At 42.6% G+C, this 72089-nt stretch overlaps 1 protein-coding gene across 1 annotated transcript; it reads right to left on the bottom strand.

Annotated features, from left to right (window-relative positions):
* Positions 1 to 19804: 19804 nt before the first annotated feature.
* On the bottom strand, positions 19805 to 57662 carry LOC147609103 (multiprotein-bridging factor 1b-like). Its single transcript, XM_086788562.1, has 4 exons — positions 57444 to 57662; positions 20542 to 20625; positions 20286 to 20368; positions 19805 to 20203 (listed from the first exon to the last, which is right to left on the bottom strand). Exons 1-4 carry the CDS (start codon positions 57583 to 57585, stop codon positions 20084 to 20086), a joined length of 429 nt encoding a protein of 142 aa, XP_086644688.1. The 5' UTR covers positions 57586 to 57662; the 3' UTR covers positions 19805 to 20083.
* Positions 57663 to 72089: the final 14427 nt, after the last annotated feature.

Genomic DNA, 72089 nt, shown 5'->3' with positions numbered 1-72089 from the left:
CTGATCTTGCTTGAGTTTGACTTCACTCGAAAGGGATCACAACATGTATTGGCGGACCATGTGTCACACATTCCCAACGGCGAGCCGCCGGTGGGAGTCGATGGCGATTTACTAGATGCTACCTTATTCCAACTGTGCTTAATTCCGAAATGGGGAGAGGAGGTTGCACACTTCCTTGCCAATGGCCTACCAATTGACCCACTCCTCAACAAAGGCTGAGCACGGTGCCTCATTAAACAGGTGGCCCCCTACCAATTAATTGAACACTAACTCTCCAGACAGGGGAAGGATAAAATTATAAGACGCTGTGTCTAAGAAGATGAATATGTCTTCCTTTTAAAATAGGCTCACTCTGCCTATGCTGGGGGGGCACTTTGCAACAGATATCACCGCACGCAAAGTCCTCACTGCACGACTATGGTGGCCCACCTTGATGTTCGACGTAGCTGAATACGTCAAGCAGTGTGATGAATGCCAACGAGTGGCAATTCCACGCTTTAAGGACAATATGCCCCTAAACCTCGTTGTGTCCTTGCAACCATTTAAAAAATGGGGCATTGATTTCATAGGACCCATTAGTCCCATGGCTCGATACATCATCGTAGCCACAGACTATTGCACACGAAATGGGTTGAGGCACGGGATACTCACAAGGTTGATGCGTGATCAACTGCCAAATTCTTGTATGAATCAGTTGATCACTCGCTTTGGATGCTCTCTTGAGATTGTGAGTGACAATGGCACACACTTCATTAATGAGGTAATACAATTCCTCTTACAAGAATTCCTAGTCACTCACAGAAAATCCTCCCCTTACTACCCCCAAGCTAATGGCCAAGAAGAAAGCACAAATAAAGTTCTTTGTACCATTTTAACCAAAAGAATTGAGGCCAGCAGAAATGATTGGGAACAAAAATTGCATGCGAAACTCAGGGCCTATCGAACATCCTATAGGGCTACCACCAATGCAACACCCTTCAGGTTAATCTATGGTACCAAAGTGGTCATGCCTATGGAGTTCTTGGTCCCAAGCTTGCAAATTGCAGTAAAGGAAAAACTCACAAGAAATGTCCTTGACTGTCACTTGTTTGAGCTAGAAAAGCTTGATGAAACATGCCTCCTTGCTGTCTACAATATGACTGTCAAAAAATTGAGGTGTAAATAGTGGTTTCATGACCAACTTAAGGATAAATAAAGTCTCTATTGTAGACATGGGTATCGATTCTTGAATTTGTGGCTCAAGTATTGTCGAGGTGGTAGGTAAAGCTTCTGGTTGGTTGCCATTGGTGTTGATGGAACACAGAAGCTCTTGTGTATGTTTTTTCTGCATGAAAGGGGTTGAGTGGCTTGTGTGGTGTTGCTTGGGCCTCCATTCTTATTGAACTTTAGGTGAAGTTTTTAGAATTGAAGTTGGTGGGTGGTGAGGCTTTCTTCACTTTGTTCAATCGTTAGCAACCATATGATGGGATTTCCATCATAATACCCTTGTTGAAGCACGTGTACATACACCCATCTTTGATGAACATTATGAATTGATGTGGCTGATGCTTTTAGTGCTGCTGAGGTTTCTTTCTTTGGATAGGCTTAGGGGACTTCTTGATGCGCTTGGGAATCCAAGCTTTGGTATTACCTTGGTAGTACCCTTGTGCTTGTATTAATCTTTTTGGTATCCACACTTGTTGAATTGTTGGAGTTCTTTGAGGAACTCGCATAGACTTTTGTTTGGATGACGTTGTGTACTTTTTTTCTTCTTTGGCCTTTGAGTTTTCCGTTGAGAAAGAGGCTTTGATGATCGAGGCACCCAAATTGGATTGGCACCTTCATAGTAGCCTTGAGCTATACGTAGCTTCTTTTCCACCCATATTTTGATACCATTAATACCTTGATTTTAGCTATCGTGGTGGAGTTTTCTTTTTGGTTGAAGAGCGGAAGGTTTGGGGCCCTCCTTTACATTGGTTGCAATTTTGAGACTCGTGGGCATTGTTGATGACGATGAGGCTTGATTCTCTTGCGGAGTGGTTTGCTGTGCTGACGATGAGGCTTTTAAGCTTGCAGCCTTCTCTTGTGGTGAGGGTGGTTGACGACGAGGAGTTATCTTCGAGGCTTTTCCTTTGAGTTCCTTTTTAGAGATAGATGGTTACACTTGGGAGATTTCTTTAGGAATAGCTATTGATTGCAAGGTTTTGGCATTTTTGTTGGTGAGGATGGAGTTGAAGGGGTAGATTCTTTGTCGGAGTTGGTCAGTGACGCAGATGGTAGGTCTTTGTGTAGAGGGGCTTCTAAGAAAGAGTCTTGTAACTTTTTGCCTTCAACATCATAGAAATCCATCAAGGTTGGATCCTCTTCCTTGCAGTATGGTATTGTCAACTTTGTGTCGTTGACAATCATGATAAGCCTATCGCTAGCAAAGCAGCACAATGATGTTTGGGCAGCAATAGTCCATTTATGCCCCAAGATTAAATCTTCTTCCAAAACATACTCAACCACAGAAAACTTGCAAGTAAGGGGGTTATACTCTATATACATTGTTTGTTCAAAGTACCTCAAACATGGCATGTTCAAGTCTTGTGTGAATGGAATTCTTTCAGGATGAGCCGTGAGTGTTGGTTGACCTAACAAATCCCATAGCTCGAGGGTCATGAGATTGTGCTCTCATTGTGGATAAAGGTGTGCTTGGATTGTGGTGATTTTATTGGAAAGTTCCAATCTAACCATAACTCTTTGGATATTATGAGTAAGATATGTTGGAAGTTCTAGCTCCTCTAAGGTATCTTCCTCCCGTATAATAGCAATTTCACAATGCCTACAAGAGTGTCCAAGGTGACTTTTTGCATGGATTCATCAATTGAATACCACGAGTCATTTACACAAGTGTCACCAAAGATGACATCATACTCAAGGGGATCTGGGGTAGCATGGAATCTAAATTCCACTTTTCCACCGATTGTTTGAGTAGCATAGATAAAGCAACCTATAACTTCAATGTTTTGTCTATTGGCACCTCTTACAAGACCATTGTCTTTAGGGATGATTTTAGGTTATCCTAATAACACCCAAGTGTCTATTGTCAGGATGTTATGATTAGCTCGAGAGCTAATCAATGCGCGTTTGCGCTTAACATCATTGTCCCCATAGGGAAATCTAACCATACCATGATAGAATCTTTAAGTGGAACCATGGATGTTCCCGTATCCAATTTAGTATTTTTATTTTAGTTTCATTTTCCCATTCACTTTCATCCTCTTGGCTATCAACTTTTTAAAGAGTGCCCAATGTATACAATAGCACACTTGGTCCTTTGACAACTTTAACTAAGGGCAATTTGGAAACTTGTGAATCCTTACAATCCTGTTCTATGTACCTATGGATATCTTGGTACAACTCATGGTGGTGAGCCTTTCAAGGTTCTGTTGAAATATACAAGTGAATAGGGTGTGTGTGGGAACAAGCTCTTGGTTAGAGTCTGTAAAAGAGGAGATGTAATTGTGAAAGAACCTGTGAAAAGGTTAGAAGAATCTACTGGGAGAGAATAATGGGTAGCATGAGGGAATTTAGGAGTGTGGAGATATTCTGGGAGATATTCAGGGAAAAGAGAAGAGGTGGAGAGAATCAGGCAAAAGGTGGAGATATTCTGGGAGTGAATCATGGAGAAATCAATGGGATTTGATGCTTGATGTAAACACTATAAATTGAGGCATAGCCCTAATGAGAATTTGCTGGTTTTTGAGTATCCATGCCTACATTAATCTATCTGCTAATTATTCACTAATTACATCTTAATCATTTGCTAATCACTTTCTTAATCATGTTGATTCTAGTGTTTGATCCACCATAGCTCATCATTTATGCTCAAATTTCAACATGGTATCAGAGCCATGCCTAGAATCAACCAGATTTATGAGCCCATTAGTGAATTAATTAGGATTAGTAGAAAATTAGCAAAATAATCAATTTTTAGTGAGTTTTTTCATTTCCCCTTCACCCCCAGTCAGTGGAGGACTCCATTCTCCATGCACAGTCAACATTAGTCTATGCCCTTCTAACACAAGCTAGTCATTAGCCCTAGCTACAAGCTCATCAAGCGGCGCAGCAAAACGCGAAGGCGTTTAGGAGAAATCCGCGTTTTTTCCAGCGCTGTTTTTTCTGAGTAAAATGCAGATCTACACTCCATCAAATCAAATTGAGCTAATTCCTTTTAGCACAAAGGGTAATCAAGCATGCTCTACAAGCTGGTGAAGACAGAAATCAATTTCATCAAGTCTACAGTGAGATCCAAGCTCTTCATCAAATCTGCAGGTGACTTTGGTAAAACAGAGATTAAGCTTTCATTATTTGGTCAAATCTTGTGTTTCTTGGCTTAATCCTCTACTAGACTCATTGCTATTGATGCCTTTGAAAGCATTTGAGCTCATTTGAAGTGGAAGGCACCACATCTGAGCTCCCCGCATACTCTGTTTTCTGCACACAAACCAGAGCATTAATTTGCTAATCAGTGATTAATCAGTGCTAATCACTGTACTTTGGTGCAATTGAGGGTTCAAATTAACCATTAGGTATCTGATACAGATCCCTATAACTTCAGATTTCAAATTGGAGTTGGTTTGATACTCCAACCATCCCGTACAAATTGGTTACTCTCAATTTAGTGTAATTTCTGGGAAAATTGTGCTGATAAATTTGTGAAAATCATCATTTTGCATTCAACCCTTGGTTAATGCCTGTAAATCTCACTCAAATTCAAGATTATTCACAGCCAGAATTGCATTTGGAATGTGCATGAGAATGAATGCTATACGCATTATGTATTGGGCACATTTTATCAGTGTAAAAATGGGAACAGACACTGCCCTTGTCCAGAATAAGGCAAGAGGTAAGACCTCCCGCATAAATTTGGGTTTGCATTGCATAATGATACAAAATAAACATAAAAAGCCCAAAGGAACTGTCAGCAAAACATTGAAACATGTTGCTCACATGGAGCAAAAAGACCTGACGGACGAGCTCATGGCCCCAGCCATGGAAGAAGAAGAATATCTCTTCCCAAGAAGAGGATCCACACCGAGAAGAAGACCTGAAGGAAGACATGGACACAAGAAGAGAAGCTACCCCGAGAAGACTGAAAGAAGAGACGGACGCGTGGAGAGATGCTGCCACGAGAAGAAGACTGAAGAAAAGAGAAGATGTGAGGCTCCAAAGAGTGAGGAGCCATGTGAAAATCTCTGAGAGAGAGAGAGAGAGAGAGAGAGAGCCCACAACCCAATGTAACCTGCCCCAATAAAGTAAAACCACCTCTGAGCCACCGATGATGTAGGCCACGTGGTAGATGTATGTGTGAGCACTTTAGTCAAGGTCGCGGGCACTTATAGTAGCCTTGGACACATAGAGAGAGAGAGTGTCAAGGACTATGGAGTTTAGGGACTTGAGGCACTGGTCGCGGACTGTCAAGTAAGAAAGAAACTTGATACAGGGTCCAGGTGTGCTGAGATAACTTGAGGGGAGGAGTAGACACTGGTCGCGGACTACCAAGTAAGGGGAGGCAAACTTGGTATAGGGTCTAGGTGTATTAGGAGTATTCACTTGAGGGGAGGTGTTGAAATATACAAGTGAATAGGGTGTGTGTGGGAACAAGCTCTTGGTTAGAGTCTGTAAAAGAGGAGATGTAATTGTGAAAGAACCTGTGAAAAGGTTAGAAGAATCTACTGGGAGAGAATAATGGGTAGCATGAGGGAATTTAGGAGTGTGGAGATATTCTGGGAGATATTCAGGGAAAAGAGAAGAGGTGGAGAGAATCAGGCAAAAGGTGGAGATATTCTGGGAGTGAATCATGGAGAAATCAATGGGATTTGATGCTTGATGTAAACACTATAAATTGAGGCATAGCCCTAATGAGAATTTGCTGGTTTTTGAGTATCCATGCCTACATTAATCTATCTGCTAATTATTCACTAATTACATCTTAATCATTTGCTAATCACTTTCTTAATCATGTTGATTCTAGTGTTTGATCCACCATAGCTCATCATTTATGCTCAAATTTCAACAGGTTCAAGGGCTGAAGCTATGCTAGCTTCACCCCACGACAGAAGAGCACTCCTCCAAAGGAGGATTTAAGAGATTGCTTAAATTTTGTAAGGGACTCGTCAAATTCTTGACGTGCTGTTTCAATTGCATCCTTTGTGCAATCTTCCTTTGATGACCCTCCTTGGTTTGATGAGTTCATGTCTGTAGAGAGCACGTCTTCCTCTTGAAAGGGAAAGCAATAATCCTCTGGTTTTTGTATTCTAGTTGCTTTTTTAGGTTTGACATTATGAGGTTCAATCACAACTGGTGATCCTGTATGACACTCAACAATGCTTAGCATGATCTCTTGAGCTTGCCTTTTGCGTTCCACATATGTCATGTGATCATAGTTTTCAATTTGGATGGTTGGGGGTGTTCTAGTTTCTTGATTGGCCTGTGAGGTACACTGAGTGACGAGTTAGAACTTGTTTCTTCCTCACCAAGTGACATACTAGAACTTGTTTAATCTTTTGACTTTTCTTTGACCGTTAGGTTTTCATTATGTTTACCCATGTGACGAGAACGAACTTTCTTTAAGGCTTTCATATCATATGTCGCACATGTGGGTTTTGTGGTTTGAGAGGTAGCCTTTGAGGTAGATGCATTCACATCATGTGTAGCTTTTGGTTCTTTTAGGGTTAGGTCCTTCACAGGCTCCTTTTCCCTGTCCTTTATTTCAACCTTTGTTTCTACTGTTTGTTAGCCCTTGTTTTTCTTGGGTTTAGAAGGTTTAGCATTTTCTTTTGGTTTCTATTTTAAAACATGCTCCTCTGCCCATTTTGAAGTGTGTTCTTGGCATTCGTTTCTCGTGCCTTGGCTTACAAGCATGTAAGCACATTCAAGGGTACCGTGGACAATTGCCCATTTTGCACACTCAAGATGCTAAGAGTTGTATTCTGCGAGATAGGTTGCATTGAAGCAACTCACCTTGGGAAATCTTGGAATATGTAATTGATGCCACATCGTTCGCATATGCCACTTTATGCGGTCCATGACAATAGAAACATTGAAGTGTTTGCTTAACTATTTCCTAAGCAGTTTCTATCCTTTGAATTATGTTTGTTTGTAGGTGAATTAGGATGTTAGGGTGTGTTGTGACCAAAGGCTTTACAATGTATGCAGTACAAAAAGATATGCCTAGGGTACGCACACTGGGGATTGGGATGAATGTAGTAATGGCAATGAACATAAGGCATTTTGCCCATCACTTTGAGAGGCATTAAGGATGTTTGGTTTTGAGGGAGCTCATCCTCTCTCTGGTAGTTGGGTCCAAGCCTTTGAAGCAAGGCTATGTAGGATTCAGGGAATGACAATTCCAAGATCAATTTTTCTTTAGCCTTTGCTTCATTTGGTTTAGATGAGGAACATCTCGTATCATGATCATCCTCCATCATGTTGTCATCTAAACGTATTACTTCTTTACAACATTGATCGAATGTTTTCGAATTGGATACAATGATCAAGTTGTGTAAGCTGTTTTGCTTTAGTCCCATCATGAAGCATCTCTTTAACTGAGCATCGTTTAGTTTCTCCCATGGCTCACATTATGAGTCCAAGATTTTTATCCAAAGAATAAAATCTCTAATGGTTTCATTTTGTTTTCGCTCGATTGAATAGAGTTCTCGTGCTGCACTCCACCGATCACCTTGTCTTGAAAAGCCGTGGATAAAGGCCGTTTTCAAGGCCCTAAAGTTTGCCTTAATCTCGCAAGCATGTGATGGATCTCATGAATTAAATTAAATGAATTTTTTTTATACGTGGCCCCGTTTCACGACATGAAAGTTAATGGTTTCATGATGTGAAAGTGTAGGGTTTCACGACGTGAAACTGGGTTTCACAAGATTTTTTTTTCGACAATAGCTATTCTGTTGAAACAGCTATTCCGTGAAACAACTAATTCCGTGAAATAGCTAATTCATGAAGCAGCTATTCCGTGAAACAACTAATTTGTGAAACAGCTATTCTGTGAAATAGCTATTCTGTGAAACAGATATTCCGTAAAACAACTATTTTTTTAAGTCTAGAGGAAAATTCGAGTTTTCTTGTGTGCAAGAAATATTTTTTGAATTTTAAATTGGGGAGATATGGGCATTTTCCCAAAAAGTAAGTGGGAATAAAAAAGTCAACACTTTTATGATACCCCCTTACACCCTTCATAAATGACTCCCAAAAGTGGCCATTTAACAACTCATTGGCATCTTTTCATTCAATGCCCACCATTAGACTTAATGCGTTATGGAAAAATGTGCTTAAGAATTAATAAAAAAAATTAATCCTTCCCCCTTTTGGACTAATTAAGGGTTCTAATTAACTATTAATCACTAATTAATTCATGCCATTAAGCACATCATTGGATAGGGCATGGAATTGCTAAGCTATGTGCATCAACTTATGTTTAAATTAGGCTATAATTAGAGCTATAATTAGAGCTTGATTAAACTCTTGATTAAGGTCCCTTATCTTTATACAAAATGAAGCAAAGGAGAGCAAAAAATGCCTCCAATTGATGAAGAAATTAATGTAATTAGGTGTTTTTATACATCTAGATGCTCTCAAAACACTCAAGAACACTAATTTCGACCTCTTACATAATCAATTTTGACCCCAAAAAACACATTTTCTAGTTTTTTTGGTCTCTTGAACTGGATTAATCACCTTTAATGATAAAAACCAATCAATTAGGGAAGAGGCGCCATCCAAGTTGTAGATTCGGACACCATTGCTTCATATCCTGAATGTATGATCTTTTGGTGTGTCTACCTTGACTCCTTGATATAAGATAATGGTAGTAGCTCTTGTTAACCCTAGGAATGGGTTAACACACCACTTTATTTTCCTTAATCTTTGCTCTCTCCCTAGCCAAACCCTTGCCAATTTTTTTCTCGATCTTGCACGTTATTGCATCCTATCCTCCACACAATGGCCAAGCATTGTGACTCCTCCCTTGAGGTACTCACCCATACCCCACAGAAGAAGAAGCATCTAGCTGGGGAGCCGCTTCAAAGAATATGCCAAGCACCCCACACATCTATCCCATCTCGGGGAGACCTTAATGCCTAAGGTCAGTGGACACACCACACCATACATAGCCTTATGAAAAATAATCATAAGGTGGAGCATAAGCTCTTAGATTTAGCTCCTAACTGTGTCTCTACTCAACAAAAGTGCTTTACCATGCCGCAGGATGGAAAGAACTCCCAAGAGCCATCCTGTTGGAGGGTCCAAATGCAATTCCAACCTCTCTCCCTCCCCCTCGCTCCTCTCCCACCTCTCCACCCCCCCACAAGCGCCATCACCCTGACGCTCAGCCACAAGAGCAAGTCCCCCCCCCCCAATCTGGCCTTGGCCCAGACACCAAGGCACAAGCCGCTAAAGCCCACCACAAGTTTGCTGAGGAGGAGGCACAGTGCAAAGCGTTCTTTGACCAAAACTTGTACGAGACACCACCACCTCCGAGCTCCTCTCCATTCCCTCCTCACTTCTCAAAAGCTAGCCCATCTTCCCTTGCCTCCTCTAGCGCAACACACTGGAAACTCTCTACTGGATGCAAACAGCAAGTTTCCACTCTTATGAGGCTTACTTTTCCATTCATCGCACGGGGAAGTGCCGGACTTTGCCAAAGGCTTCTCACATTTGGATCTAGAGAGCTTATTAGCCAGATGATGGATTGCATGTACAGGCAACCGTGGTGCAGCAATAAATGTTGCTTACAAAAGGCCCAAAAGAAATAGAGTCAGGAAGCTCTTTACAATGCCACCATCGCCAACCTCAACCTCCAATGGGCATGGAGGTTCGAGAGAAAACCTTGGCCAATACCCTCTCCTTGCTCTCAGAGCTTTAGCGATGGCGGCACAAGAAGCAGAACAGCGGTGGGGGCATTGCATGCCCTATCTCTTGCTCAGGCCGAAGCATAGGACCTCTGTCAACGTGCAACCAAAGTCAAAGAAACCCTCACAACCACCAACCTCGCCTTCCAACAATACCGCAAAGTCACAGAGGAGGCCCTCCACCACAAAACCTCTCAACTCGAAGCTATGGAATTGGGCCCCACCCACCCCATCTAGCCATGTCCCCAGTACACTTGAAAAAAAGGTCGACACTGCTACTGAACTCCCCATCCTTGCCATCCCTCCACAAAACCCCACCCAACTCCTCGAGCTTCACTTCTGAACCATTCGCCTGAACTTACTCTACAACATGATATTTTCATCGACGAACCCCTCATGAAAGCCACATTCTCCTATATCCTCACCAAACTACCCCTTCACAGCATCTCCCTCTTGGCAACCTTTTTCTTTTAGGGCTAGCTTTCTTTCACCCACCCCACCATCCTTTTTGAACTCCCTGCCCATCCCCTCCAAGCCAATCTCATGAACTGGGCACATCTCCTCCGCTTCGGGCTTAGATGGCTTTGTAGGGTTCATGAAGAGTCTGGCCGTTTGGGAGAACAAATTGTGTGTCCCAAATGGGCTATGCCCTTACCCCTACTCCTCCCCCCTGAATAGCAGAAGACCTCTAATACCTCCACCGTAACGGATGGGATTTGTATACTCGACATACAAATCCCTCCACCACCGATATGAGATCCCGCCATATACAGCTGAGGGTCTCCTTATCCTTTACCATCGGTGCCATCTTCAAATGGAGTTAATACATGCCACGGGGATCATGTAGCTCGATGACTCCCATGTGGCCTTCCCCATGGAGTTCATCCCCTAAGAAGTCATCGAAGACAAGACCTTGTTCAACTCCAAAAGCCTCGACAACACCTCCTTTGACGAGCGAAGACGACAACGACAATGACGACAGCGCGGTAGAGGAGCCCCAAGCACCCACTCCCATCAGCAACCCCCACCCTCATCTCCCCTGCATCAACCCCCTCCTCCTAGCTCCTCTCACCCCAGCACAAGCACCCCCACTCCTACCAAGCGCCACCACACTTCCTCTCTTCCCCTCAAAGTCCTCTACACCCCCTCACCTCCCCACTCCGCCTCCGTCTCCAACTCCTCCCTCACCTGACACTCTCAATCTCCACTTAGGCCTTCCCCTACCCCGAAAAGACTTACCCCCACAACATCAACAAGGCATCCCCCTTTAACCCTTGACACCCTTGCCTCGTTTTATCGGCCAACCCTCCACCTTCGTCCACAATCGCCACACTCCTCGACATCCCTTCCCCCACACCCTTGGAGGAAGGGGAAATCCCCCCACCCCCACCGCAAGAGCAGGAGGAGGTAGATCCACCCATTGAACTCCCTCAACGACGACATGGACATCCATGTCTTGTGGCCATACCTCGATGCTAAACATTCAGCTGGAAGCGCAAGCACCCCCCTCGTCAACACCACGGCTACCACAAGCCCCCTACCGGCGCGACTGCTTGCCCCATCATGTTCAAACTCATGGGCGACCAATCAGCCTGGCGACATCCTTTCCTCCTCAAGCCATTCATTTGGGAGCATAACTGCAAGGCACCACATTAGCTCCGCTTTGATCCAAAATATTTGTCCATCCACCGCCCGTTGGGCCTGGAAACTTTTCCACCAAGAGAAAGCAAAGAACCCAAAGCTTCTATACAACTTTTCGTGGTTCGCTCCTCCGATGCCCCAGCACCCTTGCATTGAGGACACCATGCTCAAATGTATCCACGACACCCTTGCATTGAGGACACCATGCTCAAATGTATCCACGACTTCATCAATAGATATGAACAGGTGTCGAATCCAGTAGTGGTGGCCACCATCCGGTTCTTTAACCTCATCATCAATCTCTTGGAGACTGTCTTGGATTGGCACCACTACTACGAGGGAAGTCAAGCCATGGCCTTCAACCTCAACAAAGGCCCCACTCTGAAGCAACTTTTTGGCTACTACACGCGCATCTAGTGGGTGCTTTCCTGCACCTACAAACGTTTGAAGATTTGATAGAGACCGCCTTCTGGACGAGTTATAAAGTCTTCCATCGAGCCCCCCCCACATCCCATGTCAGTGAGACTTCATCCAAACTTACTTGATTAATTACCGCTAGATCCCTTGCTAGCTCCAAGGATGGACCTGAACTGGTTAACATCATATTTCAAGTGTGGTTACGCTTTTTCCAAGGAAGAGAGAAATAGGGATGACTGGGAAGATATGCATATGGGCATGAGGAAGTTGTTAGATGAATATAAGGATGGGTTTGACATGCTCAAGTTCTTACCACCAAAAATCAAAGTCGATCATGGAATAGAGCTTGAGCCTAATGCTAGGCCCATCAACAAGCCACCATATAGATTATAAAAAGTGGAGAAATATAAAGTGGTAAGACAAGCATAAGAGTTCATGGATATGGGATGGGTGGAGCCAAGTCCATCTCCTTTTTCATCTCTCGTGCTTCTTGTGAAGAAGAAGGATGGTACCTTTTGGATATTCGTGGATTATCACGATTTGAACAAGATTTCTATCAAGAATCAATATCACATACCATGGATAGATGATCTCTTGGATGAACTGAAAGGTGCATGTTTCTTCACAGATTTACTGAAGATCTGGCTACCACCAACTAAGGATGAAGAGTGCTGATGCATATAAAATGGAATTTCGGACCAATAGAGGTCTCTATCATTACATGGTTATTCCATTTGGATTATATAATGCACTACCACTTTTCAAACATAGATGAATAAAGTGCTTCAGCCCTTTCTCTACAAGTTCGTCTCTATATTCTTTGATGATATATTGGTGTATAGCAAGGGTGAAGAGGAGCACTTGATGCATGTGCGCATGGTATTGGATGAAGAGCTCAAAAGGAAGCTTACTCAGCCCCTATCTTGGTGTGTCTTAATTTTTTGAAGCCTTTACCATTAGGGATGGTGCATCTGGAAGAGGCATTGGTGCCATGTTGTATCAAGATCATGGGATTAGTGCATTTGAGAGCAGCAAGCTAAATGGCAAGGAGATAAGTTACATGTTTGTGGTCAAGAGATGATTGTAATTTTACATGCAACCAAGAAGCGACACCATTATCTTTATAAAAGGCGTTTCTATGTGAGAAGCAACCATAGGGTGTTTAAATACTTCTTATCTCAATCTAGCCTATCTCCAAAACAAAGAAAGTGGATGGCTAAATTGCAAAGTTATGATTTTGAAATCACTTATACAAAAGGGAAAGATAATGTAGTGGATGTTTGTATGCAATTTTAAAATTGCATTAGGATTAGGTCATAGACATTCAAATGGTGCAGAACTTACAGCAAGGTACCCACCCAAAAAGATTTTCCACATTATGAGCTAAAAAATGGACTCTTATACTATAGAGACAAGGTCTATCTTGTACCTACATCATACAATGTCAAGGTGATGGAAGAGTGCATGCAACCCCTATGGTGGGGCATTTGGGTCTTTACAAGACCTTTGACAAGGTAAAGAAAAGTTTCTTTTAGAAAGGTACGTGGAGAGATGTGCATGCATATGTGACAAGGTGTTTGCCTTGTCAACTAAACAAGGATCCAACACATAAACCGGGAGGTTTGCTTTAGCAAATTGCCTATTCCCAAAGGCGAATGGACACACATATCCATGTATTTTATTACTAAGCTCCCTCGCACAAGGAAGGGTTGGGACAACATGTATGTAGTGGTGGATCGGTGGCACATTTCATTCCATCCAAGGTCACATACACGGCATCTATGATTATGAAGCAATTTGTGGAGTATGTGTTCAAAATGAATGGAATGCCTCAACAAATCTTAGAGGGAAGGTATAGCAACAAGTATCGTAGTTGCATCTATGTCTACCTACCTTCCTAGAAATCATAGGGATGCATTAGACATTGATGAGAGTCTATTAGACGATCATGAGCATTTGACTAGTGATGCATCCATTATTACAAATGAGGTTAGTGATCTACTTCAAATGTGGGTTCACGGGATTCCTATTAGCATAGGCATGAGCTTCTCCTGTTAAATATTCTAGGCTATTCTTCTAGGGCTTACACATGTGGGTTCATTCCTACTTCGACCACTACTTCTAGTTCTCATATCTTACCTAGCAACATTCATGTGAATATAGTTCATGTATTTAAGCACTCAGGCATAGTACATGAGAGTAGTGATGGTTTTGTTAAGGTAAGGCAAGATTATGCATATGGAGAATATTCTTATTAGATCATATGTTGTTGATCTTGAGATACTTGTATTTGAGATAGGCGTCATCTCATATTAGATCATATGTTGTTAATCATATGTTGTTGATCTAGAGGTATTTGTATTTGAGATAGGCATCATCTCAAATTTAGTATTGATGGAGATTGATCTATCATAGAATATAGATCATATAAGGACGCCCTTGATGGAGATAGACTGTCTATGGGGACGAACTTAGAGACCTTGAGGATGTCATGGATGATAGCATTTATCTCTAATGATTATGATGATCATGTTTCTAATACATATATAGATGGTCTTACACATGAGGATTTGTTACATAGCATAAATCGTGCTTTGATGTAGTGAATCATGCCTCGGATTGTTTGAGAGGTGCTACATGGGACCACGGCATTGATTCAAAATTGATCTTGCATGATACCAAACTCAAGTTATGTTCATTTGGCTTCTATGATTGTTGACATGATCATATGTTCTTTGGAGCCGGGATATTTCTCTTTGCATGCTATGCCACTTGGGGTGTATGGTATTTGATTATGTGGCATATCATTCAAATACACATACGGCACATTGTGGTTTTGGCCTACACAATGATTCATTTGTGCTAGGGCCATTCAGCATTCCGGCCATGAGTCGTGGCTTCATTTGGTGTGGATACCTTGGATGTCGTATATTCACACTATGGTTGCGTGGACATGCTTATGAGTTTTTTCTTCGCCCCAATTGCTATTACTACATTGGATTCAAGGGTCCGTGATGTATACCAGACCTATCCATTTGACTCGAAAGGATATTTCGATAGCTTCATCATCTCGACGATGGTTCCTTACACTTCACATTTGACCCAGGAGGATATTTGGCTAGCTTCATCATCTCGACGATGGTTCCTTACACTTCACATTTGATCCACGTTTACTTGGAGCCATTGTTTTGGAGTTTATATGGTTCGGATTTCCATTTGATCCAAGTGATTACATGATTAGCCTCATCTTCAATGGCATTCCACCTTCCTTTCCATTCGATCGAGGAGGTCATGTAACTTTGGCATCGACATCGTGCGACTCATATTTTTGGCATTCATTTGCCTCGGCATTGACACCTAGTTATGATCATTTTTTGGCTTTTGTGTATAGCTTTTTGTGCAAGACCACCCTTCAATTTTGTGAGGACAAAAGGGGATGGTTTGTAACAAAGTGATTTTAGGATGCACGTGCATATAGGGAATGAGCCTTGGCACATGTGGGCTTAGGGCACATTTAGCATGGGGGATTTGGGAATATTGGGCTTTGGGGATTATAAAAGACATTAGCCCTAGGACTAATCTACCTTTTGACATAGCATACACTTACCTTTCTCTGTTCTATTAGCTTCTTACACAAGTTTTCAAGTTTCCGGGGCCTTCTTGGTTTCCCTTCTCTTTAGGATGGTGATGACCGACACCCATGTCTACTCCATGCCATGAGTGGCCCTTCACTTTAGGATGGTGACCTACACCTCTCTTGCATTGGTGTCATTTTTTAATTCTTTCCATCTTTTTAAAGAGCTTTTCTACTGTCCTTTTTGGTAAGTATTTTTTGTTCTTCTGATGCTCTTCCACCTTTTTTAAGAGCTTTTCTACTATCCTATTTTTTGTTCTTCTGATGCTCTTCCACCAACTTACGGTCCCACACCTTTAGCTTGGGGAGAAGGCAAATTTAACCCTTCTTGAGAACAAGGTGTAAGTGCAACAATAAGATTGTCTCTTATTTCCAAATCACTTCTTAGTGAAGATGATAACAAAAATCATGCATGAGAATATTCTCACTCACTCCAAATTCCATAACAACATGTTTTCATGGATGTGCAACAAGATAATGTCACTACCCTAGCAAATAAGATAATGTCACTATCCTGGCCTTCAAAGCACCCTTTTACAAGATTTAGATGATATTATTTTTTCTTCTTCTTTACTCTTAGCAAAAAGGAATAATAACTACCCACCTTATGCATATATGAGGCTTCCTTCATGAGATTAGGATACTTCAAATCCTTCACTGTAGAAACATCTGCATCCAGCCCATTCCCGCATGCTCCAACTTCTCTTTACAAGCTCGTGCATACTACGTGTGCATATATTTGTACTCTTCATCATGTAGCTAGTAAGGTATTAGTACAAGTCACATGAGTAACATAAATTACAAACTAGATTTTGGTAGCCAATGATGGAAAGAGCAAGGTTTTGTAGAGAGAGGAGGGGGAGGATTAGGGTTTCATAGATGGTTGTGCTTGCAAGGTAGCATGTGGCCACGAGTCCCAGTTCTCATGTTTCCATTTAAAAATTTGCATAACTTTCTAAGTACTTAAACTGCCTACTCCGTCATTGGTGGATCCTTGTATTGTTATGCAAACTTTTTACTCCTCATCACTATTCCTCTTTCAATTAGAATTGTTGGTATATATGTAGAGGCTTTGACTTGCCCTCCTTGATAGCATTCCCAAGTTGTGTTTACCTTTTAATATATCTTTGCAGAGCTACACCTGTAGAATCTAGCATATTTGTGACAACAAACACGATCCCTTGTCATCCTCAATGTTTTCCTTGAATCCATCAACCCCATACGGCAGCTCCCTAGTCTTACCGAGGCGTATCAGGTTTCTATAGGAATGCACAATGTCATGGTAGGTGGCACATGAGGAAAACCTAGCCTTTAAGGAGTAGTGTGGCAAAGGTACTAGTCTCATACGTAGTAGCAGCAGCAGTACTAGCCTCACAATAATGCACCAAGCAATGGGTCGGATCATCATCACCACAACAACGATTGAGGAAGCTCCTCTTTCTCTTTCCACCACTCCAAGATGAGGTCATAGTTGGACTATCACTATTGTGTCAGTGTGTGTTGATTTTGAGGAGGAAGTAATGCCTAACTCCTCGCTCACCATAGAATACTTGTATGGAAAGAATGATCGCAGAGTCAAGGCGGAGTCCAACATGTTGGACAATGTACAATATAAAACAGTCTACACTCTTAAATCTGAAAACATACGAAAAGTAAAATAATCCACTGCAAAGCCTACAACGAGAGACATACCTTTGGAAAGAAGCTTGGGTTGCAAACTAGTCTGCAAATGTGTAAGGTGAGTATTCAAACAATGATGTAATCCACAAAGAAGAAGAGGAAGTTTACCTAGAGCAAGAAGCTCAGGTTGTAAACTAGTCCACAAATGCACAAGGTGAAGTCCTGAGGAGCAAGGTGAAGTCCTGAGGCAAACACATCAGCAAACAATGATGACTTCCATGGAGGATAAGAGAAAGGAAGAACAAAAAAAAGAAAAGAATTTTTGCTGCTTCATTGTTAAAGAAGAAGACTTCTTTCTTCTTCTTCTTACACTCTCCTTTAAAGCTTCACATGTGTGCAAAGTAGACAAAAGTGTTCTTCCTCTTCTACTTCACACGCATGTGAAGAAGAGGGGGTCAAAGAAAAAAAAGAAGAAAAACTTTGACTTATTTTTTGTTTTCTCTCTCTTCTTTAACTTCCCAAAGAAGAGGAGAAGGAAGAAAAAGTAGTTGAACTTCTTTTTGTTTTATTCCTCCTACATCGAGCTCTTCTTCTTCCTTCTGTCCTTCACGCGCATGTGAGAAGGAAGAAGAGTCTTATGGTTTATGAAGACTCGAGACAAGACTAAAAGGTGCTTTGGTCCCAGCAAACCACAAACGGTCAAAGAATGAGACCTCCTCCTACCATTCTTGCCTCAGTCCCATAAAGCCCAATCTCAAGATGACATGGTTGGACTTTATTGTGTGTGGTGCATGTGTGTCTCTCGACTACCTTCATGCTTTCGATAGCCATTGCAATCAACACTAGCCTTGTCTACAACCTCCGCGAATGCTTGTTACTACAGGCATATGGCTACCTCTACATTTGAAGTACAACAAACTTGCCCACACCACCTGATGTGATCATTGTGAAGAAGCAATGTCTGGTACTGCTTGACAAAGCAAGACTCTTGGCATTTTACCAACAGCAATGGTCACCCGATCAAGAAAAAATTTGCTGAAGAAGCCCTAGTCAACTGCGATTTTGCTAGGCAAGGAACTTACTATAGGCAACACTTCAGCAAGGAAATATTCCAACAACACATCTGCATGCTGAATGAAAGGAGGTGATGAGGCTAATCAGAGGCTGAGATGAGAACCTATTTAACCCTAGACATTTCCCAAACAAAGAACTAGGCATTTGTTACAGATGGGTGACAAGGAAGCCTCCTATGTGATCAAAGGCCTTCACATGATTCTCAAGAAAGCAGGAGGAACCATTGCAGAGGTGATCTTGAAGACACTGTAAACACAACACGGCAAAAATGTGAACTTTGATCACACTCCATGTGCACATGGTCCAACAGGGAAGAGCAGAATCAGAAACTATGTACGTGTGGCCAACATGGGGCCCCTTTCTCAATACACTTGGGTAGATCAACCTATCAACAAGTAAAAGTACACATAGACAGTTGAGGTCCCTTTCTCGGCACCGTAGATACACTTGGCTAGAGCAAACTATCAACAAGCAAAAGTACATGTATACAGTAGACGTCTGAAGGTTCAAGATATGAAAAGGAGATGTTAATCTTCTCACCGCACTCAAGAAGTCAACACGCATATTAAGGATGACAGAAAACAATATCACATTACTTCGATTTTCAATGCAAAAAATAGCCATAAGCTCCACAGGATTGTGCTCCTGTGGACGGAGTTTCAGCTAGAGTGCAATACACAATGAAGGTAAATGATTGATGTGTAGGTGGATAACTAATAGCCATAAGCTCCACACCAATGTACTCCTGCGGCCAAAGTTCAGTGGAAAAACTGGAAAGATCTTGTATGCTGTTAAGGAAAGAGTGCAATACGCAATGAAGGTAAATGATTGATGTGTAGGTGAACACCTAATAGCCTTTGTAGACACCTCTACAATCACCATCTGATAAGTGCCAATATGGCCGTTCTACGTACCAACCAACAAGAAAAACCAATACTTTGAAACATATAGGAACCCACATCATAGTGTCTCAAAACTCCTATCCTATGAATGGCTCCACACAGGACTATAGGTCCATACAAGCATGCAATGCCAAAACTTCCTAATCTGCACACAAAAGATGTACCACCATTAGGTGTACATACATACTGTGATGCAGCACATCCGAGCTGTATAAACATGGCTGCTACTTTTAATTACATGCGCTGGCAGAAGCCAAGACCCAAAAAATTGAAATCGAGGTAGGAACACGTAACTCCAAGAGATCAACAGCATAAGCATAGCAATCCAAAATATACAAAAACTAGATAGCGCCAAAAGAAGTCCATGACAAGGATATTTCTGAAGAGACCACAGAAGTTTTCTGAGTGAAAATTAGCTAATACAATGGCAAGTTGAGGACCTTTCCGATGCCAAAAAGGCTTCACCAGGCTGAAAGCAAGCAGATTCAATTCCCAGTGTGCATGTAACAGTTTTCTACCACACATGATAAGATCTACACACAAACATCAAAAACAAACTAAGAAAGAATTGGTACCCATTTGGTTGCTGAGATGCTAAGGTAAAGCACGTAGAATCAAACAGAGAACAGGTGGTGGAATAAGTCATGTCTTTACACACTTGATGCTTACATGGTGTCCACGGACTTTATGCACAAACACAATTAAGTTATCATCCAAAAACAGTTGGAAAAGGACTTCTAGCATGAATATCATTTTGTCAGTAAGCTGCCACAATGACCAACACTTAAACAAACTTTTAGGTTCTGACACGTACATCCCTCAGCTTTGGAAGGGTTGTTTCTCAAAAATACGTTCAGCATAACCAAGCACAGAAGGTGCAAACTGTACAGTCTTACAACCACTACACTTCACTTTTTCCCCCTGAGCTTTGCCCCCAACACTCTCTCAAGTTTAGCGATAATTTGTTGATTCGGTATCGCTTTACCAGATTCGTACTCTTGAATTATTTGTGGTTTCTCATTAATTTGCTGCAACCAAATACACAAAGAACAGTCGCTGTAATTAAAATAATGGAACATATCATTTTTAAAAAGAAAACTCCCTAAATACCTGTGCAAGTTGTGCTTGAGTTAGCTTTTTTTCCAGACGAGCTTGCATAATTGCTTTCTTGAGATCTGTAGACACTCTCTCGTCTGAAAATAAATGTATACGGAAACAGCACAAAATCAAATCAAGCAAACCCCGTGGATAAAGCCATAAAAGGTTATAAAGAAAAAAAGCTCAACCAGAAAAGTAAAATTTTCTACCACAAATCTTCCACAAGATTAAATACTAAGAGAACTATCTGTGCACAAAGACAACGTACGTGAGAGGACTTCAGTCTCCTCGTCAAGCTTTTTTGTGTTCAACCCAGGAGTGCTTGACGAGGCCTTGTTAGAGCCAGCATTATCTGCAATACAACCGCATCAACTTGAGAAACAATATCTAAATTGTAAGCCATCCAAAAACAAAACAACGCAGTGAACGCACTATCACATTCAAAGGCTGCTGGAAATATTAAAAATTTGGTTAAGTTCCAGACTTGAAACTAGCAATTACAAATAGAAACCATGAATTCAATTTTCAGGCTATATACCAGTGGAAAATCCAGGTTATTTCCCAATCTTAACAAAAACCAAAGTGCTTCTTGACTCAATGAGATTACACTCACAAAGCTTCCTTCGACTGGTATTTTGATAGAAATGGGTGTAGAAACGTTTGGGCATGAAGAACATGGAAAGTATCAACATGGTGAAACATGACCTAATCTACAGTATATTGCATGAATGAATATATACAATAGAAAAATGCATATCTATAAAAAATCCAATTGCAACCTACTGTGCCCAAATGATAATGATGCATGAACCAAAGCTTACTTGCTATTCCCAATACTTGTGCATGGTTGAGATCTGCACATTGGGCTGCCTTCTTACTAATCCAATTCTCATCTCGTTTGGACTATGCTGATTTGGCACCGAATGTCTGAACAATGACCATGAACCATCCTTTTATAGGTTACCAGGTTGGTCATAGGCTGGTCAGCCATCACTTTTCAGACCCAAAAATGATAGCATAAATGTAATAAAAAATGTATTCATACTATGCCCAATAAATGTCCCACCTATGGGTGCATGTCTTGGGCACTTATGTGCACCTATTGGGCTGTCAAATCTGCTGCAATCTGTCCCCATCCTGCCCAAGAAATGTCCCACCTATGGGTGTATGCCTTGGGCATTTTGTGCACCTACTGGGCCGTCAAATCTGCTCCAATCTGATCCCATCCTGCCCCTAAATCTGCCTCCAAGTCAGCTGATCATATCCGCATGACGTGAAATACCATCTTGCTTAGCTTGGAGCATTATGCACCTTTGTCCACTTCCAATCCAGATTGCGGTCCAACTATAAGCACAACTTGCGCTCTCCTCCTCTCATGGCTCTGGCTCTGCCATATCCCCTGGGTTACTAGCGGCTTGCTCTTTGCCTCTTGCTCGTGTTGGCTCTACAATTGTAGCATGCAACACAAAGCAAGGCCTTTTTTATAACTTTATGTTTGAGTGAGTTTAAGCAATCCACTTTAACTCTTGAACAAGGAGGGAGGGTTGACACCAAACAGGGTCCCAACTACCCACTTTAAGGACACCCCCTCCTGCAAGCAAGAGTATTTGCTTTGGAGAACTTCTCTTTACAATGCAAACTTTACCAAGAACTTACTGACAACGGTTGATTGTGGAATGCCAAACGCAAGGACGAAGAAGACCAAACGTTGGTTGAATGCGGTCTGAAGGCACTTTAGAAGCCACTTTGGGAGCCAATATGCACAGCCAGATCTACTGAAGGAATGCAGGACCGATGGCTGAATGCTGAAGATAACTTCTGGCTGCCTTAAACTGTAGCATGCTCAGGGTGCTCTGCTGAAGATATGTATGCGCAAGTCCTAGGACTTAGGCACACATGGTAGTTGCTTTATTCACAATGTTGAATTATGCAAGAGATAGATGATTCCGTGAATGGGACTGAGTGCGGCTTATATATGCACACCCACAACAAGTCCGCCATGTACATAGAGTTGGCATGTCTTCTTTCCCCCCGCCACCCCCCCACCCCCCCACCCCCTGGGAAAAAGATCCTTCTATTAGTCACTGAAAAAATAGCCCCGAAGGACTAAAAACCACCACAAATGGCTAGATACAAACTCGCCTTGTGTTAAGTGACCTTATCATGTCACTTCACTAGTACTTCACTCATTCTCATCAATCTACCAAGTGTTGTGTTTCTCTCTATCTCTGCTTGCTTGCTGCATCTCTATATGTGTTGCTACCTTTGTCTCCACTCCAAAAATTGGTATCAGAGCCGTTTCTCTTGGCCCTCATCCCCTCGTCATCACCTCCTCGAGATGCTCTTCTAGTTCTCTCTCTACATTATGAAGCAACGGCTGAAGCAAGTGGGCAAGCTTGTCCCATTTTGCTTTCTGAAGCTTTGGTCCATTTCCCATTGTGAAGTAGGTCAGTGATGTCCCCATGAAGTTGAAAGTTACCAAATAGTTGGGCTATGCATGATGTCTTCCACATCTCATGGTTGAAGCCTTGTGTTGGACCATCTTTGCATAAGCTTTTGAATGACCAGCAGCCTGAAGTGGTCGACAAGGCAAAAGTAATCGAGCCCGAGCACATTCTCCTCCGCAACTGGAAGCATGGTTCCGATCAAAGACTCGGAGAATTCTACACCAAGTTCAAGGATTGAGGCACTTAGGAAGCCATTTGGCTCATTGAGGAATTTTTTGAGTTTTACCCCCAGATTTTGGTGGACTATTTGGATGCCATGCAACTATTCCCAAGCTAAGCAAGAGGGAATGTCCCATGCACCCATGCATTGAGGTGCTATTGTGACACAGTGGATTATCATTAGTACTACAACAATAGAATGCCATGACCCCATTGTGAGCCCTAATCCTCCCGGATTTCAGCGGACTTTTTGGATGCCATGCAACAGTTCCCAAGCTAAGCAAAAGGAAATGTCACATGCACCCATGCAATGAGGTGCTATTGTGACACAATGGCTTATCATCAGTGCTACACTTGTACAGCAATAGAACCTTGTAGGGATTTATTTTGTCGGATGCCACGACCCCATTGTGAGCCCTAGTCCAAGGACGCATCAGGCATGAGCTTCATAGGTCACACCTAAAGCCTTAGGTGATACATACTGTCAGTATGCATCACTTAACGCACTGAGAGAGCAGTCACATATAGGTCATCTTAGTGTGCTAGTCTATAAAAAGCATGTAGAAGCATTAGGCTTAACCTTAAGACCGGCCAACCCCTTGGCAAGCATATGCAACGCATGTGACTTGTTTCAGGGCTGCTCACCAATCTTGACAACTTGTACACAAGCATCCACCTATGTATGGCCTCTTATGCGACTTTGTACAGTCTGTGTATGGCCCTGTACAGGCAGCGTGCAGGCCCATACAGTTTGTGGCAACACTCACACCCCTCAGACCAGCATGCATGTGCCTTTTCTAGGACCATGAGTCAATCAACCACCATGTGACACAGAAAAACAGCACCATAACAACACGTGTCAACATCTGCTTTTTCATGAATATTCAGCAGCACCCTCTCCCTTCTCCATAGCCAAGCCTTCCTCCTCCTGTCTTGGGCGCTAAAACACCTCTAAACCTTGGAAGTCTTGGGATCTAGTCCATTGGCCGATTTGGAGATCCTGGCCACAGCTTAGAATCTTTGTCTTTGCGGAGTTCCACAAGCCTCGTACCATCGGATTAAGGCCCTGATACCAATATTAGGCCCACATAATTGGAAACCCTATCACGGTTGAAGAAGCTTGCATCACATCCATAGTCAATGACCATAATAGAGTTCCACTGCACCAATGCCTGCTGCCCGTACATGCCCTTAACAAGACTATCTGCGATCCACCATGTTGTCCGCCAAGTCCAGAGCGGAAGTACCACAACTCTTGGTCCACGCATAGACCAATTGTCAAGCCATAATGATAATAACCCATAAGTCACTTGTATAGTGACTATTGTTGCTATAAATAACCATCAAGTCATAAATAGCAAGTATCCAAGGATTTATTAATAATGAGCCACTTGTATCAACATGCTTCCTCTAACCTCAAGGCTTCCCCAATCTTGCCAAATTAGGTCCCATATTAGGCCCTCATTATTCAGTACATAACATACTCCCCCCCTAAGACATTTATTCCTAAATGACATTAGGGAGAACCGATATTTCAAACTAGCCTCTATCTCCCAGGTTGAGTCTTCCTCGGACCTCCGCCATATGTCACAAGGCAAACCATACAATCTGAAAAGTTGCTCAACAAACTGATGTGCCAATTTGGTTGCTTTCAAAGTCATCGTCCTTGTAGGTAAAAATCTTGACATCTTCGTAGGCCTGCCTATCACCACCCTAATACCATCGCATATGCCCTTTTCACATCAATGGCAATCCGACATTAAAATTCACGAAAATACCTTCCCATTTGTTAAAAGGAATCTCCAAAGGATGTAACAACCCTCCATCCCTAAGGCATTCAGCCTTATTCACCTTTCACCACATAGTTCTAGACATCCACCTTCATTTTAGGCAAGTAAAACATCCGTTTTGCCGAATCACAAGTTTGTTGTACCCCCGGATGACATGCTATAGAAGCATCATGACATTCAAATAGGGTCCTCCTCCTAATCTCAACACACCGTTGAAATGCCCATTGGTCTAGCGTAACCCTCTCAAGGAATCATATAAGTCAACACTAATCTCAATGAAACTCTGTTGGGATTCAGAGCCTCGTGTGTGTGAACCCCTGTTTGTGTCTGTGTAAGTGTGTGAACTCACGTATGTGTGTACATGAGTAAGTGTGTGAACCCACTCTTAAAGTTGTTAGCATAATATCTAGATATTATACATGTTTGACATAAGCAATGATGACATTCAGATGAGCCTCTAAGGCTATAAAAGCATAGTACTTGGTGAAGCTTAAAAATCACATCAATCATTCTATCATCATTGAATCGTGCAATAACTTCTCACTTGAACCTTGTTATATCTTCTCTCTCTACAATCTCCATAGTTCTCTCCTTTTTGTCTACCGCTCGTTACCATCATGTAAAACAAACATGGTATCAGAGCTAGGGTTAGCTTTTTAGGGTTTTTTCATCCATTGCAGAACTACCGCCCACTTGCTGATGGCTAGAGTCGCCATCTGTGCATCATTGCCCGCTGCTGCCATCTTTACCTGCCACCTGTTCGCCCAAATGATGATGCTGAGCAGCTCACCACATTTGTCGTAACTGCTTCTGCCGCTCAGAGCCACGATCTCCTCTGCAGCAGCATCATCCAAGTTCTAAAGCAACAGCAGTCTCTTTGATTTGCGCAAAGTTGGAGTAAGATGCGACCGTGTGCACTGCCGCATGTCTCAACCTGAACGTTGTCACCTTCGCTGTCTCAATCTGAATATTGTCTCAACCTGAACATTGTCACCTTCGTTGTCTCAGCCTGAATAACACTTATGCACAATCGCCATCAATGTTGTTGATGGTCGCCCTTGATGCCTCCTATTGCTTTCACAGCATACCATCAGTTACACCTTCTTCTTGAAGTTTGCCATTCTAATCAGCACATCCCTACCAACGCCGCCGCACTACGCCACTGCCCACCCATCTTTTCCGTCCCCGTTCCCCGTCCCCATTTTGCGTCCCATGTGACTATGCTACCATGACAAGAATGACAACGCTCTAGCCCTCATTGGTCTCGGTCTTGCAGACAGTCTCATCCACCATGTGGACTAGACAAATCAGCCAAGGAGGTATGGGATAAACTTGAGAATTTGTTTGGTAACATAATTAATAACTCTAAGAAGTTTCTCAAGCAAAAAAAAAAAAAATCAAATTGAAAATGAATGAAATCCTTCAACAACTTGCCAATCTTAAGGCAAACGTTGATAAAGATGATTAAAAACAATGCCTCTATCCAACATAAAAAGTGTTTTAAAATACTCCAAAACCTTGACTGTAACGAGGGTGGCTCGAGAAATGTCATCTATTACATATTAACCATGGACAACCAAGGCAGAAGGAGAGGAGAGAAAAAAAGAAACCGTGGATTTCTAAAAAATAAGAGGAAAAAATCCCTTCAATTGACCCTTTGTATTCCGGCTTCCATTCCTGCGTTTCGCTTCTTAATGTCTTACATACCGCAACAACGTGTAGGTTGAGTACTAGTCTGATGAAATGGGAGCCATCCTTATGGATGAAGACAGCCACCTCACGAAACAAGAAAAAGCTACATTCCTCCCAGAGAATGCCCTCTTCACAAAGGAGAAAGGCAAAGGGAAAACACTAGATGCAACTTCTGTAAAAAGCTCGGACACACACAATGTTGGAATATATCATCTCCAAAGGGCCCTACATTGGCATATTTCGTAGATATTATTTGGGATTTTTCTACCATTTTTTAGGCATTTAATGCTACTCGACAATTGTCGGCCAGCTGTACCGACCAACTCTATGGAGGGATATATAAGGATTCTCACCCTTCTCCTCACTTCTCATCTCATTCTTGCATATCTGTTGGAGGTCATTGGCTGTAGTACCAGTCTCTTATGCTTGTAAGCACCTATGGGCTTCCCTCGTGGTCATTTTCAGCAATAATCAACTGTTTCCAACCTTCTACAATTTGTGCTTTGGGCCTACAACCTGTGATGCTCTTTCTCTCATGGTATCAAAGCTCGGGCCTATGTGGTCCTAGGCGGATCGTAGCCTTTGTTGATCGAGATGCTCGAATTGAGGGAGGGTGTTGGAGGTGGCAATTCTCGTAGCTACTCTCGGGTTGTCACATGACTCAAAGTGGTCAATTATCCCATATACAAAAGCATGGGAAGTCGAAGTGCCATATATAGGGTGTGGCGGCACCTTGTCATAGATATCTCCTCCTCCGGCGGGGTTTTTGGGAGGAGCAACGACTGGAAGATGGGAGCCTAGCCACCGACGTTGCTCAGCGCCATGGGGTACTGTGCAACTCTGATGGCCAATGAACAAGAAAGGCGCACGCCGCATGTCAACCTTGTCCAAGAAGAAGAAGATGAAGACACAATAGAAGCTTCCACAACAACACAAGAAAAAGCATTCATAGCAATGGATAATCTTTCTCTCAACGAGGAAGATTATGACTAGGCCTTTTGAGATATTCTGTGTGTGTGAGTCATGGGTTCTCTGTCCGAGAAGTCTCGTAATTTCACCAGTCGGTGTGGAATGCTCAGTTGAACACAATGCTGATCAATACACTTAAATACACCAAGATTTAATGGACGACAACCACAATACAAGATGTAATTTGCTGGATTGACAAGAGACGCACAAAGAGCCGGAACAACCGGCCCCTCCCTCAAGTAATGTTTACTAATCTTGGGAGAATCAAGTACATAGTGTCATGGGCATTTCTGACCATATTTCCATACCAATGCATACAAATACAGTATGGCAAATAATATGGTTGTCGGTGAAGATTTGCAACTCACACTACCCTCTCAAGTGCCTATGTTTCCTAGCATCTGCTCTCTATTGTTCCACCAACACATGGTAGTAACAATCTGCAAGAGAGCACATACGACAAGAGAACACTACACAAGATAAATGAACATGAAGTCTTGCGCCTCCCTCCTGCTACTTCCTTCCATAATTGAGCATTAAAGATTACCAATCGCAGGTAGAGTCAATGATGGCAGAAGTCTTCGCGATGGAAGCATTTGGAGTGTTGCAATCTTCAATCTGTTGTCATCCTTCGCGACAAAAGTCTTCAAGAGAACAAAGGGTGTCGTGTGCACAGAGTGTATCTACCGTGTGCAACAGGCACACAAGACTGGCTTTGAGGCTTGGGGTAGCTTGGAGCCAAGCAAACAGAGTGGCGAGCTTGGCTGGGAATGGACTGACGGGCGGGCACCCATGTGTGGACGCCCAGTGACCAGCCAAGAGCCTATAAAAGAGCAGCTAAGGTCAATGAGTCAATCAATCGTCAAAGTCTTGCAAAACTATGCAGGAGCTTTGTGGTCAGAAGCCTGGATCTAGTGCAGACGTGCACCTGCTTCATGCAGACGAGGCCGGCAAGAATCTCGAGACCCGCGAGGGTAGCTTCGTGCCGGTATGGGATGGTCATGGAGTAGAGACTGGTCGGTGCATTAGTTGATGGCTCGGTGGGGATAGCCAGGTCTTGTGGGCGCTGTCATGGTTGGGTGGTGAGTCAAGCATACACCCTTCACAATTTATGAATTTGTTTTACAGGTTTCGTGAAAGACGAATGTGGCATGCACTACTCACGGAATACAAGATCAAGTGGAAGAATCATGTCGAGGAGAACGCTACATGGGAGACATTGACTACCCTTCAGAGGGATTACCCTGAGTTTTTACTGAGCTCAGGTGTGAGATATGGATAAAGTTACTTTTTTGATACGGTTGGCTCTTGTGCCCGTATCTAACTTCGGATCGTGGATCTGGATTTATGGCTTTAATGCATGGGTTATGAAATATTATGGATTGGTAGTGCATCTGCTATTCTTGAAGGATATCTCCATGGTATCAGGTTTATACACTTGCAGACAACTGCTTTAAAAGACGAAGGGGATGTCACCATTTGGTCCCTTCCCCATGGATTTATGGATGTGTTATGAAATATTATGGATTGGCAGTGCATCTGCTATTCTTGAAGGATATCTCCATGGTATCAGGTTTATACAGTTACGGACAACTACTTTATAAGACCGAGGAGATGTTTCACACACTGAGCAGAGCCAAGGTGTGAACGGGGATTTTCCACAGAAGAAAGCTGAAGCATCTATCGGCAAAGTGTGGCCTAAAAGATGGTTACACAACATGAGTAGCATGGGATTTTATTCATCAAAGTGACTTATAATGTTCATAAGTGTCAAATCCCCACGGATCTTCTCGTAGAGTACTCCTGAAACATGACTCGAAACCTACAAAACAAAGCCAAATAACGTGAAGGGGGTGCAAGCCTGACTCACCACCCAACCATAACAGCCATGGGCAAAACCCACAAGTCTTGGCTGGCTGTCCCCACCGAGCCATGAGCTGAGCTAACTAGCAAGATGTACCGACCAATCTCTACCCCGTGACATCCCATACCGCCATGGAGCTACCCTCACGGGGCTCAAGACTGCTGCCAACCTCGGCTGCATAAAGTAGGTGCACGTCTACACTAGATCCAGGCTGCTAACCATAGAGCTCTCACAAAGACTCGCGAGACTCTATGACCAACTAACCAACCTTGGCCACCCTTTTATAGGCTCTTGGTCGGTCACCAAGCGTCCACACTTGGGCACCCGCCCGTCAGTCTATCCCTAGCCCAGCTCGCCAATCAACCTTCCTAGCTCCAAGCTTCCCCAAGCCTCGAAGCTAGTCTTGTGTGCGTGTTGCACACGGTAGATACACTCTGCGCACATGACATACTCTCTTTCCTCTAAGAGCTCACTCCTCAGCTCAATAAAAACCCAGGGTAGTCAATGTCTCCCATGTAGCGTCCTCCTCAACACGATCCTTCCACTTGATCTTGTATTCCGTGAATAGCGTATTCTGTAATCGCCATTCACGAAATCCGAGAATCTTTTCTAATTCGTGTGGGATAAATGTCATATCCTTGACATCTATGATTTCTTCAAGAGTAACTAACTCGTTTGTTTCACCAAGTACTTCCTTAAGTCTACTAACATGAAATATGGGATAAACTTTCACATGAGAAGGCAAGTCCAATAAAACATTCACGAAGCATGTCCTCCAAAGTTTGATTCACCCTTTCAATCTGGCCCTCACATTGAAGATGATCTAAGGAACTCAAATTCAAAGTTATTTCCAACTTCTCAAAAACGAGCTTCCAAAACGCACTTATAAACTTACCTATCACTGACTATATATTGCGGTACACCGTGAAGTCTAAACAATTGCTCGATAAACTGCCTTGCTAATTGCATAGCTGCAACAGTCTTCCGTGTAGGTAAAAATCTAGCCATTTTTGTCAAGCGGTCCACCACAACCCAAATAGAATCGTGTTCTTGGCAATCCGGAGGACATAATCTTCTACGTACCCTTTCATCTTTGGCCAATAGAAAGAGTGTTTCACTAAAGCTAATGTCCTGTGTACCCCAGGGTGTCTAGCAGAAGGGGCGTCGTGACACTCCTTAAGAATCTTGGACCTAATGTCTAGGACCTGTGGTACACAAATTTTGTCATCACGGAACAGTAAACCATTATGAATCATCCACTGGCCTCCCGCAGCTTGAATTGTAGGCCGCTCAATCATTGAGTCTTGGTCAGTCAATGAGCTCCCGTCTTGGATACTCTACCAATATGAACCAAAATAACTATCAATCTTACAAACCCCTCTCAATGACTGAAATAAGTCAGTAGAAATCTCGGTGAACGACGAAGTATTCACCTCTTTGATCCGACTAAGCGCATCCGCTACACTATTCATGGACCCCTTTCGATAGTATCATAGTCACAGGGGACGGAGGGGTGGAGCGGAGGGACGCCGTCCCGGGAACACTATGGGACGGGGACGGACGGACGTCCCCAGCTGGGCGTCCCTCACCAGGGACGGCGTTCCGAGGACGGATCCAAGAGGGGACAATTGTGGGGGACGGCTGCATGGGAACGCCTGCAAGTTACTGTTTGGGCAATGGTCACATTTTTGAACTTTTTTTTTGCCATTTGGGAGGGGCTTTTCATGGGCCTTTAGCCTTGGCCCATAGGCCTTGAGCCTATGAGGCTTTGGGCCTTGGCCTCTCTCTTGCCTCCCTCCCTATAAGAAGACACACACACATACTCCCCCTCACACTTCAAGCTTTAGCTTCACACACACACACACACTCTCTCTCTCCCTCAAGCAGCAAGCCTCAAGGGCCAAGGTCTCAAGTTTCAAGCTCTCACACAAGCAAGCTGTAGCCTCTCAAGACACACACTCTCCCTCACACACACACACTCTCAAGCTTCACACACACACACACACACCCATCCTCACACTCAAGTTCTCCCTCAACTCTCAAGGCTCAAGCCTCACTCACTCTCTCTCTCTCTCTCTCTCTCTCTCTCTCTCAAGCTATCAAGTGACAAGGAGGCATCCATCATCCATGGCATCCTCCTCATGGCAGTGGCTCTTCAAGTTCCAACTACCCGTAGAAGGACGACGGGATGGACATGTGTCATGGTGGGATGAGATCAATCACATCCCATCTCCTCATGGAGGTGGTGCACAGCCATGGACATGCAAGCTTTGCCCGTATATGCAAGTGGGTGGTACTGACAAAGTAATTTTTAAGTGTCATTCCTAACCCCCGTCCCCGTTCCCTACATATGGCCGTCCCCTGTCCCGTCCCCGTCCCCCGTTACCGTCCCCCGTCCCTTGTGACTATGGATAGTGTGTCCATCTAGCTTTTCTTCCTCTCAAATCATTCGCATCACACACATACTTGATTGACTAATGATTAGTCAATACCACAAACTTGGAGCCATATAAATAATGCCTCCAAACCTTGAGAGCGTAAATGACAACATAAAGCTCCTTCTCAAGGATTGACCAACGAGATTGAGTATCGTCCACCTTTCGACTCTCAAAAGCAGTAGGCCTACCAGCTTGGAATACAGCAACCCTGATTGCATAGTCACTCGCGTCAATGTCAAGAACATAAGGCCGACTAGGATCGGGTAGTGCTAAGGTAGGTGCTTCCTTGACTTTATCTTTCAAAAGTCTAAAGGCCATATCCAAATCATTATTCCAAGGGATATGCTGATTTGACTTACTTCCACGACCTTTCAACAAGTCGGTCATCGGTAGTGTGAGCTAAGTGTACTCTCGCACAGAATTCCGAAGAATAACAACAAAACCGAGAAAAGAACGAAGTTGTCTCACTGTCTGCGGTATAGGCCAAGCCAAAACCTTCTGAACTCGGGTATAGTCAATGCTCAACCGATCTTGTGTCCCAAGTAAATGATTTCTATGATAAAAAAATCACATTTACTTAATTTAGCATACAATCGATTCTATCTTAAAATAGTCAAGACAATCGTGAGGTATCGTAACATGATGATCAAGAGTTTGTACAACTATATACTAAAATATCGTCTAAGAACACAACCACGAACTTTCCCAAATGTTCATGAAAAAGATCGTGCATCATTTGCTGGAAAGTGGCTCGAGCATTGATTAACCCAAAAGGTAATACGAGAAACTCGTAATGGCCATACCTAGTTCGAAAGTCGGGTCTTTCGACGTGCCTTTCATGAATACGTATGTGGTGATAGCCAATACGTAAATCTATCTTTGTTAAATACTTCGCTCCGACTCAACGGTCAATCATGTCATCTGATCTAGGGAGAGGATAACGGTTCTTGATTGTCACTTTGTTCAGTCTCTTGTAATCTACACACATTCGCCAGGTGTTGTCCTTCTTTCTCCAAGTAACACAAGCCCACCCCAAGGTGATTTACTTGGATGGATCTGACCCATCCTCAAATAATCTGCGAGTTGTTTGGTCAACGCATCTTCCTCAGCCTAGCTGATCCTATAAGGCGGAATGCTCACAGATTGAGCACCAGGGACTCGATCAATACGATAATCCACTATCTTTTCGGGTGGTAAGCCCAATGGCAGCTCCTTAGAAAATACATCTTGAAACGAATCAAGTAACTTCTTTAATTCTTTGCTTTCAAACACACTTAATTCATTAACATCCATAGTAGGTATAAAAAATGAAGAAAGTCGAATCAAGACACAGTGGAAAGCGATATACAAAGAAGAATCCATTATATTATCAAAATCAACGTTATTTATAAGAGATCCCTGAGAGGGATGTATTCAATTACGTTAGATACAATACCGAGTCTTCCTATGTTCCAAAGAAAAAGTATCACTACACCAATCTATCTGGACCTGAAGAGTCTTAAACCACTTAATATCCCTAATAGCAAGTCTACATGCTCTAGGTGCATAAATGATAACATAGCACTCCAGAATATCTTCGTAGTCTGGAATCCGGATCGGTAGCTTCTCCATCTTTCGATCCCACACTAGCCGACCCGCAAGTAGGCGTACCTCGTAGGTATGATCGCTAGGTGTTGTGTCTAGACCTAATTTCTGCACAAGTTTGTAATTAACAAAGTTGTGTGAGCTTCTAGGGTCCAGAAGAATGTGAATTCTATGGCCATTCACTTCTCCATAAACTCGGAGAAGATCGTGCAAGCCAAAAACTTTAGAGTTGAACATGAACTAGGACAAGAAAGTACAGTGACTGAAGTACCTGTCAAAGACAAATGGTTGGCAACCTTCCTCTTGGGTCCTGGGTTGGTCTTAGCACCCTTCTTCTTCGGACACTCGTTATGCATGTCCTTTTTCTTCGCATATAAAGCAACGTCCCTCCTTCTTGAGCTTCAAAGCCTTGAGAAGACGGTTTTTCTTTGCTGGAGTCGAAGTAGAATTCTTCGAAGATTGGTTTGAAGACTTTCCTTCCGTCGTGCTAGCCATCGACGCGGAGAACTTTCTTTTGTACTTGTTCCCCTGCTCGGTTACGTGTTTGGTTTTGGAAGAGACCATCGTATCATCATAAATACGAGCAAAATGAATGGCCTCATCCAAAGTTTTGCATTTGTTATTTTTGACCTGTAAACGGTATGAGTCGGGTAAACCTACTACGAAGAAACCCAAAAGTAGTAGAATCCATCTTCGTAGTTTTCATATGCAAGTCTCTAAGTTTTTGGAGGTAGACCTCACAAGTGAGTTTCTGCGAGGTCGTGGTCAAACTGGCGAACTAAGCAACTAACTATATCGTAGTATCCTCTTTCTTCATGAATTCTTTCTTGAAGACTTCTTCAAACTGTGCCCAGGTTGTTGGTTTAGGTTTGAGTTCTTTCCACCAAAGCAAAGCTTTACCCGAGGGGAAACCTGCTGCTAACTGAATCTTTTTGTCATCGCCATATGGATGAAACTGGAAGTGGACATGCCATGTGTCCACAATCTCCTTGGTACGCTGCTTTTGCTCGCCCCCAAACTGTTCTGGAGTAATGTTGGGGCCTAAAGCTTGTGCTTCGCCGTCACCTGCAAATAACTGTTACGCATGATTTCTGCCCTACACCGACTGGGATGTCCGGTTAGACATGGGCTGGTTTAGCTGCTACGGCTCTCTCGAAACAAGGAGGAGAAAGAGGTGCAAGACTCTACCGGTGGCCATGAGATTGGTATTTCTTGATGGATTTCTAAAATTTTTGGGTTTCTTGAGGTTTTTGGACTTAATCTTGATTAATTTTTCATTAATCTTGCGGAAATAGCAGGGTTGGAGGCTTGCTTTCTTGGATTTTTAAGTGATTTTGGAGAGATTTATTCAATTTGGACCAAATTTTGTAGTCCTGGACCAAATTTTGAGACAAGTAGACTAAAATTGAAAAAAAATTGAATTAATCACCTGTTAATCGCTCTATTAATGACGATTATGAATTTGTGCTTCTCCCTCAATCTTTCCATCACCATTGCTCCTAAATCTTGCACCGTTTTGATTCAATTTCTTGAGGCTTTGATAGAGCTTGATGGGAGGATTAAGATGAGCTCCATTTTATGTGAAGATTTCTGAATTTTCTGCACATTATCTTCCCTCTTTCTCATTCTCATGAAACCCTAGAAAGTGCAACCATTGATCATTCATCTTAAACATTACCCTTCTACCTTGTAAATTGTGGAGCTAGACCACCTAACTTGGCCTTGTTGAGCCCTTCCATTGGTGATTTCTACTCGTAAGGCTGCCCTGCGCAGCGACGAATTCGCGAGCAGCCTCACGGCTCAATGTGATGAATACCAAGTCCAAGATACTTGCAATAGCTCTTCTAAGCTTGGCAAAAAGGGTGGAGAAGATGTTGGAGTCCATTTGCAAGAGTTTCTTGGTGATTTTGTGGCTATGGTGAACTACCAAAAACAGAGAATAAAGTCTTCAAGAATAGAGGCATTTAAGCAATTTCCTTCATCAAGATCAATCAATGGTGGTTCTAACACTCTTTGGTAAGTGGCTATTCAACATTTTCTATAAATCAAAGCTTCCATTGTAATCAAGGACAAGTTTGGGGATTCCATGTGTGAAAATCCCTAAATTACAGAAATTAGGGTTTCCTACATGCTTAATTAGCTCATTGGTATTGTCTACATGCCAAAAATGGAAGTATATAGCAAACTATTTGCTCTCATTTGCCATTGAGCCACATGTGGGATGCCTTTTTGAAGAGTTTGATAATCAAGGCAAGCATTCATGCCCTTATGATGAATCTATGGCTTACCATTCTCCATTGGGATGATGCCATGGATCATTAGAGAAGGGAATCTTCATCAAATGAATGGTATTATGCATGCACATGAATGCAATGGATGTGATTCTATGCATTGGAAGAGTTATGGAACCCATGAATGAGCTATTGGCACCAATTTTGCATTGATATAACACATATTCTCATATCTTTGAGCATTGCAAAGGGTATTGGATGCCATTGAGCCACTTATAGCCTTCTCAATGCTATGAGGAGTCACATGGAGTATGGACAAGCATATGAGAATGTGGATTGAGCTATTGGTCTTGCTTACCCTCACATGCTTTAACTCGCGGCGGTGCCCGGGGGACTAGGGCCTTTGACACACTTGTTGATACCATCAATGCATATTAAAACATTTAAACATGGCCACAACCTTAACATATCCATCATCACTTTGCATAAAACATAAAAGCTGGACAAAACATCCACAAATGCTGAAAATGGAGCTTGCACGTGTGACACCGCATAGAGGCCGGAATGGGCCGACTCTCCCCTTGGAGTATTTTATTTCCCAAGGAGAATAATATCATGTACAAGCTTTGAGGGCCTTACTCTCCCCACGGGAGATGCCGGATTATCCATATACAAATGCCATAACACAGCCCAACACGAGGCTACCAAGCCGGAACACAGGCTGTAGAAATGCCGAGCCAACAATATAATCCATATACCTCCGTGTGGGTACTGATTCTTCCCCAAAAACCACGGGTCTTCATGCAATAGAGCTGGTACAACAAGTACAACTCTCCATTCAGCCGATACAACAGGTACAATGGCTGGTACAACCGATACAGTGGCTGGTACAGTCGGTATGGTGGCTGGTACAGCAAGTACAAATGCTGGTACAGTATGTACAATGACTAGTACAACAGATACACAGCAAGTACAAAAGCTGATACAACCAGTACAATGGGTGGTACAACAACCAGTACAATGGCTGATACAGTAGGTACAAAGGCTAGTACAACAAGTACAATGGCTAGAAATCATAATAAATGATTAAATACCCATGCCTTCAATATTTCTTCACGATGGAAGCCTCCAAAACAGTCCCCAACAGCCGGTATTCTTCATGGGCAACCTTCAAGAGAGAGAGAGAAAGAGAGTAGCCATCATTAGGGCAGCCTGTAACGGTGGTAGAGGCTAGTGTGCAGCAAGAGAGCCTCCATTAATGAAGAGAGAGGGCTCCAATTTATAGATTTGGGCCTCTTTTTGAGCTAAAATGGCAAGAGAAGGCTACAATGACAAGTGGAGAGCCACACAATAGCTGAAGTGACAAGTGTGAGGCCACTTGTCTCACTTTGATCCACTTTCTAACAAGTGTCAGGCCACTTGTCTCACTTTGGTCCACTTTCTTGCCACATGTCCCAATCTAAGAGATGGGTCCTTCCATAAACTTTCTTTCTAAAAATATCCCAACTAGTAGACATTCGATCATAGGCACTTTGCCAACTCTTGGTATCTGCTCAATTCCAGATGTAATGACGCGAACAGAATTTCCATCGGAGTCAGGCCAAAAATAGCAACTCTCCTATATTTTAGGAGTGTGGTCCTTTGTATTCTAGGATAATCCCCCATTCCCAAAGCTTGTACTTTCCAAATATTTAGACATCTTAGAGTCCACCAGACTCCTTTTATACTGGGAAATGTCCAGGCTGGTGACATTCTCCCCAACTTCTTAAAAGTTGTCCGCAACTTTAAGCTTCAAGCCATATATTCAAGATATAATCATGTCCCATTAAGTGGCCAAGACAAGACAGTCTCAAAAATCCAATATAATTGAAGAATCCATGTCCCAAAGAAATGGGTGAGACTAAATAAGTCTCCATAATAGCAATATCATGTCCCAAAATAAATGGGCGAGACAAATCAGTCAAATAAGTCCAGATATCATAATCCATGTCCCAAGTAAATGGGCGAGACAAAATAAGTCTCCTGCCAATAAGGCATCGGTCCACATGACCCTTGGCATAGATATAAGTTCCGTGCCAACCAGGCGTCATGTCCACTTTACCACTTGCACTCCGTGTTGGTACTCTGACCACACACCTTGGATGAGAGGTGGGCTCAAGTAACAAGATAAAACAATCACTCGCAGGCATAGATAACCTGGTGTTCCATAAGCATTTCTGCTACACATAGTTTATAGGGATTTCGGCCACCAACTCACACTACCCTCTCAAGTGCCCATGTTCCCTTCCATCTGCTCTCTATTGTTCCACCCATACAAGGTAGAAACAATCTTCAAGAGAGCACGTAGGACAAGAGAACAGTACACAGGGTATGTTGTGCTTGACACTACCCTCTGAAGTGCCCATGTTCCCTTCCATTTGCTCTCTATTGTTCCACCCACACATGGTAGAAACAATCTTCAAGAGAGCACGTAGGACAAAAGAACACTACACAAGGTATGTGAACCATGAGTTCCATAAGTCCAATGCATCCCAAATAAAGGGAGCCATAAAGAATAATCCATCCTAGTAAAAGGGAGTCATAAACATAATCCATAAACTTGAGGATGGATCCAAATCCCTAGAAAAGAAGACCAGGAATCCATAGACTTGTATACCATAACTCTTACCACATACTCCGTGCTAATCACACACCTTCGAGTAGAGGTGGACTTTATCCATAAAAGCATCATATCCATGAGATATCCAAAGATTTCTTCTCTATAAACTAGGACAGATTCGTCCATAGAAATTGCTTGTGAAGCCCAATATCTATATAAATCTCGTCCAAGAAAGAAATCTCCATAGATATAATCCATCCCAATAAAGGGAGCCATAAACAATGTTTCCCTAAAACCATCTCAAGGCAAACAACACCACCTATCTCCTTGCATGGCTATACAAGGGTTAGTGAACATCAAAAATACTTCATAGTAAATAGCCAAAGCACCAACTTTGCAAACTCAAAGTATACTTAGCTTTTCTTTGCCATGTTGGTCATGAATCCAAAAGAAATATCTCGTCACCATATCCTTAAGATATCCTGAGATATATCTCCGTATAGCTTGCCTGTAAGCTTGATAATATAATCCACAATATCCATATGGAAAGAGTGCTAAACGTGTGCACAGAAAGCCAACTCCACACTTCCAAGATAAAATTTTATGAATTCATAAATCCTTAGATCAACAAGCTGTCTACTGCTCATGCTCTTGCTTCATAAGCTATGAAGCGGCTGGCCATGCTTAATAGCAATGATGGTAAGTGTGGTCCCCACTTGAGATCTTTTCTCTTCCTTATTGATAGAAGGAAGCCTCCGCTTCCAAGAAAGCCTATCCTCTGATATACCAATGTAACTCGCGGCGGTGCCCGAGGGACTAGGGCCTTTGACACACTTGTTGATACTATCAATGCATATTAAAACATTTAAACATGGCCACGACCTTAACATATCCATCATCACTTTGCATAAAACATAAAAGCTGGACAAAACATCCACAAATGCTGAAAATGGAGCTTGCACGTGTGACACCGCATAGAGGCCAGAATGGGTCGATCCCCTCCCCCTCCCTTGGAGTATTTTATCACCCAAGGAGAATAATATCATGTACAAGCTTTGAGAGCCTTACTCTCCCCACGAGAGATGCCGGATTATCCATATACAAATGCCATAACACAGCCCAACACGAGGCTACCAAGCCAGAACACAGGCTGTAGAAATGCCGAGCCAACAATATAATCCATTTACCTCCGTGTGGGTACTGATTCTTCCCCAAAAACCACGGGTCTTCATGCAATAGAGCTGGTACAACAAGTACAACTCTCCATTTAGCCGGTACAGCAGGTACAGTGGCTGGTACAACCGGTACAATGATTGGTACAGTCGGTACAATGACTGGTACAACAAGTACAGTAAGTACAAATGCTGGTATAGCATGTACAGTGACTAGTACAGCAAGTACAGTGACTAATACAGCAAGTACAAAAGCTGGTACAGCCAATACAATGGATGGTACAGCATGTACAAGTACAAGGACTGGTACAACCAGTACAATGGCTGGTGCAGTAGGTACAAAGGCTGGTGCAATAAGTACAATGGCTAGAAATCATAATAAATGATTAAATACCCTTGCCTTCAGTATTTCTTCGCAATAGAAGCCTCCAAAACAATCTCCAACAGCCAGTATTGCCTTCAAGAGAGAGAGAAAGAGAGTAGCCATCATTAGGGCAGCCTGTAACGGTGGTAGAGGCTAGTGTGCAGTAAGAGAGCCTCCATTAATGAAGAGAGAGGGCTCCAATTTATAGATTTGGGCCTCCCATGAGCTAAAATGGCAAGAGAAGGCTACAATGATAAGTGGAGAGCCACACAATAGCTGAAGTGACAAGTGTGAGGCCACTTGTCTCACTTTGATCCACTTTCTAACAAGTGTCAGGCCACTTGTCTCACTTTGGTCCACTTTCTTGCCACATGTCCCAATCTAAGAGATGGGTCCTTCCATAAACTTTATCTCTAAAAATATCCCAACTAGTAGACATTCTGTCGTAGGCACTTTGCCAACTCTTGGTATCTGCTCAATTCCAGATGTAGTGACGCGAACAGAATTTCCATCGGAGTCGGGCCAAAAATAGCAACTCTCCTAAATTTTAAGAGTGTGGTCCTTTGTATTCTAGGATAATCCCCCATTCCCAAAGCTTGTACTTTCCAAATATTTAGACATCCTGGAGTCCACCAGACTCCTTTCATACTGGGAAATGTCCAAGCTGGTGACATGCTATTGTTGTGGTGATTGGAGTTGAGTGGTTTTGTTGGATGGAGGAAAGATTCTTGGGATTTGATTGAAAAGCATGAGTCCATGCTCTTTGGTTGTAATGAATGAGTTTTAAAAGGGTATGAGTCATGCCATGTGGTTGTAAGTAATCTTTCTTGCTTTTACATTCAAGCAAAGCACATTACCACATCACAATTGTTCTCATGACTTTCCATTCCTAGCATCTAGTATGTTGCGAGGTACCTCGGGCATTGGAGAAGAGGCCTGAGGGGAGCATGGCTTGAATCCACCGTACCCTGAGTGCCGTGGAAAAGCGGTACGGTGGAGGATTAGGTACTTGGTAGGAAAGACATGGCCCCAACTTGTGCCTAGAATCGGACTAGATACAAGGGTGGGAAGAGCTTGGCTAGGAGATTAGCAAGCTTCGACGCGCTTCATCGAAGACATTGGTACATGTATTGCGGTGATCCACTTGGGTTATGCATAAATTTGATGCCTATTGGATGAGGCAAACATTGGAGCAATGTGATATGCAGTTTATGCAAGATGTCAATGAGTATTGATGCTGAAATTTCATGCTTAGGAGATTGAGATTTGGCTCCTAATACAAAGGAGATCATGCCGAAATTTTCCCAAAATCCTATGCATGGTTGGAGTTATGGGCATTGGTGAGCACATTCTATGAGCTTTTGGATGCCAATGGAGTATTGGATGCTTGAACAAGTGAATTGGGACAAGCGGGAAGCCATTGGTCACTAAGAAGGACACTTGGGCAAGATTCTGCAAAATTGTCAAAACCCTAATTCAGTCAAAATCCTTTAGGACTGAACTAAAGGTGATTGCACAAGCCCTTAGTACTTCCTTAGACCTACCCAACAAGCCCTTAACCTTCGAAATCCGATATTCCTTTAGGGTGGAAATTAGGGTTTTACCTGGACTGATAAACCCTAATTCAATCACAGGGAGTTTATGGTCTCGTAGATCTAATCACATAGGCTCGTAGAACTCATCAAGGGCTTCGATTTGAGCAAGAAAGTTTTGAATTCCGATTTCTCTAGCTCAAGATATAGTCAAAATACGATTTCAGCCTATAACCCTGAGAATCCTAAACAGAGAGTAGTAGCACACTTCAAATCTTTTGGGTCTTTGCATAGGGATTTAGAGTATCTCATTAGCTCTCTATCAAGCTATAGATCTCTTTAATCCGACAACCCTACCCCAATCTATTGCCATTTTTTCCAAAAACAGGGATTTTATGGCACCGAAACCCAAGGGACTACCGAGACGCAATGCATTGGTCTCCGAGGAAATAGAAGGGGAGGAAGCAATGGAGCATGGCATTTTCGATGTGACGGAGAAAAATTTTGGGCAAGCTTCAAGAGAAGTGGAGGAAGAAATGAATGTTGGGAGTGTCCCCAAGTATACCCCGCAATCCTCACATTCCGTCTCCAATGACGCCCTCCTACAAATGCTAATGGAAATCAATGCAAAGATGGATTCTATGGCTACAAAGGTGGAGGTCAATGATAAACTTGACACTATGGCTACAAGGATGGAAGCTTTGGAAGAGAATGTCATTCGACCAATGAGTCAACATCCATATGATAGTGGTCATGGTGGTCAACATGAAGACAAGCAACATTTTGAGACAGCTTTTGAAGACCGAAGGGAAAGCAAACAACCAATGATGCAAGAGGCTTCACCTAAGTTGACACATGAGCATTCAACCAAGAATGTTTCTTTTGGGTTCATGGCGGATGCTCGAAGATCTTCTATAATGAGGGAGACAAAGCCTACTTCATTTCAAGCGGGTTCTTCTCAAATGAATGAAAGGCAACATGCACCTACATTCAAACATGTGGAGTCCAATGTTGGGGATCCTAGAAGAGTACCTTCGCAACCCAAAACAAATCAATACTCCATGATTGAAGAAGAGGTGTATGATGTGAATGATGTGGATATACATGATTGGAAACATATGTTGTTCATCAAGAAGCAAAGAGAAGCTCATGATAGGTGGATGGAAATGCCACACTTTCTCAAGAGGGAGTACAAGGATTTTGCACAATTCTTTGGATCATGTGCAAATGCAAAAGTACAAGCCTTCACACCATCATGAGAATGCATCATCTACCGCATCGTTTGCATCCTTACATTTGGAAGATTATGCACATCAATGGTGGAGACATATGATTAAGGAAGGTACCATGCCACACACTTGGGAAGAATTGAAGAGGAAAATGAATGTCATTTATTTTGCCTTTGGTTCTTGATCGATACCATGAGCAATGGTATGAACTCACACAAAAGGGTATACCGGTTAGAGAGTACATCAAGAAGTTTATGAAGCTCTCTATGTTCGTGGATGGGCCAATGAAGGCATGAGATTGAAGAAGTTTGTGCATGGTCTAGATTCATACATTAAGGCGGATGTTTCGACACAAAGACCTACCACTATCAAGGAGGCTATGAGGTTGGTAGAGCTATATGAGCCGAAGTATAGGAGATTTCAGCCCAATGCAACCACTCATAAGCCATTCAATGCTTCTTCTAATTTTAGGAAGAGTATGTCTTCTACCACTATCCACTTACAGTCTTACACTCACAAACTTCCATCATCTTTTGGAAGTGGGCATACCATGAATGAAGTTCATAATGATGCTAAGAAGAGCAGTGGGTTCATCAAGAAGTCTCCTCAACCCTTCAAGAAGACTCAAAGGATGGATGATCCTAAGATTGAGGAATTGAGGAGCAAAGGCCTTTGTTTCAAATGCAAAGAGAAGTGATCACCCGGGCATATTTGCAAGTCAAAGAAAGTGGTGGCTACTATGATTATCATGGATGAGGATGATGACTCCAAACCATCTCATGACATGGAAAAGTTTCAAGATTGCAATGAAGAGACACATGGGGAGCATTTGGAGGATCATTCTTTTATTAAAGAAGAGGATGAGTTTCCTTTTGACCCCGGTGGAAGGAATCATGCATGCATTGTGGGTGATGATATGCCCAAAAGTGCAAACTATGCAAAAAATGCAGCTCATGTATGTTCCATTTCACAAGAGCTTTTGGCGGGTTGCAAGAGCCCAAATACTTTGAGATTGATGGGTACCATCAATGGAAGAGTTGCACACATTTTGGTGGATTCCGGGTGTACTCATAACTTCATCAACTCTAAGTCCATCAACTCTCTCAAACTATCTCTAAAGGCACTACCCATAACCTTTCAAGTGCAAGTGGCAAATGGAAACAATGAGAAAGCTAGTTTGGTTTGCCCTTCAACAAGAGTGATTTTATCCTCTTCATACACTTGGGAAGGTGATTTGGTGGTCTTGGACATGGGACCCATTGATGTGATTATGGGATGTGATTGGTTAGCTTCTCTTGGTGATTTCCACATGAACCTCCAACAAGGTGTTATGAGCTTTTCACATGATGGGACAACAAGGGGTATTGGCTAGAAATGCACCAAAAGGGCTTTCTTTAATCAGTCCAAAGCGGCTCAAGAAGAAACTCAAGGCTCTTGGCACGATCTATGTGTTACATGTCACTCAAGGGGAGATGGATGGTAATGGACAGCACATAGACAAAGAAATGGCAGCTCTTCTCAAGGATTATGATGACATTTTCCAAGTGCCAAAGAGTTTGTCACCCAAGAGGAAGATTGACCATGCCATTGTGCTTTGAACCGAATGCAAGGGTTATGAACAAGCCTCCTTACCGTTGTCTATATTGATCTATAGCAAGAGCAAAGAGGAACATTTGGCACATGTGAAGCAAGTATTTGAAGTCATGAGGGAGCATAGATTGTTTGCAAAGGAGACTAAATGCACTTTCATGGTGAATGAGGTTGAATACCTTGGACATTTGGTGGGGGAGAATGAAATTAAAGTGGACCCAAAGAAGGTGGCATGTGTCAAAGAATGGCCAATTCCTAGCAATGCAACTCAATTGAGAGGATTTTTGGGACTCTCTTCTTTCTATAGAAGATTTATGGAGCATTATGCATCTATTGCGGCACCTCTTACCGATCTACTCAAGAGGGAAGCTTTCTTTTGGGATGCCATTGCCGACAAGAGTTTTAATGGGCTCAAAGCCTTGCTTACATCAGCTCCTATTCTTGTTTGTCCCGACTTTACAAAGACATTTTATGTAAGAGCGGATGCAAGTGGAAAAGATCTTGGAGCAGTTTTATATCAAGAGCATGGTGTCATTGCATTTGAGAGTAGGAAGCTTTCCGAGAAGGAGATGGAATTGCATGTTTATGAGCAAAAGATGTTGGCTATACTTCATGCAATCAAGAAATGGCATCACTATCTTTATGGTGCTCATTTCAAGGTGAGAAGTGATCATAGGGTGCTTTCCTCTCCCAACCCAATCTTTCTCCCAAACAAAAGAGGTGGTTGGCTACTCACCAAAGATATGACTTTGAGATATTCTACACTCCGAGAAAGGATAATGTAGTAGCGGATGCATTGTCTGGAATGTGGGCTTGCACTATGACATCAATCGTGGAAGTGTATAGTGAATGGATCAAAGGGATTCAAGAGGAGTATCTTGTCAATGAGAATGCTGCCCATATTTACAAAAAATTACAGCAAGGAGAGGGTGAAGAATTAACTCATTATACGCTTCGGAATGGTCTCTTATGGCACAAGGATAAGGTGTATTTTGTTGGGTTTTATGCTGTGTATGCACCCAGAGGAGTGCTAGTGATCATCAGTAGGTTACTGGGGCACTTTTTACTTCAGTTAGTGGAGGTTTTTTCCCCCAGTTTAGTTCAGTTTCACTTATATGCAGTTTATAAGTGTTTTGGTCCACCCGGCACATTTATGGCCGGACATGTGAACACTTATCCTTTAGGGGTCACTATCATGTGGCTTGTACTTTACTTTTTCTATCATTGAGATATACAGCAGTCGTGTTCACTCCCTCTCCTTGGTTTTCCACGCCTGTTTGCTTTCTGTAAACCCTGTATTTTGTTGGGTTTTATGCTGTGTATGCACCCAGAGGAGTGCTAGTGATCATCAGTAGGTTACTGGGGCACTTTTTACTTCAGTTAGTGGAGGTTTTTTCCCCCAGTTTAGTTCAGTTTCACTTATATGCAGTTTATAAGTGTTTTGGTCCACCCGGCACATTTATGGCCGGACATGTGAACACTTATCCTTTAGGGGTCACTATCATGTGGCTTGTACTTTACTTTTTCTATCATTGAGATATACAGCAGTCGTGTTCACTCCCTCTCCTTGGTTTTCCACGCCTGTTTGCTTTCTGTAAACCCTAACCCTAACCCTATTTTGTCTTCAATTGGTATCAAAGCTTTGAAGCTCTACACTACCTGCCCGTACACATCCTGCGCCGCCTTCAGCAGAGCATTGAAGCTCTGTATAGCTGCTGCCCGTACAACTGTACCTGCCCGTACAAAGCCTGCGCAGCCTTCAGCAGGTACACTGCAGGTTCCGTACAAGTTCGCCGACTGCGCCATCAGTACTGTACTGCACGTCGCCTTCAGTCGGCGCTTGTGTACCAGTCAGTCTGCGCCACCTGCCCGTGTCTAGTCGCCTCCAGTTGGCCTTCAGCCCGTATACCTGTGCGTCACCTGCAAGCGCCGCCTGCAGCCCCAATCAGCGCTAATCAACCCGTGTACCTGTGCGCCACCTATAAGACGTCGCCTACAACTTCAGCGTACGTGTACCAGCCACCGACAGCGCTTAAAGTCACCTGCGTAGTCATACGCCTTCAGCGCTGACTGTACCTGCACAGTAAAGTGGTCGCCTTCAGACGGGTACTGCATCAATCAAGCGCCGCCTGCGACTTCTGTACATTGAGCGCTATTTGTCACCTGCACAGAGAAACGTGCACTGTGTACTTTCAGTGCAGCATTCAGTGCTGTGTATTTGGGGACTGTACCTGCAGAAATAACACAACCTACACAGTCATTCGGTGGTAAGCATTAAAATTCAATTTTTGGGCATTTTTAATTTTCTCTGTGAAAATATACAGGCACAACAGGCAAATTTTCTAGCAAGAAAATATACAGTTTTTTGCACAGTTTGGGTGCAGCAAATTTGGGCATTTTTGGGGCATTTTGGCATTGTGTACGCCATTTGCTGCTCTACTCAGTCATTGGTGCATTGAACTGCACATTCAGAGGATTGAGAGTGCAGGCAGATTTGGGTGAACTGTATTCAGTGGAGTACGGTTGTTATCAGGGTTTTTGCTATTGGGTTTTTTGGTAAACAGGTACAACATTGTGCGTAAAGCATAATGGCAAATCAACAGCAAAGTGATGTATTCACATATTTGTCTAAGGAAGACAAATTGGATGGCACGAACTACTCCTTGTGGAGTTTTATGCTGAAAAATGTGCTTGTGGCAAAAGGTCTTTGGGATTTTGTTAGTGGTGATGAACCACGTCCAGGTCCATTGGCTCCAGAGACTCCTCCTCAAGGGGGTGCTCGTGGACGAGGACAACAGGTACAGGCTCCAGGACAGCCATTGCCTGTTCAGAGAACAAATGCTCAAAAGACATGGGATGCCAGGGATGCACAAGCTTTGTCACTCATTGCATTGTCAGTTCAGAGGTCCATTATACCTCATATTCGTTCAGCTGGCACTTCACAGAATGCATGGGTGACTTTGGAGCAGATGTATGCTGCTCGTAATGAGGCTAGGATCTCATTTTTGAAAAGAGAGCTGGAAAATCAGAAAACGAATGAAGGAGATGATATGTCTAGCCACTTAAACAAGCTGCAGGATTTGAGAGAGCAACTCATCAATGTGGATGAGATCATTCCTGAGACACAGCTTGTGTCCACCATCTTGCACTCTTTGCCAAGATCTTACTTGGCTTTCCATACCTCTTTGAACCTCAGCATGAGAAATGCTGTTGAACCCCTCAAGTATCAGGAACTTGTTGCTCTCTTACTACAAGAGGAGCAAATGAGGAAGAATATGAATATGAACACAAATGCTGAACAAGCATTTACTACAGGTCAAAAGGGGAAAGGGAAATCTCAGCCAAAGAGTGCAAATCAAAATTCAGGTGATGGTGGTTCTTCACAGGATACCAAGAAAGGTGATGGACAGCCCAAGAAGAAGGGCAAATGTCATTACTGTAAGAAGCCAGGTCACTACATCACGGAATGTAGGAAGAGGATTGCCAAAGAGAAGGCAAAGGAAGCTGGGATGTCTGTTAATGATGCTCCTAAAGCTCCTCCAGAGACTGCTTCTTTTGTTGAGGACAGGGATTACTGTTTTTTTACATGCAGCTATGATGCCTCTTGGTCTTCACAGGCACTCAGTTTGACAGAGCATGCATGTACTTGGTATTTTGATAGTGGTGCCTCAAAGCATATCACATCTCGCAGGGATTTGTTTAGTCATGTTGGCCCTGCCCCTGTTGGCAAAACTGTTCAGTGTGCCAACAATGCTTCATATCCAGTGTGTGGCATTGGGGAGATTCAGCTTACAGCCATTGATGGCTCCATTCTCCGCCTTACAGATGCCTTATATGTACCAGGGATAAAGAAGAATTTGTTGTCCATTTCTTCTTTAGCACATTGTGGAATGCAAGTCCACTTTGATGATGATAAATGCATGGTCAGAGACAAAGCAAATGCCTTGACCTTGATGCTTACTGGTACATTATGTCATGGACTTTATGAGTTGGATGCATTTCAGCCAGTGGATCAGTCTGCTTATCATGCATTCACTCTTACTCCAGCTATGGTTGATGCGGAGTTATGGCATGCTCGCATGGGGCATGTAAATTTTGGTAGTCTTATGCTTATGCAGCGACATAATATGTTTACAGATCTACCTCTCATGGAGAAGCCTCCAGATCACATTTGTGAAGGATGTATTTTGGGAAAAATGCACAGGTTTTCCTTCCCACGTGATCAGGCTCTACGAGCAACTGCAAAGTTGCAACTTATACACAGTGATCTTTGTGGTCCCATGCAGACGAAGTCATTAGGTGGTTACTTTTATTTTGCAACATTTATTGATGACTTCTCTCGTATATGCTGGGTCTATCCTTTGACACAGAAATCACAGGTATATGATGCATTTTTGGCCTTTGTAGCACTTGCTGAGACAGAGTCAGGATGCAAGGTGAAGACTCTCCGTTCTGACCGAGGGGGGGAATATATGTCACATGTGCTGAATTCCTTTCTTGGGAGTAGAGGTATAAAACATCAGTATACTACTCCTTACACTCCACAGCAGAATGGGGTTGCAGAAAGGAAAAATCGGTCACTCATGGAGATGGCCAGATGTATGCTAAAGGCAAAAAGACTACCACATATCTTTTGGGTGGAAGCAGTAATGTGTGCTTGTCATATTTTAAATCGATGTCCCACAAAGGCATTGGTTTCTATTACTCCTTTTGAGGCTTGGCATGGCCGCAAGCCTTCTGTATCGCATTTTCGTATCTTTGGGTGTCTTGCTTATGCACACATACCCAAAGAGTTAAGGAGGAAGCTTGATGATAAAGCCACAAAATGCATTTTTGTTGGGTATAGCCGTGAGAGCAAAGGCTACAGGTTATATGACCCACTATCCAGGAAGATATTCATCAGTCGGGATGTGATTTTTGATGAAAAATCAGAATTATCCATGGCTGGTTATGAGGCAAATCAGGCTGAAAATGATGTGTTTGAAGGTTTACTACCCATGGAGTTTCATTCCACAGTTGGTGATCCAACTCATGAGGGTACTGGACAGCCAGCAAATGATGTAGGTGGTGCAGAAATTCAGCAGCCAAATGAGCCAGAAGCTGAACCAAATATGGGACAGCAGGCACCACAGGTCAGACATATACCTAGATGGTATTTGAGGACATTACAGGACAGCCATTTAGAGGGTCCTCTTGCTGGTCGTACTCGTAGGGAGACAAGGACCAATGAGCATGCACACATCATGGATTTGAATCTGGTTATGGCAGCCAGTTTACAGGATGATGATGAGCCTGATTCATTTGTGGATGCACGAGATAATGTGCATTGGAACAAAGCCATGCAGAATGAGATTGATTCTATTAAAAAGAATCAAACATGGGATTTGGTTGATCTGCCCAAAGGCAAGAAAGCCATTGGTACTAAATGGGTCTATAAGTTGAAAAGACATGCAGATGGATCCATTGACAGGTACAAAGCCCGTCTAGTTGCAAAGGGCTATGCACAGAAAAAGGGCATTGATTATGAGGAGACATTTGCTCCTACATCCCGTATGTCGACACTTAGGTGTGTCATTGCATTGGCTGCACATCGTGGTTGGGTTGTTCACCAGTTGGACATAAAGACTGCATTCCTACATGGGGACCTCGAGGAGGAAGTTTATGTATTTCAGCCCATGGGATTTGTAGAACATGGTCATGAGGGGAAAGTATGCAGGCTGAAAAAGGCCTTGTATGGTTTGAAACAAGCTCCACGAGCTTGGTATGCAAAAATAGATGCTTTTCTACTCACTCAGGGATTTGTGAACAGTCCATCAGAGGCCACTTTGTATGTGAAGAAAGAAGAGACAGATCTGCTGGTCATCAGTCTTTATGTGGATGATCTCTTGCTCATGGGATCAAATGATGACAAAATTGCAGCTTTTAAGGAGATACTGCAACAGACATTTGACATGTCTGACTTGGGCCTTGTACATTACTATTTGGGCATACAGTTTGTGCAGGATAACAGAGGCATTGGGTTGTTGCAATCACGTTATGTTGCTAAACTTCTTGAGAAGTTTAAATTTCAGGATTGCAAGCCTATTAGTACTCCTATGGAGCCTGGGATGAAACTGTCACTACAAGATGACAGTGTTTCCTTTGATGCCACTACATATGCTCAGGCTGTTGGGTGCCTCATTTACTTGTGTAATACAAGGCCAGATATTCAGTATGCAGTCTCTCAGTTGAGCAGATTCATGCACAGCCCACGGTTGTCACATTGGCAAGCTGTGAAGCGTGTATCCCGTTATTTGCAGGGTACCTTGTCTCTTGGGTTGCTTTATCCTGAGGGGGGTGACATGCAGTTACATGCTTACAGTGATTCAGATTGGGCTGGTGATTTTGATACCAGACATTCCACTAGTGGGAATTGTTTCTTCCTTGGCGCTTCATGCATTTCTTGGCTAAGCAAGAAACAGACCACAATGGCCACTTCGTCTTGTGAGGCAGAGTACAGAGCAGCCTACACTACTACTGTTGAGTGTGTTTGGCTGCGTCGTCTTATGACTGATATGGATATTTCAGTGGAGGAGCCTACACCTATATATACTGATAGTCAGAGTGCCATTGCTGTGGCCAGGAATCCTGTGTTTCATGCTCGCACGAAACACATTGAGATTCACTATCATTTTGTTCGGGAGAGACTCCAGGCAGGAGATATCAGTCTGATCTACTGTCCTACAGATCAGAATGTGGCAGACATCTTCACCAAGGCATTACCACGTCCGAAATTTGAAGCATTCCGCAATGCTTTAAATTTGTTTCCTTTTGGTGGATGATGTACAGTGATCACATATCACTCCAGGAGGGTTTGTTGGGTTTTATGCTGTGTATGCACCCAGAGGAGTGCTAGTGATCATCAGTAGGTTACTGGGGCACTTTTTACTTCAGTTAGTGGAGGTTTTTTCCCCCAGTTTAGTTCAGTTTCACTTATATGCAGTTTATAAGTGTTTTGGTCCACCCGGTACATTTATGGCCGGACATGTGAACACTTATCCTTTAGGGGTCACTATCATGTGGCTTGTACTTTACTTTTTCTATCATTGAGATATACAGCAGTCGTGTTCACTCCCTCTCCTTGGTTTTCCACGCCTGTTTGCTTTCTGTAAACCCTAACCCTAACCCTATTTTGTCTTCATATTTGGTTCTTACCTCATCTTACATTCCCAAGGTGCTTCACGAGATGCATTCTTCACCACTTTCGGGTCATCTTGGTGTACTCAAGACATTTGACAAAGTGAGCAAAAGCTTCTATTGGAAAGGCATGTGGAGAGATGTAAAGAAGTTTGTTTTAGAATGTGTCATGCCAAAGGAATACGGATAGTCACCAATTGCCAAGTGGTTTACTCCATCCTTTGCCTATTCCGGATGGGAAATGGACTCACATTTCTATGGACTTCATCACGGGTCTACCAAAGACGAAGCATGGATGGGATCAAGTCTTTGTGGTGGTGGATAGACTCACCAAATCAGCCCATTTCATTGCTTCCAAGACTACATATGGAGCCTCTCACATTACCAAGCAATTTATGGAGCATGTATTCAAGATACATGGATTGCCACTCAATATAGTTTGTGATCAAGATACCAAGTTTATGGGCACTTTTTGGAGGACATTGTATGAGAACTTGGGTACTCAAATCACTCCCTCTACAGCCTGTCACCCTCAAACGGATGGGCAAACGGAGTGCACAAATAAATGGCTTAAAGTGTACTTGAGGCACTATTGTCATGACATGCAAGCATCATGGGATGAATGGCTCTATCTTGCTAAATTTTGCCATAATTCCAACAAGCATTTGAGTATTGGGAAGTTCTTTATCATTATCAAGTGCATGTGCCATCCATTGCCTTTCATGAGGATAAAATGGTTAATCCTTTAGCCAAGGATGAGTTGGAAAGGATGAGACAGCTTCTTCAATTATGCAAGGACAACATGAAGAAGGCTCAAGAAGTCATGAAGTCAAATGCGGATGAGCATAGACGTGAAGTGGAGTTCAAGAAAGGTGATTATGTGTTACTCAAGCTTCCTAAGAGCCGTCACAATATCCTCAAAGGATCTTCCAACCCAAAGTTGGCTCATCGGTATTATGGACCATATTTGATAGTCAAGAGAGTAGGTGAATTGGCTCACAAGCTTGACTTACCTCCTTCCACAAGAATCCATAATGTGTCCCATGTATCTGACTTCAAGAGGTTTGTGGGTTTTCAGCGCCTGTGAGTAAGCTGGGTTCACACTTGAACTAGCCGGGAGTGGACATGACCAACAAACCGCCCTCAAGTGAATTGTGTGAACGGGTAGTAGCAGGGTGATAAAGCTGTGAATGCTGCCCTGCACTATGCTCCATAGTAAGAGTGAACTGCAGTGCCAATGGAAAAAGCAAGCACTATATGACGGGGAAAAGAAGAATCCCTAATGTCATAGTGCTAATGCTAGAGCACAATAGTACCTAAATGCATCACCAGAAATGCAAGGCAAAGATCATGTGGACATCAACTACATCAAATCAAGAGGCATCGCATAATACCCCCCTGAAGGCAAGTACCAAATGCCAAGCTGAACATGCCTGTGAGACATGCAATGTAAGCTGCAAAAGTGAAACTCATCAATAGAGGATCCGATGAGAAAAAAATCAGCAATAGTAGGGCTGATAAAAGTAAAAATTCAGCAATGGGAAAAGCTGAAAATGGAGAGAAAAAGTGGGGGCTCGATGCGAGCCTCAGCCAATGCTATGAGAGGATAGGTAAACTCTCAGCGATGCCATAATCAATGGCATGTATGGCAAATGTAAAGATGCATAATCCCACAATGAATAATATACATGTGACACGTCAAAACCATGAGAGCAAGCCAACACTCGCCAAGTGTACATGAGAGAAAATGTCTAGCATAGACCAGCATAAGGGTCAACAAGTATAAGTGACCATGAGGCATCACCAATTGCATGTGGGCAAGTAGAATCCCCCCCTGAAATGCATCTGCCAGACAATGCATACCATGGAGTACAAACTATAAAGCATAGTCATCAAAAGCAATGGCATCAGAAGACATCTCTGCAGGCAATGAAGATGTAAGTGTCAAGGCTGACACATGTGTAGCCAAATTGGCCTGATCTGCACCTGTGGAAGAAGATGCCAGCTTCTTCTTTTTTTCACTCTCAATACGCTTCCTGCATTCTTCTATGGTGTGCCCTGTTTTCCTGCAATAGTTACAGCGCTTTTTCTTTTCAAGCTTGTCCTCTGTCTTACGAGGATTCGATGGGCTAGGTTTAGGCACAGATCTATTCCACGAAAAGGAGCAGCCATTGCTGACTCAACAGACATCATGTTGTTCCTGTTGGAACAAGATTGCTCTTCACTGAGCAAGAGAGTCACAAGGTTGTCAAAAGTGACCGCATTAGGTGCATTGCCAGCCAACAACCGCAAAGTGGTGCCAAATGTCTAATAAGAGTCAGGTAAGTTACGCAAAACTGTCTGAACAAGATAGCTATCTGAGTTGCTCTCGTAGGTCCTTCACATGCGTAAGGTACTGATCGATAAAGTCACCTTCAAGCATGCGGTCGGTCTCAAGCTTGCCCCCAAGGTAAGCTACACGAGCCTCATTGCGACCTGAATACAATGCCGCCAAGGTATCCCAAGCACCCTTTGCAGTGGTGCAAGAACGAATGTGCGGAATGATATGCCTGCGGCACGAGAGAGCAATCAATGCATGGGCCTGAGCATCCCTAGCATCCCAAGTACGCTGCTGCTGAGTAGGAGATGGACCTACAGGAGGATGAGCAGGAATCACTTCACCTTCCGTTGCTGGAGCATGTGCAAGAAGACGCTCCTCAATGCCATCCACATACAACCATACATTTTTGGCAACCAAAACATGACGCATCATATAAGCCCACATAGAGTAGTTGTCCCCATTGAGCTTGTTCTCTTCAGATAGCATTCCAAAGAGGTCATTATTACTGTTGGCCATGATAGGACAACAAATCTGTCACAAGTCACCACAAGTATGCAATGTCCAGCAAAACCGTAAGAATGCGGGAGATAAATAGCAGGATAACCAATGGACTGAAAGAGAACTCCATGCATGTCCCAAATCTGCAAGTGTACTGCACGATGATGCAAATCTGTCAAAGTGTCCACAATGGCATACATATACTACAGCAAACCACAAATGTATACATGTGCCGTGAAAAACACAATCAGCTGACACCTGTAAGAGCTACAAGTGCTCAAATCCTAGCAAATCAAATGTAAATTGATCGAATGCTCCAAAAATGGACTCAATGTAGAAAAGCCCTAATTTTTAGGCAACCAATTAGACCACATCTGAACCGGATCTGCACCTGTAAATCTGCTAATGCGATTGTCACTTGTACCAAGTGCTACAATGCTCAAAAATTGAAAAAAATGTCCCAATGCCAACCAAATGTGCCTATAATACTCAAAAATTTGGGAGAAATGCTCCAATGCCAACCAAATGTGCCTGTAATTTCCAAAATTTGAAAAAAATGCTCCAATGCCAACCAAATGTGCCTGCAATACCCAAAATTACCTGCATATAGTGCCAATTTTTGCAAAATAGTACCAATTTCTACAAAATCGAGTCAATTTCTGCAAAATCCCCAAATTTCTAGTGCAATTATGTACCAAATCTACTAAAATCAATGCCAATGTTACAATTGCAGGCTCAATTGTAAAAGGCCCCAAATTTGAACAGGCAATGTGTGCAATTTCAGATCAAACCTTGCAGATCTGGAATTTGAAGTTGCTTTGGACAGTGCAGAGTAGGCACAGTTGCAGGTACAGGTGCAGGTACGATCGTAAAGCGATGGGCGATGGCACAGGCGGCGACACTCAAGGCAATAGGCGCAGGCAGTGGCATGGTGCAACTGAGGGCGGCGATGGGAGGCAGGTACGGGCACAGACGGCTACTGTTGCAACTGGCACAGGGCGCCCAGATCTAAGGCGCAGAGGACGGGTGGCGCCAGATCTGGAGCGACGCAAGCAATACGAAGCAGATCTGGAGCGGCCGCGCGACGCGAAGCAGATCTGGGGCGTACAAGGGCGACAGCGCATAGGGGCGGCGGCAACGGCGATGGCGGTACAATCGGCGGCGGCGTCAACGCACAGGGGCGATGGCGGCGGCGGCGTGGTGCAACTAAGGGTGGCGACAGAGCAGGTACTAGGTACTGTAGGCGGCGGCGTTAGCGAACAAGGGCGGCGGCGGCGGCGGCGTTGTTAGCAGACAAGGGCGGCGACAGCGGCGGCGTTAGCGTGGAGCTGAGGGTGGCGGCGGGGCCGTAAAGTATGGCATAAGGACAGAGCAACGACAGCGTGCAGAGGCGGCTGAGGACGGCAGCAAGATGGCTGCAGGGCGGTTGAAGGCAAAACCCTAACCCTAATGCAACAAAACTCTAATTTCCAGGTGTGTAATAGACTCAAGCTCTGACGGGCAGCAAGGGCAAACCCTAATGCTAACCCTAACCAAGCTCTGATACCAATGTTGGGTAGGAGGGAAGCTAGCCTACACACACACACACACACACACACAACCTCAAGCACAGAGAAACATGAGTGTTGGAAAAGATATACTCAATAATGATATGAAATGAAAGTACAAGTGAGTACTAAAAGGCCTAGGGCAAAGTGCCCAACAGACATAAGTGTGTTCACACGGAAAAAAACCTGTGTCAGTCACAGGGAAAAGTGCCCGTGAGTAAGCTAGGTTTACACTTGAACTAGCCGGGAGTGGACATGACCAACAAACACACTTAGGCCATTGTGTATCTTTCTCTTTGCTACATACACATATGGATTCTCTCTCTTGTTCATCTTTGGCTATAAAGCTTGGAAATGCTAATTTCATGTGTAATGGATGCTAGAATTCATCTTTCATGTGTTTGATTTCATCTTTAACTCTAAATCCATTCCAATAGCTAGTCGACTTCATTAAAAAGGAGTTGGGCTTGTCCTTTTTAGCATGCGCATCCATCTTCAGCCTCATGCAGTTTCCCCCTCTCTCTCTCTATCTACGATGGTCAGCTCTCTCTCTCTAGGCTGATCAGCAGCCATATAGCTCCCTCTTCCTCTCTTTGTGCTGGCCGTGCAGGTATTGAGGGTGACCTGCCAACAAAAAAAATGGTCGTACAACCGCACAGCTCTTCTTCTCTCTCTACACTGGCTATACAATTGGCACAACAACCGTATATTGGTGTAGCAACCTTACAGAGGCTATAGAAATTCACACGTGAAAATCAAGGGCTGTTTTTGGGTGTTTTATGGGCTGGTTTATGGGACAGTTTTTGGATGGTCTTTGGTGTTGTGTTTTGTCTTGGCTCTGGAGGGCAAGAGATTTGTGCTGATGCTTTGTGGAAAATCCGATGCTCGCACCTTAGTATCTTGTAAAAGCTTCTGTGTAAATAAAGAAGTTCCTAGGGGGGCCGGCCGTTCTGGCTCAGTGCGGTGTTTTTATATTGTTTATGGTTCTTCCATTGTGTCTCCATGCTCTCTGTTTGCTATTTGAAGTGGTGGTCTATTTTTGTTCTGGTTCCCCCACTCGTGACAGTTTGCAAATTTTATTTTTATAAAGTAATTATTAAAAAAGAGCCAAATTTTGAAATTCAAATGCCTATTTAAACTTAGCCATCTAATCTTGCATGCCTAATGTGCTGGACAATAATTACATTAATAAGGACTAACAAAGTAGCGTGAAGGCTTCCATTGAGTGCCTAAAGCCTATAAAATTTTACGCTCAAATAGTCTTCATAGCAAAAAGACTTTTTATTAGCAAGCCTGTACAATTGCTTAAGTTAGAGATGTGGAGGTAACCTGGTTAAGTTGGAGATGTGTAGGTAATCCATTTTAAAGACAGGCATTCGAGACGATACCTGCAACTAAACCTGGCAGCCAGTACCTTCCAGTTCTCAGGGCTGCCCTCATCTGTCATGCTACAATCACAACTGCACAGTCCTTTTTGTTATGACACAAGACTTAAGCATGTGTGCCTGCTGTCGCATCTCGTGTGCCATTGTGGATGTTGGCAAGCGTGTGTGATACATGTATACATACCTTATGAGAAAGGCTGTGAACACATAAATACACACATCCCAAAGACGTTTGCAGAATACAGATTCACTTCATTCTTGATTATAGAATTCATGATGTTGCATACTCAGAGACCAACAGTGGTCAACAAAAAACCTATAAACAATAAAACGGGAGAAAAGGCATGTGTGTGTGTGTGTGTGTGTGTGTGTGTGTGTGTGAGAGAGAGAGAGAGAGAGAGAGAGAGAGAGAGCGCGCTCTGGAGATTAACCGCTTCCTGTAAGGACAGATCAAACACGATCGCACACAAAGAAGGCTTCAAACGCATCAAACTTGATAAAAGGAGAAACGGGGAGAGGCGTACACTTTTTGACGGTCTCGATGGGGCCTCCAGCGCGTCGTGCAGCGTTGACGGCCTTCTCGTCTCTCTTGTCGGCGGCGCTGGGAGCCTTCTTCCTGATCACCACCGGCTCCCAGTCTTGATGGAGAGGACCAACGCCAGCCATCGCTTCGCCTTCTCGTGCTGCTAATGAACGGAAAACCTAAATAACGTCGTACAGCTCAAAACTATATATATGCAGGGGGAGAAAAACACGTCATGATATTTATATTTATTGTCATGATGTTTATATTTGTTAAAGCGAATATGCCACCAAAATGTTTTTTTCGTGATTAATTAATTAGTTGGTGCGTACAAACCTTGGGTTCATCCCACCAAAATCTTATTATTTTATTAAGGTTTTTTGTAAAGTCCAAAAATAGAAATGGTGTTGGGGTCCACATTAGCTTTCTATTTCTGCTTGCTTTCTATAAGTGTCTACAACTCTTCTAGTAGTTTCAAGTGAGTTGGCAAGCCCTTTGACGTCTGCCGTCGACTTCTTCCATCAACGGAGGGACTGTCACGACAATGAAGCTTTTTCCGCCTCAGATGCTGTGGGGCAGAAGAGCATGGAGCAAGGGGTGAAAGATTTCATGTATTCTACTTCAAGATAATGGCCTGCTGCCATGGTGTGATCGGTCCTCGTGCGCCTACACAATCGCCCCACCATCAGCCGCACTCTTCTCTTCTCCAACATGCATCAAAGGCCTGACTACACCACGCCCAAAGTCAACCTGTCGCCTAGCATGTTTATCCTACATCCTATACGTAGTAAAAATGATGTAAGAAGCAGCGTAGAGAATATTGTGGGTCGATGAAGCGGGGGCAATGAAGAGGCAAGCGGGGTAGTAAATTACAATGGTATTAATTAATGCCCGCGTTAAGACGTGGCATTATTTAATGCAATAAAGGCGAGTCCTGCCTTTACTGCAGCGGCACATCCTCGCCATCTGTTCGACAGCCACACCACCTTCGTCTCCTCCTCCTCGTTCTCACCATGTGTTTGGTCGTCCCCTCCGTCTCGTCCTCCTCCTCCTCCTCACCATCTCCTCCACTGCCACCCCCTCCATCTCCTCCTCGTCTCTCTCCCTCCCTTGATGAGCCCTATTCACAAACTTGCTCCCTCTGCCATTCTTGGATTGTATCTCCAACCCCTAAGTGATGCGTGTTCGTGTGGCTCTGGCTGCCAAGGGCATCTTCTATGCCCTACACCACCCTCCCCCAAGAGCTTGGGCTAACAATAAGATCCCCCTCCTCGTGAAATCCAACCTTGTTCACAAGAAGGTCTGTGAATCGCTCGGAGACCCCTCACCTACGCACACACTCATCCGCAGTCACCACTTGCTCGGCTATGAGCCCTCTTGTAGGGAATCGACTGCATGACTTTGAGTAGATCATGATTAGATTAGAAAGCCAGATGGAAAGATTGTTGCAATCCACATGGCTAGCATGCCTTTGAAAAAACTTTCCAAGACTTTACTAGCGTGCACCTTAGAAAAAAAAAATCCTCCTATGATTCACAAGCCCGAAATAATTAATTAATGAGAAAAATAACATTTTGGAACATATTAACTTAAATGCATTTAATAATCGATACTCTTATAGTTGTGAATGTTTTGTATAGTGGTAAACTTGAGACTAATCTTTACAAAAAGAACGTAGCGCAATGCCAACACCCACTAATATAGCTGAGAGAATGATAATGGTTTAAAAGAGATGCTACATGTGTTACTTTAGTAGTAGCCCCTTTTTTCTCGTTATTTCCATTAATTGCAAGGTGGTTTTGGTGCCTTGGATCTCCAAACTTGTGTAGGGTTCTTATGGCTTCTTATCGACATTGTTGTTTTGGAATGGGATCACCTTTGGTCGACCAATCCATCTTATAAGATCTGTTGATGATTGACCCATTACAACGATTTGGTTTTTGACCCTTTACTTGCTTTGGAACCCATATCTTGGCAATCCCTTTCAAGTATCCTTGTGCCTCTAGTAACTTGGTGTGGGCACCTAACATCTCTTGACTTTTCAGATGTATATGATGGTAATTTTGGTAGTGAAAGTTCACCTATTCCGTTTTTCCTGGTTATGAATCATAAGAAGTACAAGTGGGAATTATTTTTCCTCATAGTCACTCTCTTATATATGTCTTAGTTCTTTGCATGCACATTTATTAAATCAACAAAGACTCGAGTGTAGATTATGTTTACTAATAGAATAGCATTAATTGTATAAAATAGATTCTTGAAAAATCATTCTTGTTATTCTCCATGTCATTGGGTATGTGTATATTAAAAACTTAATTATTGGCATTGAAAGATCATTCCATGTCATTGGGTATGTATATATCAAAAACTTAATTATTGGCATTTATCAATTAACATTTAATGTCAAATATAACATAGAGTGTTTAAGGAGTTGAAATAAATTTTAGATGGTCCATTTGCTAAGACCGCACTTTAAGGATAGTTTTGAGCCATGTGTTGCTGCTCTTTTTATGAGGAGTAAATTCATTGAATATATATTCTCACATTTTCTATTATTTATGCATTGGAGTTAACCCATGGAATATAAATTCCCACGTTTCCTACTTTTATGAATTATGCAATGGGTTTAGATTGGGACGCCTTTCTAAATTTGAGCGATCGTAACTTTACGCGTACGTTGGTGAATCCGTACATACATGCGAGTATTGGTTGCATCGTCTTGTTAAAATAATGAAGTTTCGTATGGTTGTTTATTTTTTATCAATTACTTTATTAATTGATTGGCTTAGTTGATGCACATGTAGATCATTGGACCCGATAATGGAGGCAAGCTGGTGTTGGTCAAGAATATCTTGAGATGATCAATTTTGAATGTCAATGAATAATATTCGATTTTATGGCAGCAAGCGTCATTAATTTATTTTGGACACCATTCAAGATATGTACACTTTTATAAGGTTCAAGACTCACATCTATTTTTAAAGAAGTCTAGTTTGCATACTCAAGAAAGCTATTTTTAAAGAAAGCTACTTTTGAAGCAAGCTATCCTTGAATAAGTCAACATATTTGGAAAGCACGCTATTTTGAGCCCCAAAAGCTATCCCAAGAAATATATTTAAGGTACACCAAGAGGAAGCGTGGGCTCACTTTTATGTGGGGGCAAATTAGACCCAATATTTTACCTTACGTATTCCTTTGTTCTCAATATTTTATTTATTGCAATCACTATTTTGGGTTCATGTCAACCTCTCACAACAATGGTATCAGAGCCAAGAGTGATTGCAACTAGTTGATAGCGGTGAAGAACTAGTGGACCAAGAAGTGGAAGAGCTTGGCCAAAGGTAAATTTTCAATTACAAAGCATAGAAAAACTATGGTTTACAAGAAAGGCATGCTTTTGTCCATTGGGTAACAAAAACCCATAAATCTTTTACCCAAAAGTTGTATCAAGGTGGAAAACCACTTGTCCAATTTCAAAACCACTTGCAAAAACCATGTATACGAGTCAATTTCTTCATGTCATAAATAAGAACAATCTTCTCATTTATGTAATAGATTGAGTGTGTTCTCTCTATTATCTCTCCCTTGCAACTTTATTCTAGTATGTATGGATATGTTGATGCTTAAGAGTTTGGGCAACCAATTTCATTCACTATGCATCCACTCTCATGTCTCCACCCCTCTTCTTCTCCATTCTCTCTTATTTCAAGTGTAGAAATTAAAAGTATAAGCGGATCATTTGTACTTGCAGAGAGCTTTTCATCTCTCTCCTTTGAGCTTACCAGTCTCTCTCACACTCTACACCCTTGTGTTCTTGTCATTGAGCATTGTGTGTGTAAGTGCGACTCTCCATTCTACGAGATCCAACACATACTAGCCTATGCATGACACATATGTGTTGGCTAGCCGTTTTCTATATTTGACACATATTGTTTCTCTAGACTTTGCACATTATGGGCTTTATCTAAACTTGCATCTTTTTACGATTTTGACCTTAGGAAATACAACCACTCCTAAACCTAAGGTCTTTGCTTAGCCAAATACAAACCATAGGATTCAAGATCACACTATTTATACCCCCCCTTGATCGGAGAGTAGGGAAAATGGACCTCATCCTAGCATGTGGTTACAAAGAAACCCTTCACCTGGAAATCCTAGATAGGGACAACAGACCTCATCCTAACATATAGGGTTTAGAGCATGATGTGTCAATAATTCTCACCTCCATGTGTTGTTCGGTTGAGTGCTTCCCATTCTTCCTATTTGTCCAACAGATCCAATGGTTAACCTTATTTAGGTACACTCCTTGAGTTGTCTCTCTTTACATTTATGATAATAAGCTTACTCTATAAGAGGGATCAAACTACCTTTTCAATCCCTTGTCACATTTTATGATGAGTGAACTCTCAATGCTAATGAAGGTGAGGTTTGGTAGTTTCTTCAAAGTTGGCACACGCATGCTAAGACCCTTAAGCATGCTCTTTAGTAGGATAGCCACTGCATCCTTCCCATCAATCAATGCACCAATGCTTGTGAGCTATTAATGTTCTTTAGTAGGATAGCCCGACCACTACATCCTTCCCATTAATCAGCTATTAATGTTCTCATCAATTAGTGCACCAATACTTGCCATCCTGTTAATGCTCTTTCGTAGGATGGCCACCACTGCATCCTTCCCATCAATCAATTATTAATGCTCTTTAATAGGATGGCCATTGCATCCTTCCCATCAATCAATGCACCAATACTTGCTAGCTATTGATGCTCTTTAATTTAATGATATGACTTATGAAAGATTCTTCAAAACCCATTCGATAATAAAAAGGTTAAAGCTTATTTTCAAGTGATGTGCAACAGTGCTAAATAATCTTTCTAAGGTAGTCCCTACACCATCATAAGTTATTTTTGTGGTAATGTGGTTACTCACACAGTGAATTTGACACACCAAATGCAATTCTAGCTAGAGCTTTTGATCCCATCCTCTCCATAATGCTAGAGAATTCCCACTAGGCTAAGGTTCTTATCCACTTATCTCATAAGCTTTCCCGCATGACAAGAATTTAATTATCATTTTCCACGTGTGAAATTTTCCCCCATCAAATTTGTCTACCACTAATGTAGTTGATATAAGGAAATAGTGACATAAATTGTAGTAGGGAAATCTAATGTGTGCAAATGGAAATTGCTTTTTAGTGTGAAAAACATATACACCATGCTTATACATAGTCTTTAACTAGTGTAAAACCAAGTTGCATATGAAGAACCTCTTAAAGGCTTGTGTTTATAGATTGTTCCTTTATGTTTCACTTTAGAATTTATGGCTTAAGAAAAAAAGTTACCCACAAAATTGTAGATGCCTTTGCTCGATGAATGCTTTATGCACTAATTTGTTGTGGACTACAGAGGATAATGCCACGTACAACTCTTTATGGAAAACCATATGGTCTTTTAATGCCCTTACTGATTCCCAAATGGTCCATGGAAAGAAATTTCAATGGATTTCATCCCGGGATTGCCTACTACTTTGTCACATAATGATATGATATGGGTCCCCAATATATAGATTTAGCAAACAAGCATATTTTGTTCCATGTAAGAAAACATTGACTACTCCACTTGCCGCTAAGTTTTTTATTAAAATTATTTTCACTCATTACGGTTTTCGTAGACTCATTGTTTCTGATATAGACTCGCACTTTTGCAATCATTTTTGGATAGTTTTATTCTCTAATTTAGGTACTAAAATGGACTTTAGTTCTGCTTTCCATCCTGATTGAAATGGCTAAATTGAGGCTACTAACATCACTATCATGGATCTTCTCCAATCTTATATTATTACTTCACCCTCTAATTAGGATGAGCAGATGCATATGTTTCAAATATTTAGTGTTGATTTTGCCCCAAGTTGGCCATGACTAAGGGAGCCTAAAAACCAAGTTAGGGCAATTGAGACGTATATCTTTTATTGTACCATTAGGGATAAGCATTTCACAAAACACTTAGCAAGCACACACAGTGCAAGCAGGAGTCCCACATTCTTAAGGAGACTATTAAAAATTCTTCCATGGAAAATTCCAATTCCTCTTCATTTCAGATAAGGAATAGGGAACAAGGGAATACCTTAAACCCAAGGGTTCCACAAGAGCAATCGCATAATGTTTCCTCGTCGACTACAAGCCTACAACCTCAAAGCTATGCAAGCATAGGGCAAGTGCCATTGGAAAATGACATAGCCTAACCCCATGGGACAAGAACCACCAAACCTTGAGACACATAGGGCTTTGAGCAACCACTCCCTTACATTACGTGCCACCTGAATATGTAAAAAGTATGGCTCATGAAAAATAGAAAGGGGGGTTTCCATAACATAGCATCTAGAGGCTATGATTTTGGCAAAACAAAGCCAATCCATATCTCAAGAATGATGACTGAGTTTGATAGAAGTGCACATCCCATTCAGTACGTACAAATGTTTGATCAAGTTTGAGAAGCCATGGAAAGGATTGATAAGCCCACCAAGATCTATTCATTTGGACCTTTCCTTGAAGGAAAAGCAGGCTAGTGATTAAGGGCACTAAACCCACTTGAAAGGGCCACTAGCTATGAGGTCTTGAGACACACTTATTTTTTTTAGATTCTCACCTAATGGAGCTAGATGGAACCCCATATTTAGCACAAATTTACAAGCTCAAGCAAGAGGAAGTAGAGACAATGTGGGATTACATTGCTGGAACCCAGTATCTCCATAAGAGCCATAAGTTGATGTTGAGGGTTAGGCATGAAGTTCTTTGGCCTTGCCATTTCTAGAAGCATCTCGATTGGGCACATCTAAAGTGGGGCCGGATGAAGAAGGGTCTTGGGGGGCCTCACTTAGGCCATCAATGTCTGATCCTGTTGGGTGCCTGACGGATTGTTTTTGTCTTTGTCCTTAGCAGTGTCACTGGTGTCCTCCTCCTCTGCCTTCATAGTGGTCTTATTCGTCTCATGGATCGATAGAATTCATGGGTCCCCCTCTATATTCATCATCAAGAAACATCCTGGGTGTAGGCCACATGGACAGTGTTGACAAATAGATAGCACTAGTTAGTCCTCATGAGTTGTTGTTGCTTCTAAATTTGTGATAAAGTACCAAAAGGACACCGATGGGCTTATAAATTGTGCTACCCTTCGAGGTGAGATGCCTATAAGTGTCATCCACTACCTACGAGCCATTGGTGATTGGATGGCATTGTTGATTAGGGTTCTTTGGGTAGGGAATGGACATGGCTTATCAAGGTTAAAGAGCTCAATGTATTCTCGCTCTTCCAAGCAGTTAGAGAAGGTGAGGACTCTACACCAAGACTAAAATTTGTGTCAGAGGGCATAGTGGAGGGCTCTATGATAGTGTGACAGTGTTTTGGAAAGAACATCATGGCTAGGATGGGTTGGGAGGCACTTAGGGCACCTTGGAGAGGATGGTTGCGAAGGTGGATATGGGGATGTCTTCGTCAATGTAAATGTTATGTTGGAGAGATTGAGCTGGGGGTAGCTCCAGTGCTGTAGCTCGAGGATGTTATAAGGCGACTGATGGCAAGGTTTGAAATTATTATGGCTACATCCATAAGGATGTTAACCTTCTTCTTGGCATTGAGAGTGCAACCTACTCTTTATATGACTTGGCCTTTATGTCTGTGATTTGCTGCTCCAACTGGGCAATGGTTATATCTTTTGCATCTATAGCCCTCTTGAAGTCCTTTTTGTGCTTAGAAAGATTATTTTGACTTCATCCACGAGCTTTTGCATGTTTTGTGCCATTATCTCATCCCTTTATAGTGCAACGATTGCCTATGTGAGCTCCTCTTGAGTAGGTGCTCTTGATTCTACATCACTTAAGGCACTCTCTTCTAGTGGGGGATTGAGTCTAAAAATTCATCCCAATCTTGTGTACACGAAAGGATGATCAGCTTAGAGCACACCCTTTACTGACACAAGTCATGTGATGGCCTTGGAAATTTTGGATTTAGCTCAATTTTTTAAGTCTTTTAGTCTCTATTAGACTTGTGAACATGCATTCATGAATTGAGAATGTGCATTCCCACTTGGATACATGCGTGGCTAGGTGAGTTGGAAACATACATGTCTAGGTCCTTGTTGGACTTGCGAACATGCATTCACAAGTTTGTGTGTGGGTAAAAAAGATGTGAACATGCATGGCTATGTGTCTTTGAGAAAATGCATTCACAAATGAGAACGTGCTTTGGTATGTGTGTATGTAAGTCTGACAAGTGTGCCAACTATAATGATGGAAGTTTAAGCCACGTGATGGTTTAGTTTTCAACAATTTTTATCATTATGGTCATCTAGGAAGGAAATAATTTTCATAATAAGAATCTTGTGCAGATTTTCCTTGTCAGACACATAGGAACATACATTCTTGTGATTGTGCATTCACATGCTCTATCAAGCACGTATGAGGCAAACCATAGAGCAAATTTTATAGTTTTAGCCAAAAAAATCCAGATTTTGCCCTCTAATTCTTGCTTAATTGTGCATGTTTTTTATGTTTTTTATTTGATATGGTGCTTTAGGTTTTTTTAATCTATCTAATTATATGCTTAATACAACCTAATGGTATTTCTACAAGAATCAATGGTGAGATTAATGCCTAAAATAAGCAAAAACTCATAAATCTAGCCAATGCAAGAAAAAATGAAGCTTGAATCAAGGAAAAAGGAAAAGAACACTTACTTGTAATCATTGCTTAAAAACTAAAATTGATGCCATCACCCTCAATGATAGGCTCTAAGGACAAAGATAGTAGGAACTCACCTTGGTTACACTGCAACATTGGACCATGGCATGCAAATGAGTAGTAGCTCATGGGGATGAGGTCCACAACCAGATGTCTAAGCATCCCAACGATTTTCACAGGGCCACAAACGCAAAGGACTTGACCATTGCTCAACTTGAACAACACATTATAGAGCTAAAGGATAGGCCCCAACAAGAGTAGGTTGCCTCTGCAACCTAGAGAAAGGTGGAGAGCGTAATGGATGTGGCTCTACCAACCTAGCCTCCACGAACTACAGCACTAGACCCTCTATAGCTCAAGCTCCTCCACAAATTGCAGCATCAGTCCCTCTAGCAGAACCTCGTCTAACACAATATCTTCATCGACGAGGAGATTCTCACCACAAACTTTTCCACAATCTTGTCCAAAATCCCTTATGCCTCCCACAGCACCCTTGCCGTGCTCTTCTTCCAAAACACCATCTCCTTTACCGAGAGCCCTCCAACATCTTTTGATTTCTTCACCATGTCCTCTAACTCAATCTCCAGTCCTGGTGTTGAGTCCTCATCTTCTCTGATCACCTAGATAAGGGTGACTTCATCGACCTTTTTATTCCCACTGAGTTATGCCCATACCCACTTCCATCGACATCATTAGTAAGGCCATATAGTGGATGTACACACATGGCTGACATGCCGTCATGAAGCCTATTTCCATCTCACCCATAAAGGCCACCAGTGCCTATGCACCCATCTCACCCATAAAGGCCACCAGTGCCTATGCACCCATCGGCATCCTTGTCTTATACCATAGAATTTGGAAACAACTGCAACTGATGCATGCCAGCAACAAGCATCACCTCTATGACATAGTGCGCGTGGCATACCCCTAGGACAGCTCCAAGGAGGAATACAGGGAGGTCCTTGAATTTATCAATCCATAAAGCCAACACTCAAAGTTAAGAAAGAGGAGGAGGACATCATGGCAAATGATAATGATGCATCCAATAGCCTCCTAATAGCACTAGCACGAGGTGGCCCAAAATAAAATTTTCAAGGCCCTTCAACATTAGGCCCCTCTTCAGCTACACATGCTTTAGGAACTCTTGCCAAAGGTAAGGAGAAAGAACGTGCCTTGACAACCCTTCCCCTAGAACAACCCTCTACATTAGCTCCCCCTCTCCTTGCCACCTCCACCTCACCACCGCAGCTATCACCCCTCTCATCTCCCAAGCTGCCCCCCACCATCGACATCTCTCACCCCCCACCTCCACCTCACCACCGCAGCTATCACCCCTCTCATCTCCCAAGCTGCCCCCCACCATCGACATCTCTCACCCCCCACCATTGACATCTCTTGGGGAGTCCTCAATGAACTCACCAAGGTCTCAACCTTGCAAGCCAATCACCCCTCTCTCATCATGGGTCTTGGAAAAAGGTAAAATCCTAGAACCCTGTGTCAGAGAGAAATAACAAATACGCTCCCTTGACTGCCCATTTAACTACCATGATCCTTTTGAGAAGATTGATATTGACCAAGCCCTCAGAATCCTGGACTAGTGGCAATGCGTGGACCCTACCCCTGATAGTAGTAATAGGATCATTAACTACCTCATTATGCTTTACATAGAAGTTCAATCAGTGGTCTAGATCTCATCGTAAGAGGGATCATGGTGGGGAGCACAAATGACCACAAGGCAGGGTAGCCACAAATAATGCACAACCTCATGGGGGAGCAATCTGTGTGGCAGTGACCTTATCTTCTCAAGGCCAAGTATTGGAAACAGTATTGCTATGCTTCTAATTGAGTGCAAATGACCTTGGGACCTCTTTGAGCAAGAACTAGAGAAGAACCCGAAGTTGCAATTCAATTTTCCATGGATATCTCCACCTTGAGCACCCCTAATCCTCCATGAAGAATGGATGCTTTACACAATGTGAAAGTTCATCCAAGATTATGATGTAGTGCTAGACACTGATATGGTTGTAACCATCCACGTTTTCAAGCTCATCATCATCCTTTTGGTGGAGTTCCTTGGTTGGCATGTATTTGATAAAGGACAACAGGGCATGGAATTGGATATTAACAAGGATCCCACACTTCACCAAATACTCAGCTGCTATAAGCAGAGTACAATGGATGCAAGGCTGGAACATGCTCACTTTTGATATATTCGAAACTTTTGAACATCCTACAAAGCCTTTCATATCGAACCACCTAGTACACAAAGGCTCGCTTTGACTTCTAACTTCAGTGGCTACCACTTACCCTCCTTGAATCTTCACTGCTAATTTGAGGATGGAACCATGATTAAGGAGGGGGCTATGTTAACCATGTTGGCTAACATTACTCCAAAATGCATGGCAACATCTTCAAGCCTTTTTTTTAAATTGTGCAATATGCTTTTATGTGTAAAATGGTTATCAAAAATCTTTGAGCTTATGACTTGCGTAATGCCGGAAGATAGTCAAACACCATGCTTACAACTTGTGTAATATTGATAATGTATATTTAGACTAGGAAAGTAGCTTAGACTAAGCTATTGGGCCCTCAAGTGTTTTTAGGCAGTGTACAAATGAGTCTTGCATATAAGACATTTAGGCAGTGTACAAATGAGTCTTGCATATAAGACATTTTGACTAATGAGAAAACACACAATCCCATTCTCACAATTGAGTTTGAGTCTTCTTACTCTAGCTTGTATGCTTTCTCTTCTTCTTCTTCTTCTTGCATGCATGCTTAGGGTTTGTGTAGGCAAGTGATGGTGTTGGTGTGTGTCTCTTCTCCCTCTCTTCTTCTCTTCTTATATACTATCTCAAGCCCTCACTCACCATGGCATTGAAGTAGAGGTTGAGCTTTCCATATCTATCTTTTTCTTTGCTCCCCACCTATTTGTAAAGCTCCTTTATGTTGACAACAAAGGAGGAAAGGCTAAGAACCATAGCTCTCCACACAAGAGAGAGTTACTCTACTAAGAGTAGCATAAGGTGCAAACTGGTAAGACCCTTGCATTCTCCTCTCCTTCTCTCTATCTTGCAAGGTACAAGTGTTCTTAATTAGTGAATACCACCCCTTAGAGGGCTTTGATATACCATCTTGGAATTCTAGAGAGCTAGGGAGGCTCATAGTAGTAAGCCATCAAATCCATGGCTTAAGCATGATAATTTTTCAAGAACTAACTTATCTTAGCCTATTTGCCCAAGAAATAACTTACCTTAGCCTATGCTAAAAAATAAGTGTTGTTTGGTACTTCACCATAGAGCTGCAAATGTAACTTTCTTATGGGTGTGCTAGCCCATTGTCTGCATCCTCTCCTTACTATCACACTGGCGAGACTCTATGACGATTATGGGAGTTAAGGTAAAGTTCTCTTTGCCTATATTGAGGCCAAAAGAGAATAGCCTTCACAGTAGGCTAGACACACTTAAAAAAAGTCTATAGTCACTAGTTTTGGTCTTAAATAAGTGTGTACACAAAGTTTCTGTCATCCTATTTGGAATTAAGCTTAGGTAAGGCTGCTTCATAGATTCTAGCACCACCTTGCAAGGAATGTGCTTTCATTACAAGACACAAGCAAGCAAGAGAATAGGGAAGAGATCAAGTATTCAATTGCAAAGGGAATGAATGTGTATTGCTTATTAACGTAAAAATATGACATATATATAATTGAATAGCTTTCACACTAGGCTAAACATAAGTTAAAAAAGGTTTATGGGCCACTAGTTCTTCTTAAGAAAGTATATACATCAAGTTTATGAATTTTCTATCTTGCAAGTATGTCCATGGCCACTAGTTCCAGTCTTAAACAAGTATGTACACGAAGTTTATGAATTTCATATTTGGCATTAAGCTTAGGGTAAGGCCACTTCATAGATTCTAGTGCCATCTTACAAGGATTCTGTTACATACATGTAAGATGGTGATATAATGTGCCTTATGGTATGATGGGTGGGTAAAACCATGTTAACCAGTATAGTGGTTAACATACTCCCTTCCTAATACTAACCACATTATTGATTTTCAACACTGTCCCTCGATAACAAATTTGGGGAGGTACAAAAACAAAAGATAAGACACTTTACGCTACATGCGTACTCTTGTCAATAGGAATCTCGAGCACAAGTACCATCACCACCTCAAGAGCAAAGAGTCCCATGGAAATTCCCCTTGCTACTAGCATCTTGTATACCTTTTAAATTTGGGGATGGTCTTCAAAACAAATGTTCTTCTTAATGGGGGATCACCTTCTTGAATAAAGTTTGCTTCACATAATTGGTTCTATTCAAGCCAGGGTGGTGAGGTGAAGATGTTGGTTCCATAGAGATGTGGATGATCAAAGATGTAGTTAATGAAGAGACCACTCCACACACTTTGGGCAGGTTAAAGATAGAGTTTGGTTTGTGATAGTTGAGTCAGGAAGCATGTCAAGGATGCATGTGCTGTATTGTGAGCATAAAATTGTTTGATGTAACCTCATCTTTGAGGTTGTGAGTTGTTTCGGCCTTGTGTAAAGAAAGAGGGCCCATGGCTTTTTTTTTTGTGGAGTGGTACATGCGCCAGGAGGAGTGCTTGCTAGGCTGCATCCGCCTACTCCTTTTATTGCGCCATGAAATCGACATGTGCCTAGCAATATTATGGATCATAGATGAGAAGGTGATGGGAAAATTTGGAAGCCGACCTTGAGAGTTTAGTATGGCATGAGAGAAGCTTTCAACATAGGACATATTTCCATCCTAGATCCACTTATGGGTTTCATTTACATTATGGGCTTCCTGTGTACTTGAGAATCTGGCTCCCTCGAAGTGAAATGCATGTCTACTAAGAACAACGGTGTTAGGAGAATTGACAAGGTAGGGAGCTACTGGCTACTACTGAGGAGGCCTACTCGGGGTGGCAGTACTTTGGTAGCTATAGGGTTCGGGGAGCTCTTCCCATTTAGCAAGTAGTAGAGAACCTTTATGAGGAACATGGCTACTCCGAACTTGCCAATCGGTTGCACACATGCTATGGAGTTCATGATGGAAATGGTCAACCCATTTCACTATGGAAGACCTTGCTTGAGGCAGGCAAGGAGGGAGAGGTTGCACCTAATGTACCTATCCGTCCATTAGAGATTGGTTATCATGGTGAGGACACGGACTGGGGTAACAGGTCAGGGCAAGTGAAATCCATTGTGCTTTGCTTAGCTTCTCTAGGTCTCTGAAACTCGAGGCAAGTGCAAGGCTTCATAGACCATATCTACTGTGAGGACCAAGGTTAAGTCAGCACCTGTAGCATCACCGATTATGCCAATGCTACGGTGGGTGTTATAAGAGGAGATGGACATAAAGAAACTGTTGAGGTTAGGCCCCCAAGCAAGAAGAGTTGCCAGCCATCAAGTCTAAATTTGTGTAGGTTGACTCTGTTGGTCTCTTAGTAATTTTGTAGCGCTCATACGTGTAGGTGAGCTTGTGCTCCATCTTCTTGTTGGACTGAATGCAGTTTGCAAATTATGTGGCCACTGACTTCACAAAGCAACTCCACTCCCAATGGGGGACAAGTCAGTGGGGCAGCTACTTGGTACTTCGAGATCTTGGTGACCTTTGTGGTCTTCATCTTCTTGGTGGGTGTGAGGAGCATAGTATCTGAAGAGGTCTTAGAGGCCCTTGTTGCTACATTCACCACCATGAGGATAGTAGAGGAGGCATAAGGCTAGGAGACCGGGAGGATTCTAGATAAACTTGGTAATAGTTTGGTTAGGCTGGAGAGTGAGTAGTAGAAAATGAGAGGAAGGCCCTCTATATTTATAGCTCTTGTCTAGGAATATACGTATGCAATGGGTATGTATGTTTGTAGACCATTCTTGGGAACATGTAGGTAGAACGGCATACATTTCTA

The sequence above is a fragment of the Cibotium barometz genome, chromosome 52 (assembly GCF_041138505.1).
Source record: "Cibotium barometz isolate CiBa-2024 chromosome 52, ASM4113850v1, whole genome shotgun sequence".
Lineage (NCBI taxonomy): Eukaryota > Viridiplantae > Streptophyta > Polypodiopsida > Cyatheales > Cibotiaceae > Cibotium > Cibotium barometz.
Note: the sequence above shows the minus strand (reverse complement) of the source record. Positions and strands in the feature narration are given on the sequence as shown.

What these genes read in the sequence shown, in the direction of transcription:
- LOC147609103 (XM_086788562.1), bottom strand. Translation starts at nt 57,585, where the DNA reads ATGGCTGGCGTTGGTCCTCTCCATCAAGACTGGGAGCCGGTGGTGATC. An exon ending in CATCGAGACCGTCAAAAAGT is followed by an intron (nt 20,626 to 57,443) that starts GTACGCCTCTCC and finishes GTTGTATTGCAG; the next exon opens with ATAATGCTGGCTCTAACAAG. An exon ending in CTCAAGCACAACTTGCACAG is followed by an intron (nt 20,204 to 20,285) that starts GTATTTAGGGAG and finishes ATTTGGTTGCAG; the next exon opens with CAAATTAATGAGAAACCACA.